Genomic DNA, 71,681 nt, shown 5'->3' on the forward strand with positions numbered 1-71,681 from the left:
GGCACCCAGTAACAGAACAAGAGGACACAGCCTTAAGCTGTGCCAGGGCAGGTCTAGGCTGAATGTTAGGAAGAAGTTCTTCACAGAAAGTTCTTTGCAGAAAGAATGATTGGCATTGGAATGGGCTGCCTGGGGAGGTGGTGGAGTCACCATCCCTGGAGGTGTTTGAAAGGAGGCTGGATGAGGCATTTAGTGCCATCGTTTAGTCACTTAGGAGGTGTTAGGTGATAGGTTGGACTGGATGATCTCAAAGGTCCTTTCCAACCTGGTTAATTCTGTGATAACAAAACCTAGGCACAACAGGGAGCAATAACTGTGGTACCTGACAATACCAAGGACCCTAAGCTGCTGCGGAACTGTAGATAGTTTCAGGAAGACTGAGTTTGCTGGGTAAGCAGAAGCTGAAAGCTGTTTTTCTATTAGTTTATTTAGGGAAACACTGAGGAGGTGGCAGCTAACCAGTTGCTTGTCTTCATTCCTGATCTGAGATGGCCATTTTCCCCCTTCACTGCATAGGGACCTTAGGCTTTCACCCCTGTGTACTCTATGCTCAACAGAGTGGAACCAAAAGGACTAGGTATTGTGCCCCCCCCCCCCCAACATTTGTAGCCTCCTGAGTCCTTAAAGAGAGGTAAACCTCAGTGTAGGAATTCTGGAAAGTGCAGGATTGTCTCTTGAGTTGGTGTTGCTGTAATAGATGGGCAACTCTTGTAGTTACTACTGCCTAAGCAGAGGTTTAAAGGCCAAGTGTTGTAGGTTGTTTAGGCTTTTCTCTTTTGTCACTTTAAGCAGAGAAGTTAAAAAAAGATACCTACTTACAGTTAGATTTTATACCATTTAGACTTGGTTATCCATTTACACTTATCTAAGGTCTCTAGGCTACACAGAGTATCTACTTAGACTTACTATGTAACACACTAAGTGCAGATGGACTTTCTTCTATTTAAAATAACAAAGGAGCTGTATGTGAAGGAGCTTCAAAGTCCACTGTTTTATTTCTGTATCATAGAATCATAGAACAATTGAGGTTGGAAGGGACCTCCTGAGATTACCTAAAGCCTGTAAGTGTGCACCACAGAGCTATGCTTCAGGCCAGCTGAAGCATTTTTGCATGACCCAGGCGTTATTATAAACACTGAAACAGGCTTCCCAGGAAGGGGACTGAATCCCCATCCCTGGAGATGTTTAAAAGACATGGAATCATAGAATCAGCCAGGTTGGCAGAGACCTCCAAGATCATCCAGTCCAACCTAGCACCCAGCCCTATCCAGTCAACTAGACCATGGCACTAAGTGCCTCATCCAGGCTTTGCTTGAACACCTCCAGGGACAGTGCCTCCACCACCTCCCTGGGCAGCCCATTCCAATGCCAATCACTCTCTCTGGCAAGAACTTCCTCCTAACATCCAGCCTATACTTCCCCCAGCACAACTTGAGACTGTGTCCCCTTGTTCTGTTGCTGGTTGCCTGGGAGAAGAGGCCACCCTCTACCTGGCTACAGCCTCCCTTCAGGTAGTTGTAGACAGCAATGAGGTCAGCCCTGAGCCTCCATGGAGACATGATGTTGAGGGCTGTAGTTTAGCATCAGACTTGGTAGTTGTGTAATGGTTGGACTCAATGATCTTAGAGGTCTTTCCTGACCAAAACAATTCTGTTAAGCCATGAAGAGCATGAGCCTATGCTTGGGGTTGTTAGCCTCACTCAGCTGAAGAATTTGGTGTGAAGAATCTGTAGCACAACTGGATTTTTCCACGGGGTGGAGAGGGAAGGGAAGGCAACGTGTTCCCCACCTGAAGTCTGCTATTCAAACCTATTTCTGGTATTAGAAAAAGGATTTGACTAATATTTAGGTGGTGTCAGTAATCCATTTCCATCAGTTATTGAAAAGGACCGGCTACAAATAATGCTTAGTTTTGCAAGCTGCCCTGCTGCTTGAAATAAAAATGGGTCTAGGGAAATGCTGAAATGTTTGAAAGGCATCTAAAAACAATGGGAGTCCTCCTGACAGGGGAAAAAAAATCCCTGGAATTTGTTCAGTTCCTTTAGAAGCGCAGCCTCCGCCTTCAGAGCTTTCTCAACAGCCTGTGTTTCCCCCCATCACCAGCAAAACAAGGGGAAAGGCTTTCCCAAGGGAAATCTGCTTAAGCCTGCTGCAATGCCTGCGAGGAGCATGGGTGCTGGTGGAGAGTGATACAGGGAGGAACTGCGCTGTCAACAACAGGAAGCGGGTGAAAAACGAGCGGTGCCCCTGGGGAGGTGAATGCAGAGCAGATGGCTCTAATTGTGAGTCACACTGTGACAACTGACAAGAGAAATTCTGCACTCTTGACACTTTAAAGATACCAAAAATACCAGAGAGCGCATTCCATGGCTTCTTGAAGACTTCCATATCGAGGTAGCTTGTGGAGGGGGGGGGGAGGGAAAGCTTCAGCTCCTCCTGTTTCCATCACTGAACAGCCCATAAAATTTGCTGTTGATAAGCTTGCAGGCAGCCAAGCATTCTAATACTTATCTAAGTCACTAATGTTAATAAAACTGCTGAAGAAATAAGAAGGAAGAGGTGCAAAAGGGATTCATGTGCAGGGCAGCACCAGTTGCTTTAGATAGTGATCCTTTCAATTAAGGGTGGTTCTGGATAAGAAAGGGGAAAGTAACATCCTTGTTACTTTCTTGGAAATCTCTCTTGGGGGCTTTTTTTCTTGTCTGTTTGGGTTTGGTTTGTTTTAATTTCATTTTCCTCCCCCCCCCCCCCCCCCCCAATCCAGAATGACTGCAAGCAGCTTCTTGGTGTAGCTCAATTACTGCCCGGATACAGAGTCGTGGATTTATATTGTGTGTCTTTAGTGGAGTTACAAAAAGTCATGGCCAGAAACCCTTCACAGTGGGTTGCCAGTGTTTTATTTTGGGATGAATGTCTGACTTGGATAGCTCTGCAGGTGTCAGTGGAGCAACCTCAGAAATAAGTTTGGCTTGCTGCATTTGCTTGCTTGCTGCAGCTGCTTTAGTACCAGCAGTTTAGTACCATACTCGGATAGTCTATCCCTTGAGCCTATGCTCATAGAATCAACCAGGTTGGAAGAGACCTCCAAGATCATCCAGTCCAACCTAGCACCCAGCCCTAGCCAGTCAACTAGACCATGGCACTAAGTGCCTCATCCAGTCTTTTCTTGAACACCTCCAGGGATGGTGACTCCACCACCTCCCTGGGCAGCCCATTCCAATTACTCTGGCAAGAACTTCCTGCTAACATCCAGCTATGCCTCCCTCAGCACAATTTGAGTCTGTGTCCCCTTGTTCCGTTGCTGGTTGCCTGGCAGAAGAAACCAACCCCACCTGACTACAACCTCCATTCAGGTAGTTGTAGACAGCAATGAGGTCACCCCTGAGCCTCCTCTTCTCTAGACTGAACAACCCCAGCTCCCTCAGCCTCTCCTCATAGGGTTTGTGTTCCAGGCCCCTCGCCAGCTTTGTTGCCCTTCTCTGGACATGTTCCAGCACCTCAACCTCTCTCTTGAATTGAGGGGCCCAGAACTGGACACAGGACTCACATGCACCCCAGCAACATGAACGCGCTCCTTTCCCTGGACCTCTGTGACCATTAATATCCAGCTGAGGCATTACTGTTTTTCTTCTGATACCATGCAAAACATTTTCCTAGATATTTGGGGAGGTGTGTGTGTGGGGGGAGAATTTCGTAGCATCAGAAATATTTTTGGGACTGTCCCATGCTGCCTGGATTGAGATATCTGATACTTTGGCATTCCTTACTGCTTCTCAGCTTGTTGTTATTTGTGAAGTGCATCGAGCCACTTGGGAAGGCAGCTACGCTGCACAGCAGTTCCTCCCACAGCTGCTCAGCTGCTGCTCAAAGGTGCAATCTGGAAGCTGTTACTCAAGTACTCGCACTCTGGGGTGGTGGATTTGCTGGGGGAGGTCATGCAGTTCAGCACTGGGAGTCAGAGCGCTTTGGGTTGGAAGAGACCTTTAAAGGTCTTGTAGTCCAATCCCCCTGAACTTCTAAGCTCAGTTCAGTATTTCTGAGCAGGAATTCTGCTTATAATTGTATCACCATTTTGCTTTATGTTATAACAAGCAGATAGCTGCATTCTGCAACCTTTTACTGTGGGGTAAGCCTGCTACAGAGAGAGATCCTAGATGGACAGAGCAAGCTCCATAGGGTGTCAGTGTCAATAGAGCCTTAATGTGGTGCCCTGATTAAGTTGGTTAATATATTAACTTTAATCACAGAATGTTAGGGGCTGGAAGGGTTTAACAGAGTGGTTTAGGTTGGAAGGGACCTCAAAGATCATCTAGTTCCAACCCCCCACCATAGGCAGGGACAACTCCTACTAGAACAGGTCACTCAAGGACTCATCCAACCTGGCCTTGAACATCTCCAGGGAGTGAGCATCCAGGAGGGAGCATCCACAACATCCTGGGCAATCTGAGTCAGTGTCTCACCACCTTCGCTGGAAAGAACTTCTTCCTAACATCTAGTTTCAATCTGCCCTCTGCCAGTTTAAACCTATTACTTCTCATCCTGTCATTACAAGACCTTGTAAATGTCTTGTAGGCCCTTCTGTAGGCCCCCTGTAAGATTCACCTTGAACCATATCCCTATGCACCACATTTTGCTGTTAATGAATTTATAGAAACATTATTTAATTATCTTTAGCAGCTGTAGCTAGGTTAAGCTCTAGCTGTGCTTTGTCTCTCCTAATTTCACCCCTACATAGTTTCACTACACCTTTATAGTCCTCATGAGAGCCCTGGCCCCTCTTCTAAGGGCCATAGAATCAACCAGGTTGGAAGAGACCTCCAAGATCATCCAGTCCAACCTAGCACCCAGCCCTAGCCAGTCAACTAGACCACGGCACTAAGTGCTTCATCCAGGCTTTGCTTGAACACCTCCAGGGACAGTGACTCCACCACCTCCCTGGGCAGCCCATTCCAATGCCAATCACTCTCCCTGGCAAGAACTTCCTCCTAACATCCAGCCCATACCTCCCCTGGCACAACCTGAGACTGTGTCCCCTTGTTCTGTTGATGGTTGCCTGGGAGAAGAGACCAACCCCCACCTGGCTACAGCCTCCCTTCAGGTAGTTGTAGGCAGCAATGAGGTCCCCCCTGAGCCTCCTCTTCTCCAGGCTAAACACCCCCAGCTCCCTCAGCCTCTCCACATAGGGTTTGTGTTCCAGGCCCCTCATCAGTCTTGTTGCCCTTCTCTGGACACATTCCAGCACCTCAACATCTCTCTTGAATTGAGGGGCCCAGAACTGGACGCAGCACTCAAGGTGTGGCCTGACCAGTGCTGAGTACAGGGGAAGAATAACCTCCCTTGTCCTACTGGCCACACTGTTCCTGATACAGGCCAGGATGCCATTGGCTCTCTTGGCCACCTGGGCACACTGCTGGCTCATCTTCAGCTACTATCTACCAGTATCCCCAGGTCCTTTTCCTCCTGGCTGCTTTCCAGCCACTCAGTCCCCAGCCTGTACCGCTGCTTGGGGTTGTTGTGGCCAAAGTGCAGAACCCTGCAATTGGTCTTGTTAAATCTCATCCCATTGGCCTCTGCCCACCTATCCAGCCTGTCCAGGTCCCTCTGCAGGGCTCTCCTTTTGCTCTTGAGGTCCAGCCAAAGGTTCCTATGTAGCCAGGCTGGACGCCTTCCCTGCCGACTTGTCTTTTGGCACACAGGCACAGCCTGCTCCTGTGCCTTTAAGACTTTCTGCTTGAAGTGAGTCCAACCCTCCTGGACTCCTAAATTCTTAAAGTGTCTCTTTAGATGGTTGTACCTAATGGTGGTCACAGCATTTCACGTGGCATCCTCTGGAAATTCCACCAAGCAGCCTCCCGCACGGCGCTGCTGTGTTAACACTCCTGGGGTTACACCAATGGCTACTTCTTTGGTCCTGTTCTTTTGTGCCATCAAGTCTGCCTGAGATGAGAATAATTGAAATCCTTGAGCATTTTAGAACCAGTTTTCCTCCCTGTTAGCTACTTTCTTGGACTGACACTTGACTTATTTGCTAGCAGCTGTTTTATGTAAGGTCAGCTGTTATTGGCAGTGTTAAGATTTGGTTACCTCTGTGAGAAGCCCAGGACTTACCCCTGATTGGAATAGATCTGCCAAAATAGTTGTGTTGCCACACTTCAGAATCTGTGACTTACCTAACACCTGTGGACACCAGGCCATGTTTTCTGAAACCACAGACTCTTCTTGTACCTAACTCCCAAAGAGCTGCACAACCCTCTCAAAGGCTGCCAAGGGGTGCAAAGCCCTGACTTGGTTCTGTGGCATCCCTACTGCCAGAGAAGCTGCTGTGATGCAAAGCCAAACGGGCAGCACTCGGGAACCAGGGTCACATTCGGTGTCAATTTCAAAGTTTGTCTCTTGTGGTGTTATTTTTTTCCTGCTGATAGCACTGGCGGAGAAGAGGAGCAAGGACCATGTGTTCTTGAATCCTTGGCAGGGATTTTGAGACCACAAGCCTGGTCTCCTTTTAACTGCTTTCGCTTGGAGAGGTCCTGCGATGCGGCGGAATTTCTTTCTTCTTCCTATCTGCGTTGGCCGAAGCACGGCAGAGGAGCTTGCAGAGGCACCCCTCCTCAAGGAACACTATCTGATTTGTAAGCATTCCTAGAGGTTAAGGCTGGTGGCTATCAAGAAAGCAAATACTTCACGCAAGGGTAAGTCCTCTAATTGTGTTTGTGTTGAATAGTTGCCAGATCCCCATGTCAGGATGTCTGCAGTCACGGCTCTGATCTCACCATTCCTTCCTCGGCCGTTGCACAATTGTGTTGCATGTTTGTGGTAGAGGAGAAAGCTGGAGAGCTGGGCTCTGAAACCATCTCAGGGAAGGAAGCCATGTTTTATTTTAGTTGCTTGGCTTGGATGAAAGCCTGTAGGAGATTGAATAACATAACCCCCCCCAATAATGTGGCCCATTTGTGGAAACCAAACCTGGTCTTCTATACAGATATGTGAAGTATGAGGTTTAATAGCCAGGGTGGAAAAGGAAATGTCAATGAAAATGTATTCCCTGGTGTAGTAGAAGTCCTAAGGTCCACGGGTGATAAGTTATTGCTTGGTTCATCTTGGCATCTCACCCGTGGTTGCAGAGTCTGTTGGGCTCAGGCTCGTGGATGTAATGAGGGATCTTTGGAAAAGTGGTTGTGAATCTGCTTCCCTGATGGAACACTTCAAAGTTCCTTTGTGGCAGACAAGCGAGACAAAACAGTGACAAATAACAGGCTGTGAAAGAAGGAAGAAAACCATAGATGCTAAAGTCTCCTAGTATTGGAGAGAGAAGGAAAGACTTAACTCCTTCCAGTCAGAGCAGAAGAGTTCTGGGGACTCTCAGCACATATAAGGGTTACACAAACATCAAATTCCTGAAAGAAGACAGCAGTTGCCTCAGCCACAGAAATGTTTGTTAAAAGTAATATCCTGATTAGTCTCAGAGCCATAAATCTTTTTCTGATGATAGAGTTATGCATTTCTCCTGCTTGACTAGAGCAAGGCAAATTTCACAGGAGTCTAATTTTCCTCCTGAAGAAAACAGTAAGAGGTTGGGTTAATCTATGACCATCATGTCATCTCACACCATAAAATACAGTGCTCTGGTAGCAGTGCTCCAGGAGGATGTCACTTCCACTTCCTAGACTAGAAAGTGGAGAATTATCCAGAGCAATAAGGAGCTTGTATAAATAATACTGGGGAAATCAGAAGTTAATCTGAATACCAACTCAATCTAATCAGCCTAAGTAGCTCCCTGCCAACTGCTCTATTACCTGAAACAGGGGTCAACTGATACACATCAGCCAGTCCTCTCATTAAAAGAAAACCCCAAACAACCACCACAACCAACCAAAAACCCCAACAAACCCCCTTCATCTCAGAATCTCAAATTCCATTGTTCCTGATAAGCACCAACCAGTTCCTTGTCTCTTATTTGCAGTTCATATCCTGAGCTACAGAGATTTGCTGTTAGAGATAAGGCTATGGAGAAATGAAGGCATATTAAATATGCATGTTGCAACTTGCTAACCTCTCCCATGCTGCTGTGCCTGATGTGGTACATAGAGGTGGTCAGTGAGTCTGCACAGGAGTCTGGGATCTGGCCCTTTGTTTAACAGCATTAGCTCAGACAATGTTAATGAACTGTCACCATTTGAGAACAATATGCCTTTTTCACAGTCAAGTTAGAATCATAGAATCAACCAGGTTGGAAGAGACCTCCAAGATCATCCAGTCCAACCTAGCACCCAGCTCTAGCCAGTCAACTAGACCATGGCTATCCTTCCCTATCACCTTACCCGTTACAGTGAAAGAAAAAATCCTGTTTGAATGAGCCACAGGTAAATTAAATTTAAATCAATTGTGTGAATGAGGGTAGAGATCTCCAGAAGAGCTGACTTGTAGCAGCTTGTGTATGCTTGTAGTCATGGAAAGGCTAAGAGTAAGTCACTCAAACTTGTTTCAGTGAAATATTTTCCTGCTAAGAAATTACATTACAGGATCACAGGATGTTAGGGGTTGGAAGGGACCTCCATGGATCATTGAGCCCAAAGCCCCTGCCAGAGCAGGACCATACAATCTAGCTCAGGTCACACAGGAACACATCCAGACAGGTAATGAAAGTTTCCAGAGGAGCTCCACAACCTCTCTGAGGAGCCTGTTCCAGTGCTCTGTCATCCTTACAGTCAAGAAGTTCTTCCTCATGTTGATGTGGAACTTCTTGTGCTGTAGTTCATACCCATTGCCCCTTGTCCTATCACACAACTGAGAAGAGTTTGTCCCCTCCCTCTGGACCCCCCAGCCCTCAGATATATATAAACATTGATTAGATCCCCTCTGAGTCTTCTTTATACCAGACTAAAGAGCCCCAAGTCCCTCAGCCTCACAGTATCACAGTATCATCAGGGTTGGAAGAGACCTCACAGATCATCAAGTCCAAGCCTCTCCTCACAGGGCAGTGCTCCTGTCCCTTCATCATCTTGGTAGCCCTCCCCTGGACTCTCTCCAATAGATCCCTATCCCAGCTGAACTGGGGAACCCACAACTGAATGCAATATTGCAGATGTGGTCTCACTAGGGCAGAGTAGAGGGGGAGGAGAATCTCCCTTGATCTGCTGGACACACTCCTCTTAATGCAGCACCCAGGACTCCATTGGCCTTCATGGCCACAAAAGTACATTTTGTCACATTGCCATTTTTGTTAAAGTGAGAAATGAAGAGAAACCTGTCAAACTGATTAATTTAGATTCTTAGTTGTGGCAAACAGATTTACCATTTCATGTTCTGTTTCTCAGTGAGTTATAACTCATTTTTCTTTCCAAGCACACACTCTCCTTCTGCTCTTTGCTTTTAATTTCAATGAGGAAAATAAGAAGATGAGGGAGTTTTGATTTTTTTTTCCCATGTAAAATGCCAAGACATCAGTGAAAGAGAACATTTTATGCATCTTTGAGAAGTCAGATGTCTGCTACTGAAGAGGAAATAATGCTCCACTCCCTGCCAAAGAAAGAAGAGAAAGAATAAGAGAACAGGTGTAGCGAATGGGCCAGACTGAAGTATCACGGGAGAATTTCAAAGCCACAGATGAATTTAGCTGCACCATTTTTGAGGGGTATAAATGAGTGCTGTTTACTTTGATTTTCTGAAGTTGGAAATTATCTGCTTCAATGTAGGCTTTGGGGAGAAGGGCACTTGGAATAATTGTAGACATTCAACATTAGTGTGTTACAACCACCTCAAATGACAAGGATAAAGGCCACTCATGCTCCAATTTTCCACAGACAGTGTAGCAGAGAATATTACCAAGCCTTGTCAGTGAGAAGGAGGAATAGCCTTGCTTACAGCTCAGCTTTTTTCATCTCAAAATTGTCTTTGAGTGAGAAGCAAGGTCTGGGCATTTGTCCCAGCCAGATGACATTACAGCATCACCCAGGCTGGAAAAGGTATCCGGCAACATCCAGTCCAGGCCTATAACCTAACACCATGACATCAGGTAAACCATGCCACCAAGAGCCACATCCAATCTTTTCTTAAAGACCTCCAGGCATGGTGACTCCACCTCACTGGGCAGTCTGCTCCAGTTCCTATTCACCTGTTCCATGAAGTGCTTCCTAACATCCACCCTAAACTTCCCCTGGAGCAGCTTCAGACCATGCCCTCTTGTCCTGTCACAAGTTGCCTGAGAGCAGAGCCTGACACCCACCTGACTGCAACTTCCCTTCAGGTAGCTGCAGAGAGTGATATGGTCCCCTCTAAGTCTCCTCTTCTCCACTACCTCTTTTTTCCCTCTGGTCTAACTGAACTTTTGCTCCTACCTACACTCCCTGCTGCATTTGTTTATTTAAGCTGGCAAACAATGAGTTTACAGTCATGTAAGACTGTATCTTCATGCACAAAAGCATGATGGTATTAACTAAAAAGTCTTCTAATCACACCTATCCCTATGTCAAGTGTATGCACTCATTAAAACATGTGCATTGATTCTCTATTAAAAAAAAAACAACTTTCAAGAAGATTTATAAGCAGCTTTCAGGAAGCTTTGGAGTTGCACAGAAATTAGTCAATGCTCTACAATTAAAACCCTGTCTGGTTTCTTAATGGATGACTCTCACTCATTTCTGGGCTTGGTTCACATGAGCTGATGAAAATGCACACCATGTCAATTTAGTCCAATGACATGGAATGCTTTGGGTTGGAAGGGACTCTTTAAGGTCATCTAGCTCAAATCCTCCCAGAGTGAACAGGGACATCTTCACCTAGCTCAGGTTGCTCAGAGGCCCATCCAACCTGGCTTGGAATCATATGATTCAACCAGGTTGGAAGAGACCTCCAAGATCATCCAGTCTAACCTAGATCCCAGCCCTAGCCAGTCAACTAGACCATGGCACTAAGTGCCTCATCCAGGCTTTTCTTGAACACCTCCAGGGACAGTGACTCCACCACCTCCCTGGGCAGCCCATTCCAATGCCAATCACTCTCTCTGGCAAGAACTTCCTCCTAACATCCAGCCTATACCTCCCCCCAGCACAGCTTGAGACTGTGTCCCCTTGTTCTGTTGCTGGTTGCCTGGCAGAAGAGGCCAACTCCCACCTGGCTACTTCCTCTGTTCAGGTAGTTGTAGACAGCAATGAGGTCACCCCTGAGTGTCCTCTTCTCCAGGCTAAACATCCCCAGCTCCCTCAGCCTCTCCTCACAAGGCTGTGCTCCAGTTCCCTCACCAGCTTCGTCTTGGAATGTTTCCAGGCATAAGGCACCTACCACCTCTCTGGACAACCTGGTCAAGTGTTTCACCACCCTCATTGTAAAAAGTGTTTTCCTTTTACCTAATCTAAATTTCTCTCTGTTGGTCTAAAACCATTACTCTTGTGCTGTCACAACAGGCCTCACTAAAAAGATTGTCCCTACAAGATTGTCCCAGCAAGACTATAACCTTATTCTAAAACCTCAGTTCTTTGGAATGTCTCCCTTTTTGCAAGGACTCTGTGGAAAGGCAAAGTGTTTATTGAGGTGATTGTGCCTCATGCTAATATCCACAATAAGGAAGCTTTCCCCCTCATGTATTCTACCCTTCCCAGGCCATCATCTTCCTTTGTAGCCAGTACTTAAAATTGTTCTGGGAAAGACTGTGTGTGGCCAGAGGTGCAAGCTGCTTGTCTTGGACTTCTTTTGCTCTTAGTTTGACTTTCCATGATGTACTTCTTGTGTGTCCTTCCTGCACGATGACCCACTGCATGTAAATTCAAAACAATAAGCCTGTTATTCCTTTTGTTCCAATGACTCAACTTCAGTTAGGAACAAACCCTGTTCTGCAAGTTGTTTCTGCTAAGATAATATCATACACCACATTCCAACTCAATAATGGATTTCAATGTGAAATTGCAGGAGACCAGAAGGGGTGAAAATCACAGAATGCCAGAGGTTGGAAGGGATCTGGAAAGCTCATCCAGTCCAGCTGCCCTGCAGAGCAGGATCACCTATACCAGATCACGCAGCAATGTGTCCAGGTGGGTTTCAAATATCTGTAGAGAGGGAGACTCAACAACCCCCCCGTGGCAGCTTGCTCCCTCACAGGGGAAAAACATTTCCTCATAGTTACATGGGACTTCCTATGCCTCAGCTTCCACGTATTGCCCCTTCTCCTGGCATTGGGCATTACCGAGCAGAGCCTGGCTCCAGCCTTCTGGCACTCACCCCTTACATATTGACAAACATTGATGAGGTCACCTCTCAGGCTCCTCTTCTCCAAGCAGCACAGCCCCAGCTCCCTCAGGCTCTCCTTGAAAGAGAGATGTTCCATTCCCTTCATCATCTTTGTGGCTCTGCATTGAACTCTCTCAAGTAGTTCTATGTTCCTCTTGGATTGGGAGGCCCAGAACTGGACACAATACTTCAGAGGCAGCCTCACCAGGGCAGAGAAGCAGAGTAGATAATCATAGAATCAACCTGGTTGGAAGAGACCTCCAAGATCATCCAGTCCAACCTAGCACCCAGCCCTAGCCAGTCAACTAGACCATGGCACTAAGTGCCTCATCCAGGCTTTTCTTGAACACCTCCAGGGACGGTGACTCCACCACCTCCCTGGGCAGCCCATTCCAATGCCAATCACTCTCTCTGGCAACAACTTCCTCCTAACATCCAGCCTATACCTCCCCTGGCACAACTTGAGACTGTGTCCCCTTGTTCTGTTGCTGGTTGCCTGAGAGAAGAGGCCAACCCCCACCTGGCTACAGCCTCCCTTCAGGTAGTTGTAGACAGCAATGAGGTCCCCCCTGAGCCTCCTCTTCTCCAGGCTAAACACCCCCAGCTCCCTCAGCCTCCCCTCATAGGGTTTGTGTTCCAGGCCCCTCACCAGCTTTGTTGCCCTTCTCTGGACACCTTCCAGCACCTCAACATCTCTCTTGAATTGAGGAGCCCAGAACTGGACACAGCACTCAAGGTGTGGTCTGACCAGTGCTGAGTACAGGGGCAGAATAACCTCCCTTGTCCTACTGGCCATAACCTCTTGGTGATTGAATGAGCTACAGACAGAATCTTCTTCATGTCTGGATTTGTCTGTCTGTCTTTTCTGCAGACTGGGAAGGCAGGGAGTGGTGGTGGTGTTCTTTGTTTTTTTTAAATTTGATTTTCTTTAAAGGCAGTTCTTAATGCTTGAACAAATCTCTTTTTCTTCCCCTCAGTAATGTGGTTAACTGTCTGGAATGTGAGCCACTGGAAATTCTTCCCCACAGAAGAATCTCCATTAAGCTTTCAAGCAGAGTTACTTCATCCCCACAGCTGCATGGATAGGAGATTTTCTAGTGCCTAAATACTTACTGTATATGTCATCCTTAAATTGAATTTTTTTCCCCCTTCTCTTTTCCCAGCCAGAGCTTCAGGAGCAGGTGCTAGCCTTTTGCTTCCTTTCTGCTTCCTCTGTGGGGAATGGGCTGGAAAGAGCCAACTAATTAGAAAATTCTACAGGGAAATTAATTCTGCAAACAGCTGAGGAATGGCATTTCAGTATAATGCTCACTTTGTCTGTCAGCAAAGTACTGCTTGGCTTGAGGGAGGGGTGGCAGCCCTCCCAGATGTTGCACATTTTGTGATGAGACCAGAACTGCCTCACACCTTGCCCATTTACTAAAAGATGTGATGCTTTGGAAAAATAAATACACTAAACCTCTGCCCTAGGACACTCTCTGGTGCTGTCACAAGGCAGCTGTGTGAGCTTTCCACCTATGCACAAAGTGTAGCAATGAACTAAATCAGTGCTTAGCAAGTTTCATTCCAAATGGTGTCTTCTGCCCCTCTACTCAGGGCTGGTGAGGCCACACCTTGAGTACTGTGTCCAGTTCTGGGCCCCTCAGTTTAAGAAAGATGTTGAGGTCCTTGCACATGTCCAGAGAAGGGTGAGAGGTTGGAGCACAGCCCTGTGAGGAGAGGCTGAGGGAGCTGTGGGTGTTCAGCCTGGAGAAAAGGAGGCTGAAGGCAGACCTCATTGCTGTCTGCAACTACCAGAAGGGAGGTTGCAGCCAGGTGGGGTTGATCTCTTCTCCCAGGCACCCACTGACAGAACAACAGGACACAGTCTCAAGCTGTGCCATGGCAGATATAGGCTGAAGGATAGGAGGAAGTTCATGGAAAGAGTGATTTGCATTGGAATGGGCTGCCTGGGGAGGCAGTGGAGTCAGCATCCTTGGAGGTGTTTAAAAGAAGGCTGGAGGAGGCACTTAGTGCCATGATTAAGTTAATTAGAAGAGTCAGGTGACAGGTTGGGCTGGATGATTTCAGAGGTCTTTCCCAACCTCGTTAATTCTGTGATTCTGTTGGGCTGAGACCCTTCCAACCTGAGCTGTTCTGTGATGATTCTATGATACATTGCACAGTGCTGGGGCTGAGGACTATATCCTACTACTGGTTCAGCATAGCCATGCAAATGATATTTGAGAATTGCTTATGAACTTCTTTCAGACAAAAAAAAAAACAAAACAACCAAAAAAGTCTCTACTATGCTCATGCTGAAGTGAGAGCATCTTCCAGCACTAAACAATAAACTAACTAAATGGCTCTGGCTTCAAAAGAGTAATTTTGGATAATAATTGCACATCAGAATAATAGCATTCCATTCTTTGCTCTAAAAACCATGAAGCCAATATCTATACTTTCTGAAATTACTTTGCTTGATAGCAGTTCTTGTTTTCTGAATCATAGAATCACAGGATGCCAGGGGCTGGAGAGGACCTTGAAAGCTATACCAGATCACATAGGAACACATCCAGGTGGGTTTGGAATATCTCCAGAGAGGGAGACTCCACAACCCTCCTGGGCAGCCTGTTCCAGTGTTCTGTTGCCCTCACAGGGGAAAAAATTCCTCCTTGTGTTAAAATGAAACTTCCTACACCTCAGCTTCCACCATTGCCCTTGTCCTGTCATTGGACATCACCGAGCAGAGCCTGAGTCCATCCTCCTGCCACTCACCCTTTACATATTGATAAACATTGATGAGATCACCTCTCAGTCTCCTCCAAGCAGCAGAGCCCCAGCTGCCTTAGTCTCTCATTATAAGAGAGAGTCTATTCCCTTCATCACCTTTGTGGCTCTGTGCTGGACTCTCTCAAGCAGTTCTATGTCCCTCTCGAGCAGGTGGGCCCAGAACTGGACACAGTACTTCAGATGCAGCCTCATCAGAGTGGATGTAATCATAGAATCAACCAGATTGGAAGAGACCTCCAAGCTCATCCAATCCAACCTATCACCCATCCCTGTGCAATGAAATAGATCATGGCACTGAGAGCCCCATCCAGTCTTTTGCTGAACACCTCCAGGGACAGCGACTCCACCACCTGCCTGGGCAGCCCATTCCAGTGGCAACTCCTTTTCTTTGTGTAGAGCAAGGAGCTGTAAAGGTTTAAGAAACTTTTGAAATTGAATAATTAATAGTTGGGTGTGGTTTTTTTTTTTTTTTAATCTCTTTTCAGATTCAATTAATTTCTCTAGTTGCAGCCATTACCAATTGGAAGGACTGAGGACCTCCAGGGAGAGAGGTGCTTGTACTCTTGAATGTAAGCAAACCCTGTACTCAGCACTGGTCAGGCCACACCTTGAGTGCTGTGTCCAGTTCTGGGCCCCTCAATTCAAGAGAGATGTTGAGGTGCTGGAATGTGTCCAGAGAAGGGCAATGAAGCTGGTGAGGGGCCTGGAACACAAACCCTAGGAGGAGAGGCTGAGGGAGCTGGGGGTGTTTAGCCTGGAGAAGAGGAGGCTCAGGGGGGACCTCATTGCTGCCTACAACTACCTGAAAGGACAGTGTAGCCAGGTGGGGGGTGGCCTCTTCTCCCAGGCAACCAGCAATAGAACAAGGGGACACAGTCTCAAGTTGTGCCAGGGGAGGTCTAGGCTGGATGTTAGGAGGAAGTTCTTGCCAGAGAGAGTGATTGGCATTGGAATGGGCTGCCCAGGGAGGTGGTGGAGTCACTGTCCCTGGAGGTGTTCAAGAAAAGCCTGGCTGAGGCACTTAGTGCCATGGTCTGGTTGACTGGCTAGGTCTGGGTGCTAGGTTGGACTGGATGCTCTTGGAGGTCTCTTCCAACCTGGTTGATTCTATGATTCTAACGTTCACGTACAGATTTATTCTGCAGCCATACCTTCTGACTTAATGGACTTTTTAATTTCTCCAGTCCAAAATGCATCATTACTTGGGCATTTTCCAAAGTGCCTGGTGATAGATCTGATGCATCTATTATGGAGATATGTCAAGTGCTCTGTGTTCAACATAAAGGCCTGTTTGCATTTAAAGCACGGACACAAGTAAATTATTCAATGTTAATAGCACATTTTCTTCCCAGAATTACATCTTTTACTGGGGAGTGCTTGCTAATTACAGGAATATTTTCAACTGAAGTTTTAGAAGTGATTGTCAGATGGGAAATAAAGTGGGGGAAAGTGTGCTATTTATTGCAGGTAAGTGCCTAGCTAGAGTGCCCTTATATGCTACCCAGATAGATGCTCTCAGTGATTTAATTTCCTATTTATTGTCATCCAGGTGTTCAAAAAACTGACCCAGCTGCCATGGAAATGTCATTTTTTTTAATAGAATCATAGAAATGTCAGGGCTAGAAGGGACCACAAGGATCATCTAGCTCCAACCCCCCTGCCATGGGCACAGGCACCTCACACTAGATCAGCTTGCTTAGAGCCACATCTAGCCTGGCATTAAAAACTTCCAGGGATGAGGCTTCCACAACCTCCCTGGGCAGCCTGTTGCAGTGTCTCACCACCCTCATGCTGAAAACTTCTTCCTAACATCTAATCTAAATCTACTCACTTCTAGTTTTGCTCCATTCCCCCCAGTCCTGTCACTACCTGACATCCTAAAAAGCCTCTCCCCAGCCTTCCTGTAGCTGCCTTCAGATACTGGAAGGCCACAATAAGATCTCCTTGGAGCCTCCTCTTCTCCAGACAGAACAGCTTGCTCTCAGTCTGTCTCTGTAGCAGAGCAGCTCCAGCCCTCTGATCATCCTCATGGCCCTTTTCTAGACACGTTCCAGCACCTCCAGATCTTTCCTGTGGTGGGGACTCCAGAACTGCAGGACTACAGGTATTAGATAATGGACTCAATCATAAAAACGAGCCATCTTACATCCTTGGGGATTCAGTAGGGTGAGATTTTTACATGGGGTACATTCTTTTTCCAAAGTTCAACAAGAGGCAAGATTATATCTGTGTGTGTTTAGGAGCCAAAAAGTGTAAGTAAAGGAGAAAGACACAAATCTCTATAGAAGTTGTTGAATAATTGTGGTTTTTCAGTACTTAGAGAGAGCCTATGAGAAAAAAGGGGACAATCTCTTTAACAAGGCATGTTGTGACAGGGCAAGGAGTGATGGTTTTAAACTAAAGTTGAGGAGATTTAGACTAGGTAGAAATACAATTTTTTCACAATGAGGGTGGTGAAATGCTGACACAGGTTGCTCAGAGAGGTGGTGGAAGCCCCATCTCTGGAAATATTTAAGGTCAGGCTTGGTGGGGTCTGAGCAACCTGATCTAGATGTTGTCCCTGATGACTGCAGGGCATTGGTCTAGATGACCTTTAAAGGTCCCTTCCAACCCAACCCATTCTGTGGTTCTAATTGCATGTTTACACTATTTCCTTAATGATCTAGCTGGTGAACCTTCATGAATCCTCTGTGGAGCACAATAGAGCTGCACAGACAAGGGTATTGTCAGTGAAGTGATGATTATCAGAAGGACCAGGAGGAGTCAAGCTGGTAGGAAGAGACATGCTTGGTTTGGGGGCATGGGAGCATGTGAGGATGCAGGGATGGCGGGGGGGGGGGGGGGGGGGGGAGGTGGGGGGGGGGGGGTTAGATGAATTGGGTAGTACAGAAAAAACCCTCTTACAATTTAAAAAAAAAAATCATTATCATAGAATCACAGAATCAACCAGGTTGGAAGAGATCTCCAAGATCATCCAGGCCAACCTAGCACCCAGCCCTAGCCAGTCAACTAGACCATGGCACTAAGTGCCTTATTCAGTCTTTTCTTGAACACCTCCAGGGACAGTGACTCCACCACCTCCCTGGGCAGCCCATTCCAATGCCAATCACTCTCTCTGGCAAGAACTTCCTCCTAACAGCCAGCCTAGACTTCCCCCGACACAACTGGAGACTGTGTCCCCTTGTTCTGTTGCTGGTTGCCTGGCAGAAGAGGCCACCCCCCACCTGGCTACAGCCTCTCTTCAGGTAGTTGTAGACAGCAATGGGGGACTGAGTTTCTTATTTTAGTTTCAAGAGAGCTAACCTTTCAAAAACTCAAATTCTATTTCAGAAGAGTAATGCTGTTTTAAAAAGACCAAAACTTTTATTTCTGAACTCATTGCTCCTTCGAAGCAAAGTAGTTCACTGAATCCAATCTCAGAAACCAAAGTTACTCACTGCAGTTGATCTGAGTTTGCAAAGAACTTTAGCATGTCCCAGACTCCATATTTTTTTTTTTAAACAATTAATTTTGTACTCAGCAGGAAATTTCTTTCATCTCTAGCTATAAACTTTTGTTTTCCCAGATTATTATTAGGGTTGTTTTTTGGGGGGAAGGGTTATCACAGGATCACACAGGATGTCAGGGTATACATTTGCCACACATCTCGCAAGAGTTAATAAATAACCCCAATTTGATTTAGGACTTGTTTTGCTTGGGCAAGTTTATGAATTGCAATGCTGTATGTGTTTTTAATTAAATTCTTTCTTCCCTCCAAGGATGTCACTCTCCAAAACGAATGGAGGATTCTGTTTAGAAAGTTTACTCACACCTTGTGTTAGTGTGTATACTCTTGAGACAAGCTTGCATCTGGGGTAGATACTTACAGCAGCAGCTTTCCAAAGTTCAGGATGGAAACTTGTAAACTTTCCTGCTGTCTCTTCAGTTTTAATATGTGCCTGGCTTATTACTGCATTGCAGGATGAGCATAAGCTCTTTCTTTTTGCATAACAGACACGTCTCTGCAGAAGGTAGGCCCCTTCTTGATGCATTTTTGCACCAGCTGCAGATAACATTCTTGTTGAATTTCTAGATTGTGCAGTAAAGGTCAACATTCATCAAGCATTTTATCTACCACGTTTTGGAAAAAAAAACCCTTTCCTCTAGCTGCTCTGAAAATGTGAGTGTTATTCTTTGCTCTGAAATCCCAGCCATTTGTTATTCGTAGGCATGGTCTGGAAAGGAAGGAAGGATAAGGAGACAGTGGGAGTGAATCAATATTTTACTCTAGTGACACTCCCGTGGTGTTCCAGCTAGCCAGTTTTGCTCCTAACCTTCTGACTGCAGTGCTATCCGTTGCAGTTGCTCAGAAATGAGAGGCTGCTGCTGCTCTGCTGGTAGTCCATGGGATGTGGCACAGCGGAGAGAACAGGCAGATCTCTATGCCAGCTTCACCAGCTTTGGCAATTTAAAGCTCCAGTACCTTTACCAAGGACCAGGATTGTTGGAACCAGACCTGCACACAAGGCAAGAGGAGTTAGCCTTTTCTTTTTCTTACAATATCCCTTCTCTTGCTTTTGCAGAGAGAATGCCTGCCTCAGCCATCCTGGGAGCCCTCCCTTGCACTGCTGACCATGCTGCTCTTGCTGCAGCCCAGCACACAGCTGCTGTCTGGGCTGCATGTGCACACTGCCAGCTCATGTTGAGCTTTTCATCAACCAAGACCCCTCAGGGTCTTCTCCACAGGGCTGCTGTCAGCCATTCCCCACCCAGCCTGGATTTGTGCTTGGGGTTGTACCAACCCAGGTATAGGACCTTACACTTGGCCATGTTGAATGTCATGAGGTAGGCCTGGGCCCACCTCTCCAGCCTGTCCAGATCCCTCTGGATGGATCCCTGCCCTCCAACAAGTCGACTGTGCCACAGAGTTTGGTGTCACCTGCAAACTTGCTGAGGGAGCACTCGATTTCTCTGTCCATATCACTTCCTTCTAACATCCAGCCTATACCTCCCCTGGCACAACTTGACACTTGTGTCTCCTTGTTCTGTTGCTGGTTATCTGGGAGAAGAGACCACCCCCCACCTGGCTACAACCTCCCTTCAGATAGTTGTAGACAGCAATGAGGTCCCCCCTGAGCCTCCTCTCTTCCAGGCTAAACAGCTCCAGCTCCCTCAGCCTCTCTTCATAGAGTTTCTTAAATGTCAGCCTGCTTGACTTCACTGCAGGTGTTGGAGAAACCCTGGAGAGCTCTGCCTCTCAGCCCTACTGAAACCAGAAGAGAAGAGGTTAGGTGATGGGGACTTTTTGTTGGGTTTTAGGTTGTTGTTAGGCTTTGTTGTTGGTTTGTTGTTTTTTTTTTGGTAGGCCATCTAAGGAGAAGAAAACACAAAAGAATAGACATCAGGTGAATATAAAATGCTTTTTAACACATTAGGCAAATGGCTGTGTTCTCAGAAGTTTGCTGACAAAGACTGGAATAAGCTAACCAGAGAGGTTGTGGAGTCTCCTCTGGAGACTCTCAAGGCCTGTCTGAATGCATTCCTCTGTGACCTGAGCTGGATTGTATGGTCCTGCTCTGGCAGCGGGGTTGGACTCGATGATCTCTTTGGGTCCCTTCCAACTCCTAACATCCTGTGATCCTGGGAACTGTGGTGTAAGCATTCACTCACTCGGTTTGAGTAAGAGGTTTATAGCCAGGGAGGGGTGTGAGGAAAAAAAAAATTCACCATTTGGCACTCTTCATCCTTTCCAGTCACATTTTCTTTGCCTATGGCTCCCAAAGTGTTTGGTGGAAATAGCAATGCTGCTTGTAGCATTACAACTGAAGCACAGGAGGTCCAAGTGAAGATGTGAAAACAAGAATGCTTGAAAAGTTACATTCCTGGAAGAGAGAGACACAGATGAGCTGACAGAGAAACCTGCTGCTCAGAGTCTTCAGATGTTCACAAACCCTATGAGGAGAGGCTGAGGGAGCTGGGGTTGTTCAGCCTGAAGAAGAGGAGGCTCAGGGATGAGCTCATTGCTGTCTACAACTACCTGAAGGGAGGTTGTAGCCAGGTAGGGGGTGGTCTCTTCTGCCAGGCAACCAGCAACAGACCAAGGGGACACAGTCTCAAGTTGTGCCAGGGCAGGTACAGGCTGGATGTTAGGAGGAAGTTGTTGGCAGAGAGAGTGATTGGCATTGGAATGGGCTGCCCAGGGAGGTGGTGGAGATACCGTCCCTGGAGGTGTTGAAGCAAAGCCTGGCTGAGGCTTTTAGTGCCATGGTCTAGTTGACTGGATAGGGCTGGGTGCTAGGTTGGACTGGATGATCTCAGAGGTCTCTTCCAAGCTGGTTGATTCTATGATTCTATGATTCAGCATTTATGAAAATCAAAGCACTCCTTTAGGAGCCCAAGTTATGCTCTAAATGTCTCCCTCAAGCTTTCTTAACATGCTAGGCAGAGAGTGGCAATATGAGGACCACAAAATATTTGTGGCTATCTCTCCTAGCTACTAGATCATATTTAATATCTTTTGCCCTTAAATTTGAGGAGGGGGTGGGGTAGGTGGGGGGGGGGGGGGGGGGGGGGGGGGGGGGGAGAAATGAGGAGCAGCTTGATTTTAAAAGACATTTTATTTTTAAGTACAAATCTAACCTGAGAAGCAACCTGTTTTTCTGCTGCCATGTTTCTAAACTGTGTTGCTGCTGAGGAATTAGGCAATTAGCTGCAAGTCTCTCTCATGTTTTGTTTCATGTGGTCGTAGAACTATAGAATCATAGAATGGTTTAGGTTGGAAGGGACCTCAAAGATCATCCAGTTCCAACCCTCCCGCCATAGGCAGGGACACCTCCCACTAGAACAGGTCACTCAAGGACTCATCTTACCTGGCCTTGAACACCTCCAGGGAGGGAGCAGCCACAACCTCCCTTGGACAACCTCTTTCCAGTGTCTCACCACCCTCACTGCAAAGAACTTCTTCCTAGCATCCAGTTTAAATCTCCCCTCTGCTAATTTAAACCCACTACTTATCCTGTCATTACAAGACCCTCCCCAGCCTTCCTGTAGGCCCCTTTCAGATACTGGAAGGCCATGTCAAGGTATCCTTGAAACCTTCTCTTCTCCAGGCTGCAGAACCCCAACTCAGTCTGTCATCACAGTATCAGTATCACAGTATTATCAGGGTTGGAAGAGACCTCACAGATCATCAAGTCCAACCCTTTACCACAGAGCTCAAGGCTAGACCATGGCACCAAGTGCCACGTCCAACCTTGCCTTGAACAGCTCCAGGGACAGCGACTCCACCACCTCCCCAGGCAGCCCATTCCAGTGTCCAATGACTCTCTCAGTGAAGAACTTTCTCCTCACCTCAAGCTTAAATTTCCCCTGGCGCAGCCTGAGGCTGTGTCCGCTTGTTCTGGTGCTGGCCACCTGAGAGAAGAGAGCAACCTCCTCCTGGCCACAACCACCCCTCAGGTAGTTGTCATCATAGCAGAGCTACTGCAACCCTCTGAACACCTTCGTGATCTCCTCTGGACTCACTCCAACAGTTCCATGTCCTTCTTTTGTTGGGGGCTGCAGAACTGCACACAGTACTCCAGGTGGGGTCTGACGAGAGCAGAGTAAAGGGGTCAGTGCTTCAGTGACTTAGTGCTCTGTTCCATTCATAAGATTATGCCATAAAATAAACAGTCATGCACCATTTGTCCAGAAGTTAACATGTCCTTCCCTTACTAAAAATCTTAGTTTGGAATGGAATGAGGTCAAATATAGGAAGGAAGTCATTATGGGAACAGTGAGAATTTGAGACTGCAGCCATCATCAGACATAACAAAACATTTCCTCCTTTTATTGGAAGGCAAGTAGTGACTGATCAGACAAAAAAAGTGCCAAGAAACAGTTCAGGAAGGTATTTGGCTTCTAAAAGACAATTCTACCATGAGACTACTTACCAGACACAAACAGAGGATCACTTCATGATATTTTTTTCTTATGTGTAGAGAAGTTATAGAGCTAACAGGCAAAATTGAGTAGCTCAGGCCATTGCTGTCTGTTTGAAGGGATCCTACTGAATAGCTTTACACCCTCAAAAGCTGCTCTTCGAAAGTAAAGCTAAGCTCCTGTAACAAAAGAAAGAGAAGCTCCAAAGAACATTGATAAACTGGTTGGGGTTGGGATTTTTTTTCCTCATGTAAATAGATATGATTGTGATGAATACACCTGATTACATTATCATAGTTGGGGAATTTTAAGATAAACTTAGGTTCCAGAGAAATTCAAGCTATTCCCAAGATGAACTACTTTTCCAATAAATTACATGAAAGACAGATGGAGTTACACAAGTGAGGCAGCTTCGTTTTTCTCCTCCCTCCCCTTTCCTCTCTTTCCCCCTCCTCTATTTTCTCCTCTCCTATCTCCTTTCCTCTTTCTCCTCTCCTTTCTCCACTTCTATTTTCTCTTCCTTTCCCCTGTCCTATCCCTTTTCAACTCTTTCCTCTCCTGTCTCCGGTTTCCTCCCTTTTCCCTGCTTCTTTCTCCTTTCCCTCCTCCCCTCCTTTCCTCCTCTCCTTTTTCCTTTCACCTCTCCCTTTCCTCTCTCCTTTCCCCCTTTTCTCCTTTTCTTTTATCTCTCCCCTCTCTTCTGCATAAAATCATAGAATGGTTTAGGTTGGAAGGGATCTCAAGGATCATCCAGTTCCAACCCCACATCATAGGCAGAGACATCTCCCACTCAAACAGGTCACTCAAGGCCTCATCCAACCTGGCCTTGAACACCTCCAGGGAGGGAGCATCCACAACCTCCCTGGGCAACCTGTGCCAGTGTCTCACCACCCTTGCTGTAAAGAACCCTTTCCTAACATCTAGTTTGCTTTCTCTTACTTCTCTTTTACAGGTTTCTATTCCAGAAGTGGTTTGTAAAGAGTTCAGGGGAAAGCCTGCAGATATGATCTTCTGGACACAAGGAGGACTCCCAGAGAGGTCTACAGTTCTTCATTTGATGTGGAGTACTTACATGAAAAGTCAATCTTTATTTTGATACTGACTTGCAAAAATAACTTGAGTGCCACTTCCTGAGGAAGTGTAGATACACATAGCACTGTTGGTAAGGCTTCACATACTCATGGGCTTTCTGTTAGTGCTGCGCAGAGGTGGTGTGCAGATTCCACACGTGAGCCTCGTTTTCAGTTGCTGGCACTGTACAGAGAGAAAAATAGCTAATAGCTATTATTTTTTAAAGCAATAGAGCTACTCAAACTACCTTCAAACTGCAGTTAATGCACATGTAAGTTTGTCATACATCAAAAGCCAGATTTTAAGTCTGTGAAAGGCCAGTAGGTCAGCATTTAGCTGGATCCCTGAACTTTGACAGTCATCCTAAATATTCCCTCTCCTATCTCCTTTCCTGTCTCCTTTTCCCTCTCCTATCACTTTTCCCCTTTCTCCTCTCCTTTTCCCTCTCCCCTCCTTTCTGTTTTCCCCATTTCTCTTCCCTTTCTTCTTTCTCCTCTCCTTTCCCCTCTCCCGCACTCTCCTCTCTCCTTTCTCCTTTCCTTTTTCCTCTCCTCTGTTTTCTCTGCTTTCCTGTCCTATCTCCATTCTCCTCTTCCCCCCTCTCTCCTTTCCACTGTCATCTCTCCTGTCTTTTCTCCTCTTTTTCCCCTTTATCTCCTATATCCTTTCCCCCCTCCTCTCTCCCCCTCCCTTTATCTCCTTTCCTTCCCTTCTCCTTCTCTTTCTCTCCCCTCTTCCCCCCTCCTTTCTCCTCTCCCCTCCTTTCTCCTCTCCTATCTCCTTTCCCCTGTCTTCTCTCCCCTTTCCCGTCTCTCCTCTCCCTCTCCTCGTTTAACATTTTTAAGACAGTTATCTCAAAACAATGACTTTTCAGCCTCACTGAGAAGGACTGGAAGCCCCTGGGAATGTTACGCAGACCTGTGTTCCCTTGAGGGCACACAGACTGCTCGTTAGGTCTGCTTGGTCATCTCACTTCTGCAGTAAGCCTAAAAGGTGAACACAGGCAAATTAAGCAAGGAAGCCAGCCTGTAAAAGCAAGGAGCACTCCTGCTCAGAGGGTGTTTTACAGGCAGTTATTCCAACTCACTTTTTCCTCCCACATGCCCTCTCTAGGAAGAAACAAACTGAGAAAGATCACAAATATCTTGCCACATAGATTTCCTGGTGTTATGCTATGGAGAAAGAGGCAAAAGCTCTTTGCTGAAATGCCTTTGCCCTTCTAAACTATGGGAAGAATGTTGTCTTTTGTCAACATTTTGTTTTGCTCATTTGCTGCTCTATGTCCTGTGAGGATGCAATTTATTAACTGTGGCTGTCTTGTGTTCTTGTAACAAAAAATGATCCTTTGGGACCATATTTGTAGGATGTGCTGAAATGTATTGTTTGCTAAGTGACCTTATCTATAATTCAGAGAGCTTTTGTATGCTCTAAAGACCATTTGGCCAACCCTGTGTAAGGAAGTAATTTAGTTATCTGGCTGCATTAAGGATGAAATCAATTTAAGATGAATTAGAACTCCTAGAAAATGATATCAAACAAACAAACAAACAAACCCAATCAAAGGTCTTGGCTTTGGCAGAAGTCATTAGCCAGTACCACAAGAGCCTTGGCAAGCATGGACTTGGCTATCCTTTAGTGGATCCAGAGGAGCAACTTGAGCAAGCTGTGCCCAGCTTTCCATTACTGTCTCTCAGCTATCTCATTGCTTTCTCAACAGTTTAGATGTGTGTGTGTGTGTACAGTAGCGAGTACTAGAAGCCCGATTCAATGACAACAGAGTCAGATTAAATTAAATCACTGTCTTAGACTATTCAGGGGGCAGAGAGAAAATCACTTTCAAACGATGTTGCGACATCATTTGTCCCTGTCTCCTCCTCTTGTTGCTCTACAAACATGAAAAAGAAGTTGTAGACAGGCTGTAGCAACCCAAGCATCGAAGAGCAGGCAAAACTTCTGCTGAGACTGACTTCATAGAATCATAGATTGAACCAGGTTGGAAGAGACCTCCAAGATCATCCAGTCCAACCTAGCACCCAGCCCTAGCCAGTCAACTAGACCATGGCACCGAGTGCCTCAATCCAGGCTTTTCTTGATCACCTCCAGGGATGGTGACTCCACCACCTCCCTGGGCAGCCCATTCCAATACCAATCACTCTCTCTGTGAAGAACTTCCTCCTAACATCCAGCCTATACTTCCCCTGGCACAACTTGAGACTGTGTCCCCTTGTTCTATTGCTGGCTGCCTGAGAGAAGAGGCCACCCCCCACCTAGCTACAGTGTCCCAGAAGGTTCAGGTTGATAGGCTGACTTTAGAGACTGCTTATAGGGCGCACAGTGCTAAGCTTTTGCTCGGTGCTGGTACATCTCACAAGCCTTTCTTTCAAGTCATTTGCAATACAGCAAGAAATCTGTGCAACCTTACTTCCAGCTCAACAGCACATAGGATGGCACAAAACTGTTCAGTGTATGTAGTATGACACTATGAAAAAAACAATGATCCACTACTGTGACAACCCCCCCCCCCCCAAAAAAAATTGCCTGGATTGAAAAAAAAAAAATCCTTAAGGCTAGGCCAGGATTGTTTCCATTTATTTTAATGCTATCCAAATGGTGTTCTAACTAAAGATGTTAATAATTAACTCTAGCAAGAGTTAAACTTACTTTATTTTGTTGCAATGTTCTGTTTGCCGTAATTCCATAACCTGTTCCCTTCAATAAATGTCAGCTGCTGCTTTTCTTCCCCCCCTCTCTTTTAATTCCTTCAGTGTCCTAGCTGTGAAGAGAGGCAGAGCATGCAAATTGCCAGGGATACATCACGTTTTGCATTCACATGCTCATGGTTTTTCTTAGGGTGACTGAAAGGCCAGAGAAGATGCCACAGGAAGGCTTTCAAGCAACAATAAATATGGAATTCATTATCCAACTTGAAAGCTTTAACTGTGCTAGAGGAGTAAAGAGTAGTATTTCCACAATAAATACTTCAGTTTTGATGGTACTTTCTCTGAAAACCATCAGTGGGGAAGGGGGGGGAGGGATTTGGTGACAACACAGATTTGAAAAATGCTCTACCCTTATCTACTGGCAGATGATGATGACAGTTTTTGAAGGTCACTGACCAGGCAAGAGCTGCTGCTGCAGCCAGGTGAAAAAGCCTGCATTGAGTCACGGAATCATCGAGGCCAGAAAAGACCTCCATGATCATCAAGCCCAGCCCATAACCCAACATCACCTCAGCTAAACCAAGTGCTACATCCAATCTTTTCTTAAAGACCTCCAGGGATGGTGACTCCACTACTTCACTGGGCAGCCTGGTCCAGCCCCATATCACCCTTTCCATGAGGAAGTGCTTCCTAATATCCAATCTAAACATCCCCTGGCTTTTTCTCTGAAGCTCAGTTACTTACTGAGAAGGTCTGAGACAGAGCAATGTCTGACACAAGAGAACAGCCTGTTCCTCTCAAATGGCCTTTAGAAGACAGAATAACACACTAAACCAATATCCTTGTGGTAGAGCCACATCATCTGCAGGGATCTCGCTAGCCACAACCATCTGGCTTTCAGTGCTCTTCTCTGTGGCTGGTTTGAAAGTGTGGGACCACTTTTCTTTTTATGTGGTACCAGAGACAGTTCTGAAGGCCACATGATTTGTAAACATCATAAAGTGACGGAATCACAATGACCTAATCCATCTCCTACCAAGATAACTGAAGGGCTCCCAAATCTCTGGAGCTGAAATTGAATGAGGGTGTGGAAAAGCCAGAGAAGGCACCAGGCATGGTCAAGACTTGCACCTTGCCTTGCAGTGGTTGATAAAGAACAAACAGGAAAAGGCAAATGGGCTTTAATTTCTGTGGGTACTTCCACAGTTGTTGCCACAGAACCTCTAGAAGCAGATTGGGCTGTGGGAAACTGCTTACTTTGGCTTGTAAAAGTGACGGAAGCGGCCCTGAATCATCCCTTACCCTATGTGTTTTGGGAGACACCAAGAAAATAATAACTGTGCTATTTTTGCACAAGTTTGGACTGGGTTGCATACAAAGAATGACTGGCAAATTGTAATGAGCAAAATTGGGTTGGCGAGCAAAGCTGTCCCTGAATGTCTTCCTCCTAAGGTCACAAGTTAAAGGCTCACGTGCAGCTGATTGATAAACCTTGAGCCAGCATCAGTAGCGATTCCAAAGGCAGGTTCAGAAAACATAAACACCTTACAGATTAAAGAACAGCCAGAAACCAACTCTGCTCAGCCATCACACATTTGTCTAGTGAAGGCTTAGCCACCTAAATCACCCTTGAAATGACTCTATTTCAAGTCACATGCTTTTCTGTATTTTTAGAAGCCTTCATAGGAGTAGTACCATAAAAACCCATTACTTCTTCCAGACAAGGGCTTAGCTTGGGTTTATTTTAACATATAATTTGTAAAAGCTTGTAATAAACATGCCTCACTGAGCCTGGCAGAAATTATAGGAAGGAAAACACCACTGCTAACTTTGGGCTCCTTGCTTTGATTCACCCCTCATTGTGTTATGTGAGCTTCAGAACTGCAGAGAAGTGATGAATCGTTGGGTAACTAAGAGCAGAATGTCCAAAGCAGCCTCATCTTTTCAGAAACTCTCTTTTGCTTAAGGATTTGGAGGTTCCAACATAAACATTCACCAGAGGGCTGATGCTTAGATCAGGAAGTAAACAAACAATCAGGCTTTCATTCAGATAGGCAGAAATATGCACTGCATAATTTAAGTCCTTCAGTCTGAGCTGGCGTCCTGTTATACGCCCACTGAAGTCAATGAAATTTTAGGATGTACAGGAAGTACTGAGAGAAGTCTTCCAAATAAACAGTTAGTGAATATTTATATAGACATCATAAACAGCCCTCCACACCCCCAGTATGCATGCTGGTGGTCAGGCTGAAATTATTACTGTCCTCAGGCCAGTTGGTACATCCTTTAGGATAATAGAACTGTCATTATTTTCAGCTTGTGGCAAAGAGATAGATTCCCCTGTTAGCCACACCAACTCAGAGCAAGTCTGTAATCTCAGCTTAGCTGTATTTGGAAACTGGGCTTGTTTGTAAATGAAGAAAGGAAACCAGGCAGGAACTAAGTTTCTCTCTTGAAGCATTCAGTTTTTCCAAGGTCACTTTTTTTCCCCTCCCCTCTTTACACTGACCAAGCTTCTCTGCACTGAATAAAGTTTTTTTAACCCTTCAATTCCCACTTTATCTTCAAGATCTTTTCCAGTTGAAATGATTCTAGTTGACAGGATCGGGCTGGGGGATAGGTTGTACTGGATGATCTTGGAGGTCTCTTCCAACCTGGTTGATTCTATGATACTCTATGATTCTTTATGATTCTCTCATCATTAGTACAATTCAGGAGCTTAAAAGTTCTAGCATGCAGCAGCATCTTTGACTGTGTTTTAGAAACTGCTGTGATGTTGCACTTTGTGCAGGTGCCTGTTCTGCTTTATTGCTTAACACACAATTCGGTCAGCATTGCTCATGATGTCTTTTGAGACACTGAGCAAGCTCAGAGCAGAAGAATCTACTGCTCTGAAGTTTCTCCCAGGCAACCAGCAACAGAACAAGGGGACACAGACTCAAATTGTGCCAGGAGGAAGTTCTTCACAGAGAGAGTGATCTCCCATTGGAATGGGCTGCCCAGGGAGGTGGTGGAGTCACCATCCCTGGAGGTCTTCAAGAAAAGCCTGGATGAGGCACTTAGTGCCATGGTCTAGTTGACTGGCTAGGGCTGGGTGCTAGGTTGGACTGGATGATCTTGGAGGTCTCTTCCAACCTGGTTGATTCTATGATTTAAAGCCTTCTTGTTCTTCATAGAATGGTTTAGTTTGGAAGGGACCTCAAAGAGCATCTAGTTCCACCCTCACCATAGGCAGGGACACCTCTCACTGGAACAGGTCACCTCAATTCTTCCATAATGAAACTTTATCATTTAACTGTCCAGGAAACTGCTGTCCAAAGACGATGGACAAAAAAAAAAAGAAGTTGTTGGCCTAAATGCAATAAATATACACAATGAATCTATACAATGCATGGTGGTGGCTTCATAATTCGTGGGAAGCCTTGTGTTTATAGATTTTTTTCAGTGCATAGTATGTAAGCAGCAAAAACAAAACCTTGATTATTCATCACACAAAAGCCAATCTTAGAGGCATAGCAGATGAAGAGTGCCAGAGCCAGAAGAAAGTGAGCATTTTTTTAAAAGCCACGTGATCACATAATTAAATTGAGTGGATTACATGCAAGAACTCACAAACTTCCAGGTGAGTTAGGTTCTGTGCTCGTTGACAGCAGAGGCATAAAGACATTTCTGTTTCCCTGCACGTACACACTGGTTGGAAAAAACATTTATTAATGCTGAAATTAATAGCATCACTGCCACACACTCAGTGAGCCCCAAACTATAACATGGCTGGAATGACCAGTTACACATAATGCAGTGATTATGGGGGCAAACAGAACAGGGCTTCTGCCACATAAGTGAAAAACTACAACTATTGCCTTGGGTTTTGTTTTCGAGGCATGACCAAACCAGCAACAGAGGGAATGGCTGACCTTTGCATGTTTACAGGGCTTGACAAAGCTGGAAACAGTGTTCTGCATCCAGTTCTGGTGTCCCCACCATAAGAAGGACACAGCTGTTGGAATGAGTCTAGAGCAGGGACACAAAGGTGATCCAAGGACTGGAGCACCTCTGCTACAAGGGCAGGCTGAAGGAGCTGGGGGCATTCAGCCTAGGGAAGAAACAGCTGTGGGGAGGACCTTAGAGCTGCCTTCCAACACCTGAAGGGATTCTACAAGAAGACTGCAAAGGGACTTTACATAAGGGTGTCTAGCAATAGGACAAGGGGGAATAGTTTTTAAGCTGATAGAGAGTAGGTTTAGATTGGATCATAGGAAGAAGTTCTTCAGTATGAGAGTGCTGAGACTCTGGAATAGGTTGCCCAGGGAGGTTATGGATGCTCCCTCCCTGGATGTATTCAAGACCAGTCTAGTTGAGAGGTCTCCCTGCTTATGGCAAGGAGGTTGGGGTAGATGATCTCTAAGGTCCCTTCCAACCTAAGCCATTCTATGATTCTCTAAGCCATAGTCCCAAAATAGTCTTACTTTGTAAAAACCTGCTGTGGTGGGTTCAGTTTAAGTTTTACCTGCAAAACATCAGCATCTCAAGAAAAGACTCCTCCAAAAGACCTGCTGGCCAGAAGTTCAGGGGTAATCAGGGCTTTACACACAAGATGGATGACCTTGTCTCTTCCCCAGAAGGATTCCCTGTATGCCAGCAATGAAGTGAAAAGGGACATGTTTGTGTTAGCAGCACCCAGTCTATCAATAAAGAAGTCCTCAGGAATATCAAATCAAGATCACATGAATTTGCCACTCTCCCAAAGGCACTTTCCTACCAGGCAGAAGAGATCACAAAATTCTCACATCTCTTTAGTTTGCAAGCACTGTGCCTGTCTTAATGATCCCAGGAGGTTTCCTGAACCATAATGTCTCATCTCTGCAAGCAGCTGCTTCCTTTTCACATCAGAGTTCTTGGAGGCTTGCTTCACTTAGAAAAATTAAACCACTGACAAGCTGGTAAATAATTAACTTCTATTGGGAAGATGCAATCCCACTGCAGCTGGACAGGTTTGCTTAACCCATAGAATAATTCTGGGCTGCCTATTGTTTTGGCAAAGCTTTAAAGGCTAACACACTTGTCTGTTCTTAGGTTCTCCTGATTTGCCTACTTGGGGCTATAGCTGACCCTCACTATGCATGTTAGTTCTGTTACTGTTAACAAGAGTTAAATACACAGACCTCTAAGAGAGGCTTGGCCACTTACTCCCAGTGTTCCAAGGTCAACCAAAGTCTGGACCCTTTACTTTCTCTGTGCTCTGCTAATTGAGAACAAAGCTTATGCAAGACATCCTTGGGGAACGTGGGATCTGAGGTCGTTACAGTCCACAAGGCTAAAACTCAAATACAAAGCACAGCTGTTTGGACAGGAGTCTTGGACCTCCTTGTTTTGAACTATAATGACCTGCTCAGCCTTACCAACTGGGGAAACTCTGAAATTCTTGCCCAGCTGATGGCTGGGATGTGAAAATTGCCTGGCAGGCAGATCTGGTTAAAACAATCAGTTTAGAGTGCTCCAGGGTGGAAAGGTTGGCCTTTCTTTTCCTCCCTGCCTCATTTCTGTACCTTTCCTGCACGTACATCCATGCATAAGTGCAGATTTGAATCCATGTGGTGCACCATCCAAGCAGCTGACTCCAAGTTCTCCTTGCAGAGGGTGGTGTTCTTCCCTTCTGCCAGGTACAGGTATTTTTATGGGCCCCTGGGAAGAGGTAAAATAAGAAAGGAAGCTGAGTGTGGGCTAAAGTTGTCATTCAGTTCAACTAGTGATAGACCTCCAGTGCCCTAACACTTCTGAATGTGCACTGTACCCCCCTTGGTAGTGCATTTTGAAGTATACTACACATATGAAAGCATCATTTAAGCCTCCTCTTTGATTTAACTGGAACTACACAAATATTTGGGATGACAGCAGTGAGTAATCTGGCAGAGCTGGGCTATGGCCTGCTGGATAAGAGTCAATCATCTACTTAAATGGACTGGCAGCCCACCTTCCAGTGCCTGATGTGGCCTGGATCAGGCAATAATTGCAGTGAAGACTCCTTGCCTGATTGTGTGCTTGAAGTCAGTGATAGATCATCAAGGAAGAACTTCTTTACTGTAAGGGTCATTGGAAGAAGAGGTTGTGGAGTCTCCTTTTCTGGAGACTTTCAAGCCCTGTCTGGATGTAGAATCATAGAATCAGTCAGGGTTGGAAGGCACCACAAGGATCATCTAGTTCCAACCCCCCTGCCATACCCAGGGACACCCTACCCTAGATCAGGCTGGCCACAGACTCGTCCAGCCTGGCCTTAAACACCTCCAGGGACAGGGCCTCAGCCAGCTCCCTGGGCAACCCATTCCAGGCTCTCACCTCTCTCATGATGAAGAACTCCCTCCTCACATCCATCCTGAACCTACCCATCTCCAGCTTTGCTCCATTCCCCCTAGTCCTGTCACTATCTCATATCCTGAAAAGTCCTTCTCCAGCTTTTTTGTATGCCCCCTTCAGACACTGAAAGGCCACAAAACGTGTTCCTGTGTGACCTGCACTAGATCCTGTGGTCCTGCTCCAGCAGGGCAGTTGGACTCAGTCACCTCTGGAGTTCCCTTCCAACCCCTAACATCCTGTGATCTCATATCCCCTTACACTCAAAATCCAATTCTCTTATCTTCTTTGCAAAACTGATATCTATGCTCTATGTTAACGCCTGACTACAGCCAGGCAATGCCTATCTTAAGCTGTTTCAAGTGCCTGACTTCTCAGTCTCCTTGCTGTCGCAGAGCACATCAAATCCTTCAGACCAGCTGTGGAAAACCCCTGCAATTCTTTACGTAGTGATATAACAAATTTCTTTGTGCATCCAAGAGAATAGGAATTCCAGCATTCATGCTCACCGTGAAATACTGCAAGCAAAGGCTAAGTAAATTTTGTTTGCTTTAATATGGAAATAATTTTGACTGCATCTTTGGCTTTGTATGACATGGAAACTGGTGCTTGTTTATGCATTGCTACTCCCCCCTCCCCCCCTTGCTCTGCATTAAAACCCCACATGAGAAACAAATTTTTCTCTGGGAACAAAATGTTACTTTTTTTGGGACCGAGTTCTAATTAGTCAGGTTCATAGGCCTGTTTCTTTTCAGTTGGGAAAAGGCAATGCATATAAAATCCAGATGGAGAGCACATGATGCTGGAGCCAGCCCCAGTCCATCAGCCACGTCACTTGATTAAAGGAAACCCTATAAGAATTTAAGTGAAAAAGCAAACCCAACCAAGATAGCAAGAGCAGCAAACTGGCTGCAGGATGGGATTCCATCGCAGCTTTGAGATGGCTTTTCTTCCGCTGGTTGGCCTTCCCACACCTTATTGCAAGTTAACCAACAGTTGTATTTCATTTCCACTTGTCTAGGATTTGTGATGGAGAACCTAAATACCGATGGTGGAGCACACACGGCAAGTGGGACGGGGAGGAAATTTATCAGCAGTCTACACGAGGCCACAAGGGACACAGCTCTAAGGCAACAGCTGGCTGAGAAAAAAACATAGAATTATTTTGATTGGGAGAGATCTTTAAGGTCAGCAAGTCCAACTGGTCACCCAGCACTGCCAGGTCACCACTAAACCATGGCCCTCAGCACCACAGCTGCATAGGTTTTAAATACCTCAAGGGATGGGGACTCCACCACTGCCCTGGGCAGCCTGTTCCAGGGCTTGACAACCCTTTCAGCAAGGGAACTCCATCTTTGCGTGAGCTGTAATATTACAGACCAATTCTTTTGTATGGAGAAGAAGAGGCTCAGGGGAGACCTTATTGCTCTCTACAGCTACCTGAAGAGAGACTGTAGCCAGGTGTGGTTGGTCTCTTCTCCCAGGCACCTGGTGACAGAACAAGAGCTGCTCCAGGGCAGGTTTAAGATGGATGCTAGGAAGAAGTTCTTCACAGAAAGAGTGATTTGCTTTGAAATGGGCTACCCAAGGAGGTGGTGGGGGTCAGCATTCCTGGTGGTGTTTAAAAGGAGGCTGGATGAGGCACTTAGTGCCATGGTTTAGTTAATTAGAAGTGACAGTTGATAGGTTGGACTGGATGATCTTGCAGGTCTTTTCCAACCTGGCTAGTTCTGTGACTTTGTCTGTGCCTGAGCACAAGTGCACACACATCGTGGCAATTGCCTTACAGCCTTGCTGCCTACTCAAGCTCCTGAGCTTTTGCCAGGTCTGAGAGTCAGATTTCTGGGCAGGTCTGATGCAGACTGTGGAGAAGGCTGAGATGCAAACATGCCTTGTGAAGGGATGGAGCAGCATCTGGAATCCCTAAGGACAACGGCAGGAATGTTCATGACTCTTTGTTTGTTATGTTGAGCGTGTGTGCTCTCTCTTTCTCTGCTTTTGTTATCTGTGTAGTGAAATTCCTCTAAGCATAGAAAGTAAGCCATCTGGAATTGTGCAGCTACTTCTGCCAGGAAGCTGGAAAAGCCCCTCTCCTGTGCAGAAAGGAAAACACAGACTCATCTGATCTGTTAAGAAATCACAGATCTCAGAGTTACGTTCGTACAGCAAAGAGCAGTGGCAAATAGCTGCGCTCCTCACCATTACTAATTCCTGCTGCTAGCCTTAAGGTGTCGAGTTTAACTAAAACTTGAGGGATAATTGGTACATTTTTATAATAAAGCATGCAAAATACATTAAAAAGGCTCGGTGTCAAAGTTGTTTGCTCTGCCAGCGGGTGCAGAGAGAGAGAAGGAAACGAGTAAGCGCGGAGAGCGTCTTTGCAGCCACATGGCTAGTGAAGTGCTCTATTTATTCTTTGGGGAACAAGCAAAGGAGCTGCAGAGCTGCTGGTTGGATAGGTGCTGGTGCTGTTTTTATTGGCAGGCAAGTCTGAGTGCCTGAAAGGTGGTCATTAACACCCTGACACAGAGTGCTGACAGGGCGATTATAAGCTTAACACCCTAGGTTATATTAACAGTGTCAAAACCTCCCCTTACCTGTCAGTGAGAAACAGAGGCATGAAGGAAAACATTATAGACATACTGAGGTTTTAACATCCAAAAGCCACACTGCTGCTCGCTGCCTCAAATTGGTTGAAATGTCTCCATGACCTGTAAAAGTCCAACCAAATGAAAGGAGATTTATTAATTGATTAATGCTTATAAAGACGTAAAGGCTGAGTGCCAGGAGGCTGGAGCCAGGCTCTGCTCGCTGATGCCCAGGGACAGGACAAGGGGCAATGGGTGAGAGGTGGAGGCATGGAAGGCTTTGAGGAAACATGAGGAGGAATTTTTTTCCCCGTGAGGGTGACAGAACACTGGAATAGGCTGCCCAGGGGGGCTGTGGAGTCTCCCTCTCTGGAGATATTCAAAACCCACCTGGATGTGCTCCTGTGTGATCTGATATAGATGACCCTGCTTTGCAGGGGGGAGGGTAGGACTGAACAGAACCAGGCAATCAGTGACAGAACAAGAGGACACTGCCTCAAGCTGTGCCAGGGCAGATTTAGGCTGGATGTTAAGAAAAAGTGACCTCATTGCTGTCTACGACTACCTGAAGGAAGGCTGCAACCAGGTGGGGGTTGGTCTCTTCTACTAGGTAACTAGCAATAGAACAAGAGGACACAGTCTCAAGTTGTGCTGGGGGAAGTACAGGCTGGATGTTAGGAGGAAGTTCTTGCCAGAGTGATTGGCATTGGGATGGGCTGCCCAGGGAGATGGTGGAGTCACCATCCCTGGAGGTGTTTGAAAAGAGGCTGCATGAGGCACTTGGTGTCATGGTTTCGTTAATTAGAAGGTGCTAGGTTGGACTGGATGATCTTGAAGGTCTTTTCCAACCTGGTTAATTCTGTGATTCTGTGGATGAGTTTTCAAGGTCCCTTCCAGCCTCTGACATGCTGTGATTATAGTTTCACAGGATAAAATAATGAACACAAAGTGAAGCCATCAGGGTTGCTTCCCCTCTTGTTGGGTCTTTCACAACTACTACCACTGGGCTTTTGGTTCAGGATCTTGGAAACTTAGGGGGTTTCTTTAGGACTCAATAAATGTAAGAAAAGCTTTCTGGAGTATCTTATTGCTGATATGCAAGGCAAAGTTTCACTAGGATCTTTCTACGACTTCACTGACTATCCCAGACAGCCCTAGAAAGTGGTTTTATCAGAGCCTCCTGCCATGCAGGACTCATCCATTTGATCTCTGGAGGTCCCTTCCAACTCCTAACACTCTGTGACCCATTCCAGAGCCTGGAGCAAGACCCTTAACCAGCTAAAACACCACAAAGAAAAGCTCAGCCCCACTAAGGAGGCCCAAGCAGCACCCACAGGTGACCCCTCCAGCCTTTAGATCCCCTCCACCATATGCACCCTGGGGACTCACCAGTGATGACAGGAGAAGGATCCTTCAGCCCAGGTGGGCAAGCTTGGAGTTTCTGCCTTTCTTGGGGCTGATTGCAAAGAGGAGTGGGCAGGAAGGGCAAAGTGGCCACACCTGGAGTGGGAGGAGATTCCAATAAAGCCCAGGTGCTCTGGGTTTGGGGGGGAAAAGGGGGAAAACAGGGTGAGTGGAATGGAAAATGGGCAGATATGGTGGTCCAGCGTGAGCTGGTCTGAGGGATCCTGCTCTGGCAGGGGGGTTGGACTCCATGAGCTCTCAAGGTCTCTTCCAGCTCCCAACATTCTGTGATTCTGCTCGTTTCTGATGCCAGTTGCAAAAGCTTAGCCCACTCCCATTTCCTGCCTGCAAGGCTGTAAAAGCAGATGAACTTGCTGTTGCCCTCTCTGCTTTGCTGGATGAGCAACACCCTCTCTGCTCCAGCTTTGCCACATGGCCAACCAGCCACATGGTGGACCAGCTACCTCCTGAACCTACCTCCATCCATTGTCACCCCTCCAGTTTTGTACCTGTTTCCCTTCCCTTATATGGCTGTGAACTCCCTTACCTTAAATACCCTTTATTTATTCTTAAAGTTATTTTTAGCTTCCAAAATCGGTGCCAGGTTGTTTTTCTGTGGGTCTTTTACCCCTGTCTACCTAATTCTTTCCTTTTCAAAGTGGGGGAGGAGAGGGGAAGCTATCCTGTAATTAATTTTGTTCTGTTGAGCTTTGGGTCTCCAGGAAGCTTTTAAACTAGGATGATATAAAATTGGCTGGGGTGGGGGGGAAGAGGAGAAGATATCCTATAATTAAGGGGGGGGGGGAAGGAGGGGAAGGTATCCTATAATCAATTTTGTTCTCTTGAGCTTTGGGTCTCCAGGAAGCTCTTAAACTAGAATGATATAAAATTGGCTGGGGTGGGGGGGAAGAGGGGAAGATATCCTATAATTAAGGGGGGGGGGGGAGGGGGAAGAGGGGAAGGAATCCTATAACTGATTTTGTTCTGATGAGCTTTGGGTCTCCAGGAAGCTCTTAAACTAGGATGATATAAAATTGGCTGGGGGAGGGGAGGGGAGGGGAGAGGGGAAAGTATCCTATAATCGATTTTGTTCTGTTGAGCTTTGGGTCTCCAGGAAGCTCTTAAACTAGAATCATATAAAATTGGCTGAGGTGGGGGGGGGGAAGAGGGGAAGGTATGCTATAATTGATTTTGTTCTGTTGAGCTTTGGGCCTCCAGGAAGCTCTTAAACTAGGATGATATAAAATTGGCTGGCTAGTTCAGTCAGCAGAGCACGAGACTTAACCTCAGGGTCATAGGTTCGAGCCCCACATTGTGCCATCTGAAAAGATGAAATGTCTCAGAAACAGAGCTAAGAGAAATATTTAATAAGCAAACAAGGATAAGAGATGGATTTATGGCTGCTGTTTGGTTTGGAGGCTGCTGGAAGACAATGCAAACTCCTCTCAGAGGTTCTGTTAGAGGATCCCTGTGCCTGCAGAAAAGGGTTTAATTGAAGCAGCTGATGAGAACTGCCCAAGGTAGGGAGTTTCCAATAAATCAGGTCCTGGGTTGAGGAACAACCTGTCAAAGTATTTGTGTGTGTAATTTTATGACAGCATCTGCTTTGGCTGAAGCCAAGGTCTCCAGGGCAATTCTGAACTTTCAAGTCATCCGTAGGATCGAGCATTTTCATCTCCCTCTTTTTACTTCAAAAAGAAGAAAAATGTGACATAATTCTGAGAAAATGATGTTTAATCATGTTCTATGAATGTTATTCATGCAGCTTTCCATGCTGACAAAAGCGTCAGAGTGTTTGCTGGAATGTTAGAAATGCCTGTAGAGACTTTTGGCATTTCACAAACAGGAAGAGTCATAAAACCACTATGGAGATAGTTGTGTGTTTGGCAGTCTAATTTATAAGATCAAATGGCCACTGAAAAGCTGCTGAGGTAATGAGGTCTCCTGTCCATTGCAGTTTTCTGGCAATTTAAGTCATATATAAAGCTTGGGGGAATTTTAACCAGAGGAATGGCACTGTACTGGCATCTGTTGACTTTAAGGTGCTTAACCCTGTGCTTTTTGCATTCTGCAGGGGCATATTTCACTCTGCTTTCTTTTCCTCTTTGTGGGAACCCTGTGTCCCATTTATCTCACTCTGGAAGTGAGAAAAAACCCTCTTGTTTCATAGGAAAGGAAAGGGTTCAAAGCAGGGAGACAGAGATAGGCTCTTCAAGTGTTGCTTCTGCTGGGAAGTATGGAGGGGGAGATTATGGGCTTGATAGAGCTAAAGTCAGCAGCAATCAGTGCACACCACAGATCCACTAGCTCTGAGCTTTGAATAGAAACAGGGCAGCAAGCTGTAGCTGCTAATCCTTATCCCTTTCTTTCTGCACATCTTCTATGTGACAAGGAGAGATCACAGGTCACCTTCTGCCCCACTCCCTCTTTCACAGCTGCAAATCAAGACAGACTTTGGGGTGGCAGTCAACAACAACAACAACAAAACCCCTACAACACATTGAAAGCCTCCAGAGAGTTAATACACTATGAAATCATGTGTAGACATGACAGCGGGAGGAGAACTACCTAAGGCCTCCTTTACAAAGGAGTAAGACATAAAAGATGAGCTTCTGTGGCCACTAAAGGGATCACTTCATCAGGACAGATTTGTGTCAGAACAGGGAGAGAGTCTTGTCATGTCAATCACACTGAAGGGCCAGAAACTTTGCTGTAGTCGTTTGCAAGGAGTTTTGAATGATCAAGGTGAGATTCAGTCCTTTTTCTTCCTATTTATTCTGTTTTGGGGGTTTTGAACGACCAAGGTGAAATTCATTCCTTTTTCTTCCTATTTATTCATTCTGGGGGGTTTTGAATGACCAAGGTGAGGTTCAGTCCTTTTTACTCCTAGTCATTCTTTTTTGGGGGGAGTTTGAATGACCAAGGTGAGTTTCAATCCTTTTTCTTCCTATTTATTCTTTTTTTGGGGGGATTGAATGACCAAGGTGAGGTTCACTCCTTTTTCTTCCTAATCATTCTTTTTTTTTGGGAGATTTGAGTGACCAAGGTGAGGTTCAGTCCCTTTTTCTTCCTATTTATTCTTTTATTTTGGTGGTTGAATGACCAAGGTGAGGTTCACTCCTTTCTCTTTCTATTTGTTCTTGTTTTGGGGGGTTGAATGACCAAGGTGAGGTTCAGTCCTTTTTCTTCCTATTTATTCTTTTTTTGGGGGGGTTGAATGACCAAGGTGAGGTTCAATCCTTTCTCTTTCTATTTATTCTTTGTTGTAGGTTTGTTTATTTACTTTGAATATGGTTTTTCTCTCTGATAATCTTGCCCTGAGAACAGTTAGGCACTGGAACAATCTCCCAAGAGAAGCTGTGGATTGCCCTACATCAGACAGTTTTAAGACTCAGCATAGCAAGGGGCTGGGCCAGCCCATTTGAACTACACTGTCACCTAGAAAGATTGGAACCTTGGCTTCCCTTCCAACTTGGCGTTATGTGATTCTGTGTGAACTAAACAGCTCCTTCCCCAGCTTATATTTGTGCTTGAGATTGCCTTGACCCAGGTACAGGACCTTTCACAAGGTTCATCTGGGCCCACTTTGTCCCAGTCAAAAAGGCTTTAGAGAAGGGGAAAGGCACAAAGCTGAGTGTCTCTGGTAGCTCTGTTGGCTTTGTTGCTGTCATTGTCATTTATTTGTTATCATTTGTCAAGATCTATGGCTGTTTAGAACAAAACAAGTAGGGGTTTTGAAGGACTGCCTAATGAAAGGCACAAGTTTCAACTTTATTCCCTGCTTGCATGAAACCAGAGGTTGTGTTTATTTAGAAAGCTAACATTTATACAGATTATGCACTCTCAGTGGTTCCATGCCAAAGCCCACATGACTAAAATGGGCCTTTCCATCACTCTTTCAGCTTTGACCTATGATTGTTTTTACAGGAACTGGATCTTTTAAGCAAGAGGCTGTGGTAGAGTGCAGGGGAAGCACGGCACCTTGTGCAATGCTTGGTAAACAGTGGCTTCAGCACCAGCACATGTAAAATGCTTTTGAGTCACTTGGCTGTCCAGACTGCCCCAGGTACTATCACAGAAACATTCCTGTTGGAAAAGACCCTCAGGATCACCAAGTCCAACCGATGTCCCTACAAAGTTCACCTTAAACCATATCCTCAAGCAGCACATCCAAATGGCTTTTAAATGCATCCAGGGCTGGTGATTCCACTACGTCCCTGGGCAGCTCATTCCAATGCCTGACCACTCTTGCTGGGGAAAAAATGTTTCCTAATGTCCAGACTAAACCTACCCAGTGGCAGCTTGAGGCCATTCCCTCTTGTTCTATCACTATTTACCTGTGAGAAGAGACCAGCAGTAGCCTCTCCAATATGTCCTTTCAGGCAGCTGTAGACAGCCATAAGGTCTCTGCTCAGCCTCCTCCTTTTCAAACTAACCATCCCCAGCTTCCTCAGTTGCTCTTCATCAGATTTATTTTCCAAGCCTTTCCTCAGCTTTGTTGCCCTCCTCTGCACTGGCTCCAGCACCTCCACATCCCTCTTGTAATGAGGTGCCCAAATGTGAACACAATACTCACAGTATCACAGTATCATCAGGGTTGGAAGAGACCTCACAGATCATCAAGTCCAACCCTTTACCACAGAGCTCAAGGCTAGACCATGGCACCAAGTGCCACCTCCAATCCTGCCTTGAACAGCCCCAGGGACGGCGACTCCACCACCTCCCCGGGCAGCCCATTCCAGTGTCCAATGACTCTCTCAGTGAAGAACTTTCTCCTCACCTCCAGCCTAAATCTCCCCTGGTGCAGCCTGAGGCTGTGTCCTCTTGTTCTGGTGCTGGCCACCTAGGAGAAGAGAGCAACCTCCTCCTGGCCACAACCACCCCTCAGGTAGTTGTAGACAGCAATAAGGTCACCCCTGAGCCTCCTCTTCTCCAGGCTAAACAATCCCAGCTCCCTCAGCCTCTCCTCGTAGGGCTGTGCTCAAGGCCTCTCACCAGCCTTGTTGCCCTTCTCTGGACACACTCAAGCATCTCAATGTCCCTCCTAAACTGGGGGGCCCAGAACTGAACACAGTACTCAAGGTGTGGTCTAACCAGTGCAGAGGACAGGGGCAGAATGACCTCCCTGCTCCTGCTGACCACACCATTCCTGATGCAAGGTGTGGCCTCACCAGAGCAGAGTCCAAGGGGACAATCACCTCCCTGTCCCTGCTGGGCACAGCATTTCTAATCCCAGCCAGGTTACCCTTGGCTGCCTGTCTCACCTGGGCACACTGCTGGTTCATATGAAGTTGTTTGTCTATTACAACAACTATTGGATTAGGGTACTTATCAGGGATAGTGGGAAGGGTCATCAAGAAAAGCTGGATGGTAGGAAGGGATGCCACCAGTTTAAGGAGATCAATCTTCTATGCAACATCAAACTTTTGACAGATGAACCCATCCAACAAACACTTCAAAGCATCCAAATCTTAAAACTCAAACAACAAACCAAGCAAAAAGTAAGAATTGGCAAATGGAGCTCTAAGTGTCCCACAACAACTACTCAAGTTGCAAATTTGCTTTTCTTGTATGTGCTCCTCACTATCACAGAATGTCAGGGGCTGGAAGGGACCTTGAAAGATCATCCAGTCCAACCTCCCTGCCAGAGGAGGATCACCCACACCAGATCAGGCATCCTGCTCTTGAAGCCTTGCTGTTTCATAAGTGAGCAGGGTCCTAAGAAATTAATGTCTGCCTCATATATGTATCCAATATTTAAAGCTCTTGCAAAAAAACTACACTTGCAGCAAAACAGGGAAACTATCATAGAACCAATCAGGGTTAGAAGAGACCACAAGGATCATCTAGTACCAACCCCCTGCCATGCCCAGGGACACCCTACCCTAGATCAGGCTGGCCACAGCCTCATCTAGCCTGGCCTTAAACACCTCCAAGGATGAGGTCTCCACCACCTCCCTGAGCAACTCATTCCAGGCTCTCACCACTCTCATGCTGAAGAACTTCCTCCTCACATCCAGTATGGACCTACCCATGTCCAGCTTTGCTCCATTCTCCTTAGTGCTGTCACTCCCTGAGAGCCTAAAAAGTCCCTCCCCAGCTTTTTTGTATGCCCCCTTCAGATACTGGAAGGCCACAACAAGGTCACCTTGGAGCCTTCTCCAGACTGAACAGCCCCAGCTCTTTCAGTCTGTCCTCATAGGAGAACCTATGATGGCCAGAAGGATCTACTTGATCACTGTCTTCCTATCAGCAGATGATCCTCAAGAATAAATACACAGCCTGATAAATGCCTTGAGTGCTTGAGAACTCTGATTGTTCTTAGTTGAATAACTTTCCTGGGAGACAATGCTTTTCCTACAGAACCATTCCCCAGATGAAGAATGTGTGAAGGAAGAAAGAAAGAAAGAAAAAAAGAAGAGAGGTCTTTCTGCCTTCCAATATTTTTCCAGACAAAAACCAGTGACAAAGCTTAAGGATGTGATTTGCCCCCCACCCCACATCCTCACACTTTCTAAATGTTTTCCAACTGGCAAAACAGTCAGAGTTACTTGGTGTTCTCTCCTGCCTGCAGAAAGAGAGAGTTTAAAGTAGAAGAAAGCCTTGTTTGAAAGCAGTGCTGCTACTTCTCTGTTTTGAACTATTTTTGGAGAAAAGAGTAGAACCAAATGATTTTTCTTTTCATAGCTAGGAAATGAAAGGTTCATCATCTCAGGAAACATTCTCCTCCAAAGCATTGTTCCCAGCTTACCAGGAAGGTATTTTTAGCTTGCAGTTAATTTTCACTTCCCCCCCCCCCCCCCCCCCACTATTTTATAGCTAGGTCTATCCTATGGAGTCACAGCCTCTCAATGGAGTTTTCCATATTTTCCTTTAAAGGAGCTGATTTGCATCAGTAAAGTGTTCATTAGAAAAGGTTAAGTGTGGTTAAGTGCCACGGCCCCGTGAAAGAAAGCATCCTGCATCTTGTCTCCACTGACATTGACACCCAAGCATTCTAATTTGGGGCTTTTTGCCTCCCACACCTTAGGAAACCTAAAGCTTTGATGGTGATAGCACAAAATACCACTTCAGCAGGTGAGTATATGATCATAACTGACTTCCCTGCACAACATTTACCTCAGGGTTGTGCATTAAGGGCATAAACTGAAATTAGAGGACAGGAGGGCACAGGGTGGCCAGTTGGCTTTTCCTCCTGGTCAGCCATCCTCATAGAATCATAGAAGCAAGCAGGTTGCAAGAGACCTCCAAGATCATCCAGGCCAACCTAGCATCCAGCCCTGTCCAATCAACTGGACCATGGCACCAAGTGCCTCATCCAGGCTTTTCTTCAACACCTCCAGGGATGGTGACTCCACCACCTCTCTGGGCAGGCCATTCCAATGCCAATCACTCTCTGTGGCAAGAACTTCCTCCTAACATCCAGCCTATGCTTCCCCCAGCACAACTTGAGACTGTCCCCCCTCATTCTGTTGATGGTTGCCTGGGAGAAGAGACCAGCCCCCACCTGACTATAACTTCCCTTCAGGTAGTTGTAGACAGCAACTTTCCTGGTTGCTTCTCAAAGAAAGATGTGAGCACCTAACTCACTTTGTTTCATCGCTTTATGAACAGGTGTTGTGGACCTACAGATTCTTTTTGTGGCTGCAGGCATATAACACCTTTAGCAGGGGGTTTGGGACCACTGGTAGAGGTAGATGTGCCTCAACCCTGCTCAGGAAAGTCTTGCAGTGCAGAGAAGCCCCTCCAGACCCCAACAAGTGAGATAAAAACTTGACCTGGAAAGGGACATGCTTTCCTTACATCTCCCATCATACTTGGATTTCCATCGAGAACGAGGTGGTTGGCCTCATTTCTATGAACAGGTTCTCCCAATTTCAGAGGCAGAATCATAGAATCAACCAGGTTGGCAGAGACCTCCAAGATCATCCAGTCCAACCTAGCACCCAGCCCTAGCCAGTCAACCAGATCATGGCACTAAGTGCCTCATCTAGCCTTTGCTTGAACACCTCCAGGGACGGTGACTCCACCACCTCCCCAGGCAGCCCATTCCAATGGCAAATCACTAAGATGCTGAAAGCAAGATCCAGAGTTGGGTGAACCTGCTCTTCACCTTGGTAGTCATGCATAACTGCCTTAAAGAGAGGAAAATGTTGTGACTGAGGTGTATTTGCTGAGGTGCCCAGTTTCATCGGGCAGGGTGAGCCTTTCTCCACTCTTTCATGCCTCTGCTGCAATTAGCTGGCACGTTGCTGTAAATGAGGATTTCTTTCCAAAGGAGAGCAGGGTTCTGACTTTGAATCTATTCCTGATCAGCAGCAATCCTACAGAGTTTAGTAAAGTGGTTGTGGGGTTTAGCAGGCTTTCATCCTGTGTAATTACATGTTGTGTCTCAAGAATGACATTACAGCCAGGGATGGAAGCTTCTCAGAAGACTTAGTAAATAACTGAAATGTGTAAGACTCTCTTTATTCAGAAAAGCTGCCTGGAAAGCTCATAAGAAGAGGCTTTCCTGCAAGATTTTCTACACTTCCTACTTGAAGACAGGCTGGAAATCCGAGAAGAGCCTTTCTGTTCCAGCTAAAGTGGGTAGGTGCCAGGGTTTGTGGAGGCTGAGGGGGAGGCAAGGGGAGGAAAAGGGAGCAGTGCTTTTTTCTTCAGAAATCCAAGTTCATCTTGAGCTTTTGGAAGCTGTTAAGATTCACTTTTGTTTTGTCTGAACGAATTTCTTCCCTTTTATTTTGTCTAAACCATCTGGCTGAGGTAGAGCCTGGGCTTGGCTTGCATGAGCAATCACACTGCTGTCACAGAGCAGGAGTTGAAGCCTGTTTGTAAATCTTTGAAAGAGCAGAAGAGAACTTTTTCTGCACCATACAAACAACCAGCTCAGGCCCCACTATCTGAGATGCAAGTTTGAACTAAGTCTGAAGGTGACTTGTACTTCCAGGACGATCTTTTGCCCAAGGACAAGAGAAGATTATTTACATGTGAAGCACTACATTTTCTGAAAGAGGAGACTTCATTTCTCCATGCTTGTGTTAAGCCCACTGAAATTCAGTTCAAGGTATTGAGGTTGCCTTCACGACTGATTACCACCTACCAGCTTGGGAGCTATGATCTGAAATTGGCTGGATCTTGAATGGGAGATCACCTGAAAATCTTAAGCAGAAATTAGGGCATGAAAGGCAAAGCACCTGGCAAATCCTTGATCATGTTTTCACCTCTGAAGAGAAATAAACAGATGCTTAGAGAGGTGGACACAGGGTGCTTGAGTATACATGATAAAAAGACCCAACCAGAAGAGCAGCTGTGCAGTTACATGTGCAATTTGAGTGGGTAAATAGGTATTTTCAGTCTCTTATTGAGTGAATTTATGAATCACTTGCCTGTGATACAATTTGCATCTCTGAATTCTCAGAAGGCAGAAACAATGAGATCCAAATGTTTCCACTAATGGCAACATGAATTTTGTTGTTAATTAAATGGGACCAAGAACAAGGCATATTGTCAGTTAAATGGTCTTTCTTTGGTAAAGAAAAGATCACAACAGTCAGTCATAACTTGTTTCTTCTGCAAAGACAAATCATTGACAAGAGATCTTTTGTTTCCAGAAGCTCAAGATACCATTGCTGACTTTAAATGAATATTCAGACTTCTCCATGATATGAGATCTTTTGTTTCCAGAAGCTCAAGACACCATTGCTGACTTTAAATGAATATTCAGACTGCTCTATGATATGAGATCTTTTGTTTCCAGAAGCTCAAGACACCATTGCTGACTTTAAATGAATATTCAGACTGCTCTATGATATGAGATCTTTTGTTTCCAGAAGCTCAAGACACCATTGCTGACTTTAAATGAATATTCAGACTGCTCCATGATATGAGATCTTTTGTTTCCAGAAGCTCAAGACACCATTGCTGACTTTAAATGAATATTCAGACTGCTCTATGATATGAGATCTTTTGTTTCCAGAAGCTCAAGACACCATTGCTGATTTTAAATGAATATTCAGACTGCTCCATGCAATGACCATGCAATATTTCAGTCAAATCATGGATAATGGCCATGGATGTTTCAAGGGCAACATTTAAGAAGCTAAGAAGAAATTGGGAGCTAAATTGCAGACAGTTTCCAAACCAGCCATGTTTTCCCATGGGAATGGGCTGCCCAGGGAGGTGGTGGAGGCACCGTCCCTGGGGGTCTTCAAGAAAAGACTGGATGAGGCACTTAGTGCCATGGTCTAGTTGATTGGTTAGGGCTGGGTGATAGGTTGGACTGGATGATCTTGGAGGTCTCTTCCAACCTGGTTGATTCTATGATTCCCAACCAATTCTTGGAGCTAAATTTCACTAGCAAGAAGTACAGGCCAAGGATTTGGAATGCAGGCAAGGCCAGAACCACAGTGGGTTTTCACAGAGAAGGGTGTCACTATAACAGAGGGTGTGAACACTCAGGACATCCCCCAGAAGCTCTGACCTGTATTGCTTTTGGACCCTGAGACCAGGAAATGGGAGTGCCCAACCCAGCCAGTTGTTCAAATGTGGTCTTACAAATGTGAGATGCACCCTTTTCCATCCCCAAAAGTGACACCAGTAGGACAGCAATAAAACCATTAAAAAGGGAGGAAAAGGGGTACACACCATCAGGTTTTAATTTGGCTTCAACGTGACTGCAGTGCAAATGGCATAAAAAGTTACTTCTACCAGCAATTCACTGCCAGTGATAGGTGCTGCATTTTTCAGGTGTCTGGCTCAAAATAAGGCAGAATCTTTCTTTCTTTGTTTGTTTCAATATCCTAAATGCTTTCTTTCTCAAAAGCAAGGTGTCTCATGTCTGATGGCTGAGGCCAAAACTCTTTCAGCAGAGCAGCTCTGTCCTGTACTATGCTACCAAGAATAAACACTGGATGAGCATAAGTGCCAAAAGAGGGGAGGAAAAAAAAATCTCTCTCATTTTTTTTCCCTTTCCTTGCAAGGCCAAACATGCTGTCTTTGGACAGATTTCAATCCTGCTTTAATTCATTAAAAAAAGTGAAACAAAATCACCATTTACATCCTTGACAGCTGGCAGGTTTTATGTGTTCTTACTGCTCCTGCCAAGTCAGGAGGAAAAAAAAAAACCCTCACCACTTTTCATTCAGCTCTGTCATGGATCTTTGGAGGGCTGGAAGTGTGAGAGATGTCAAAATGTACTCATAACAATGACATACAGTACCTGAAGGCAGGAACGTATTATGCTAATGTATTGGTATAGAGGAAGTTACAATCCTCTTTTTTCACTCAAAAAGGGGGAAAAAAAAGAAAAGAGAAAAAACAACCCAAAGCTGCCACGGCAACATCAGAAAACATTCCAGTCCTGAAAGAGGGAGCATTTTGCTTCCTACAAAAGCCATCTGACATGTTCCAAGATCTCTCTGCTCATCAGACTACATTCCAGCATATACTAGGGGAAAAAAACCAAAACAAACAAAAAAAACCCCAAAACCCCAAGAAAAAAAATCTATGGTGTTTTATTAACTCTTCTTGATTCTTATTCCTGCTGTAAGATGAGAAGAGTCATGCAGTTCAGGTGCCAGGACGGGATTCCAATGTGCTGTGGGCAGGTCCTGCTTCAGACCCACTGACATGAAGGGAGACTATTTCTCACTGGGAGTCAGACAGGGCCCTGGATAGGAATAGTTCCCACTCTTACATGATGATATTTGCAGCATGTCACACAACAAGACACTAAAAGGAAATATTATGGTGTTTGCAGGGCAGCTCCCTCAGTAGAAATAAGGAATGGGAATGGTCACCCACTTAAATTTTCTGCAGCACTGCCATGACCCCTTTAAGACAATAACAGAAAGAAAACACCTTCCAAATAAAGAGCAAACGTGTAACAGAGCCAAGACAGAACAAGGGGACACAGTCTCAAGTTGTGCCAGGGGAGATATAGGCTGGATGTTAGGAGGAAGTTCTTGCCACAGAGAGTGATTGGCATTGGAATGGGCTGCCCAGGGAGGTGGTGGAGTCACCATCCCTGGAGGTGTTCAAGAAAAGCCTGGATGAGGCACTTAGTGCCGTGGACTAGTTGGCTGGCTAGGGCTGGGTGCTGGGTTGGACTGGATTACCTTGGAGGTCTCTTCCAATCTGGTTGATTCTATGATTCTATGCCACAAGGCATGCAGACCCCAGCCTAGATCACACTGCCAGAATAGATAACTCATAGGCTCACAATCCAGCCCTGGGCATCTAAGCTGCATACAGACAGTGCAGTTCTTTGTCAGAAAGGGGATGTAGAGAAAAGCTTGGGAAGTAGCATAAAGAAAAGCTTGAACTCTGTGGCATTAGGTAAAGTTATCTAGAGGACAGTTCAACAGAGTTTCATTTGACTCTCAAGTTTTGATAGATGAAGTAGAAATTGGATCTGCTGATACTGCATCCCCTTGTCTCGCTGGCCACCCAAAAGGAACGTACATGGACATTAAGTCCACCTAGGCACAAGGGTACAAGGCCAAGCTTTCCACTATGCACAGCTACTAACATTAGAGAGACTGAAGAAAAATAAGAGAAGAACCCTCACAATCCAGTCACAAGCCATGAGCATGCCACTGCTATCAGTTTCAGAGGCATTTGGGAGGGAACTTGTTGCAGCTTTCAGAACTGAATCCTCACTCAGGAAGGACAGATGCCAGATTGTTGTTCTTGGCTTTAAGACAGAGAACAGCTTATGGGCAGAAGGTGCCTACAGTACATTTCAAAGCACAGCAAGCTTGTCAGTCCCACACTCTCCATATCACTTGACTAGGTCATTCTCATTTTGCTGTGGTTAGTTATTTTAAAATCAGTGTTATTCTATGCTCAGCTACCTCTTATCTACGGTGGTGAGAATAGCTTGGGATTGAGACTCAAAGACCACAAATATGACTAGTCTTGGCTCCAAAACTTGGAGACCCATAGGCACAGTCTTCTCTTACAAAATGCAATCATTATGGCATGCACATAGCCCTGAGCTATTTCACTTATTAAGCCAACAACTGCTTAAAGTGGCAAGCTGCTCTTGGAAAAATCAACTTGCTGCTTTTTGCTTCTACAAGATCCCTTTTGATACACACACATTTTTGGAAAATCTCAGCCTGGGGCAATTGTCTACCCTGAGATGCAGTTACAAGAGGATAATGAGTAGAATCTCAGCTAAATTTCTGTGCTCATCTTTACTCGCAGTATCGTAGGCACAACAGGCAGAAATCACTGTTCTCTGCAAGGGTTCCTTAAAAGAAACCCACACCAAAACTGCCCCCAAACAAGTAAAGGTGCTGGAATGTGTCCAGAGAAGGACAACAGAGCTGGTGAAAGGCCTGGAACACAAACCCTATGAGGAGAGGCTGAGGGAGCTGGGGGTGTTTAGCCTGGAGAAGAGGAGGCTCAGGGGGGACCTCATTGCTGCCTACAACTACCTGAAGGGAGGCTGTAGCCAGGTGGGAGTTGGTCTCTTCTCCCAGGCAACCAGCAACAGAAGAAGGGGACACAGTCTCAAGTTGTGCAGGGGGAAGTCTAGGCTGGATGTTAGGAGGAAGTTCTTGCCAGAGAGAGTGATTTGCATTGGAATGGGCTGCTCAGGGAGGTGGAGGACTCACCATCCCTGGAGGTGTTCAAGCAAAGCCTGGCTGAGGCACTTAGTGCCATGGTCTAGTTGAATGGCTAGGGCTGGGTGCTAGGTTGGAGTGGATGATCTTGGAGGTCTCTTCCAACCTGTTTGATTCTATGATATGGTTCTATGAAAAAAAGCCAACAAACCAACCAAAAGCCAACTCCCCACCCAAAAAATCCCAAACTAAAAAAAAAAAAAAAACAACCACCCAAACAAAACCTCCCAAACCAAAACAACAATGATAAAAACAAAACCCAAACAAAAACAACAACAAAAAAAATCAATAAAAAACCCCATCCAAATAAAAATCCAACCAACCAACTTAAAACAACCCTAAACAAAACAACAGCACCCCCCAAAAAATACTCCAACATGCCAGTGGAAACATGGCCTTGTGTGATCAAGAGAAATGCTAGCTTGGAGGAGCAGTAGTGTGTCTTTTACCAGAACTGGTTCTGAAGTGGTTGGAGATGAGGATGCCTAAGATGCACATGAAACCTCACCATCTTCTGTTCACTCTCTGTGCTTGGGTCACAGCACTCCTTGCACAGTCCTCACCATGCTGGTCACAGGTGCCTGTGACCATATTGTGAAGCTGAGAGGATGAAAAGAAGCAAAAGGAACAGGCTAAGTTGGAAAGGCAAGGTTTGCTGCTGTTCCTTGCATTGCACTTCACAGTATCACAGTATCACCAAGGTTGGAAGAGACCTCACAGATCATCAAGTCCAACCCTTTACCACAGAGCTCAAGGCTAGACCATGGCACCAAGTGCCACGTCCAATCCTGCCTTGAACAGCCCCAGGGACGGTGACTCCACCACCTCCCCGGGCAGCCCATTCCAGTATCCAGTATCACTTGTCACTTCCAGTATTCAAGTGGAAGTGACTTGTCAAAGCTCTACACAGTAACAGGAGAATAAGCAGACTGAGAATACGAAGCTCCACAGTGAAAGGAAATTTGAAGTATCACTAAGAATCACTAACATTGATTCATAGCAGAATTACCTCTATGCCAAGCCAAGACTCACCAAAGACCTTATGACCACACCACTGTGACTGAGCAGGCATTGTCTATACTTGGGGTAAGGAATCTAGGGTGCTGCTCCTATCCTTCAACACAGCTGGGGATGTGTCCTCTCAAAGGGAGTAAAATAAAGGTGCAAAAATATGGTGGCACTGGGCTGTGCTGTTGTACCAGGATGTTGGCTTCAGGACTCTGACCCAGTAGGTGGATTGGCAACCTTCCCATTTCTGTTTGTACATAAAAAAAAGAAAGAAAGAAAAAAAAGAGGAAAATGAAAACTATCTTTTAAATCATAATCTATATTTCAATCTCTTATAAGGAAGTAAAATATGTCTTTGGACTTCTTCTGGTTACTTGTAGATTAAGAGACAAGTTGACAGGTTATGATCATCAAACTCAGTATGCTGTATGCAAATGAACACCCACACAGCCTCTGTGATGAGACAAACCAACCAGCACAAAGTCCACACAGCAACTCTCCAGTGACTCTGAAGGGGCTACTAGAAGGATGGAGAGAGAATGTTTGCAAAGGCCTGCAGTGACAAGATGAGGGCAATGGCTTCAAACTAGAGCAGAGCAGACTGAGATTGGATGTGAGGAAGAAGTCCTTTACCATGAAAGTGGTGGAATGGTGAAATGGGTTGCCCAGGGAGGTGATTGTGGCTCCATTCCTGGAGATCCTCAAGGTTAGGCTGGAGAGGTTTCTGGGCAATTCAATCTATTTGATAGTCCCTGCTGACTGCAGAGTGAGTTGGACTGGATGACCTTTGAAGGCCTCCTCCAACCCAGCCCATTCTATGATTCTATGAGAGCTCTGATGTATGCAAGCAGACTCTGATGTATGGTTGGATGTGTGTGAAGTGCTCTGGAAGCCTTCAAGATAAAAGGTACTTTCTGAAAATAGGAGTGCTTCCATTGCTGAGACAAAGGGAAACTTTATTTTGTTAGGTATCATTTCAGATCATTTAATTATCATTAGTTGTTTTTTATAGCTTATATTCTAGGGGCACAATTGTGTGACTAAATGAAAGATTGCCTCCTGCCAATTTCATTGTACAAACAGCCCCAAGCTCTCTCTGCCTTAAATATATGTAACCAGAAGTGGGCTGAATGTGTGTGGGAAGTAGAGAGAGACTTTGGAAACAAAAGGAGCTCTTACCTGTGTTCTCTTTTCAAGGCTTTCTTTCACACATTGCAATTTTCCACAATTGCTGATGATCCTTTGAAGGCTGAAGAGAAAAAAAAAAAAAAAAGTTGTTCTGTGTTCTGCTCAGTGCTGATCAAATCATTCCAGAGTTGTTTGCAGTCATTAGAATTTTGCTTTTTGGATCTATCAACGTGAATCTAAAATAAACAGCAACCAAGAAACAAAGGTACAAAATTCTGTGATTGCACACTCTGCTTTTCCACAAGAAATCTAATGCAGCCTTGGAATATTGGATTTGGACAGGCTGGAGCAATGGGCTGAGGCCAACAAAGGTTTAACAAAGCCAAGTGCTGGGTCATACACTTTGGCCACAACAACCCCCAGCAGCCTTACAGGATGGGGAAGGAGTGGCTGGACAGCTGCCTGGTGGAAAAGGACCTAAGAGTGTGGTGGACAGCCAGCTGAACATGAGCCAGCAGTGTGCCCAGGTGGCCAAGAAGGCCAACAGCATCCTGGCCTGTGTCAGAAATGGTGTGCCCAGCAGCAGGAGGGAGGTGATCCTGCCCCTGTACTCAGCACTCGAGAGACCACACCTCAAGTGCTGTGTCCAGTTTTGGTCACCACAGTACAGGAGGGACATTGAGGTGCTGGAGCAGGTTCAGAGAAGAGCAACAAGGCTGGTAGAGGTCTGGCAAACATGACCTATGAGGAGTGGCTGAGGGAGCTGGGGTTGTTTAGTCTGGAGGAGGCTGAGAGGGGACCTTATTGCCCTCTACAACTACCTAAAAGGAGGTTGTAGTGAGGCTGGACCTGTTCTCTTCTCCTGAATTACTAATGATAGGACAAGAGGAAATGACCTCAAGTACATCAGGGGAGGTTTAGGTTGGATACTGGGAGGAAGTTCTTTCCTGAGCAGGTGGTCAGGCACTGGAACAAGCTGCCCAGGGAGGTGATGGAGTCGACAGCCCTGGAGGTGTGTGGTGGTTTGGCTGTTACACACACCCTCTCTCCCCCCACTTTGGAAATCACCCAGAGTAGACTCAGTTGGCTCTGGAAATTGAATGAAGCTTATATTTACAGCTTAGAAGAATATAGAAGCAGATGTTTACAATATATGCAGTTATAGACAGAAATACACAAGGTAGAAGGTAATACAGAAACACTACAGTCCTCCCAGAAACCTGAGTCCCCAGGAGGGGCTCCCAATTGCCCTTCCACCTTCTCCCACCCCTCTATCTTACCCTAGACATTGCCTTGTGCCCCAAGGAAGAATGGAGATTCGGCCAGGGGGGTTAGGGAGCAGGTGGATTAACCAGAGAGATGGAGGGTGAGGTTAGAGAGAAATGCAGCCCAGAGCTCAGGCAGTGCCTGAAATGCAAATACCTTATCTGTGTTTATACTCTTGTTCTTATACACATCAGCAAACCTATGAGTGAAGTAGACATCATCATTGTTTCTCTTTCACAGCCTGTGATCTAATCCTTCTCACCAAAACATTCTAACTAGCTTCAAACTAGCACAAGCTGTTTAAAAAAAGAGTGGATGAGGCACTTGAGGCTATGGTGTAGTGATGAAGGATGCTGGGATGAAGGTTGGACTGGATGATCCTGGTGGTCCTTTCCAACCATAGAGACTAGATGTGCTGAGGGATTTGGTTTAGTCAAGGACTTGTCAGTGTGAAACTAATGATTGAACTTGATGGTCTTGAAGGTCTTTTCCAATCTAAGAAATTCTGTGATTCTGTGAACATTGGGAATGCCAAAAATGCATATCTCTGTGCTGTATAAACAGATCAGCTTCAAAACTACTCACCTGTAGAACTTAAAGTCATCAGGACTGTAAAAAAAATTATAGGGATATAAAGAAACAGGGGAAAAACAAGAATTGATATAAGCAATTTCTTTTTCACTATCCAGAGGTATTATCCCTTTGGATCAGTGTGTTAAAAAAATAAAATGGCACAAGAACTAAACCCAAAAAAAAAAACTAGAGAGAAAAAAAAGCAGCTTTAGATGATGCAATTCCATACAGAACATCTCTTTATCTCAAAATTATATTATCTTTTGTCTCAAAAAAGGGAACCATATTGCTTCAGAGTAGGCATTTTGGTCACAACACAATTTGCATTTTGCAAACCTGCAGTTCCTAGGGGAACAAGAGAAGAGCAGTCATCTCCCTTTCTCCCCATCTGCTGGTGTATTGCTCTGACAGAAAAAGCATCTCCAGTTTGTTGGAAAATCCTGTGGCTACCATGTCTCTGCTCTCATGAGACCCCACCTGGAGTACTGTGTGCAGTTCTGGAGCCCCCAGCACAAGAAGGGAAAGATATGGAACTGTTGGAGCGAGTCCAGAGGAGGCCACAAAGATGATCAGAGAGCTGCAGCAGCTCCACCATGAGGACAGGCTGAGAGAGTTTGGGCTCTTCAGCCTGGAGAAGAGAAGGTTTTGAGGACACCTTGCAGTGGCCTTCCAATATCTGAAGGGGCTACAGGAGGGTTGGGGAGGGACTACTTACAAGGTCTTGCAATGACAGGATGAGGAGTAATGGGTTTGAACTGGCAGAGGGGAGATTTAAACTGGATGTTAGGAAGAAGCTCTTTGCAGTGAGTGTGATGAGACACTGGCACAGGTTGCCCAGGGAGGTTGTGGCTGCTCCCTCCCTGGAGACATTCAAGGCCAGGTTGGATGAGGCCTTGAGCAACCTGTTCCCTGGGACAGGTCATGGGAGGTGTCCCTGCCTATGGTGGGGGGTTGGAAGTAAATGATCTTTGAGGTTCCTTCCAACCTAAACCATTCTATGATTCTATGTACTCTATTCAGAAATCCCTGAAGGGCGTCAGAGTGGTGAGCTCCAGTTCCATATTCCCAGCCAGCCACTCCACACAGGGAGGCAGGGTGTCACCTCTACAGCTGCTTATCATAAGCCACCTGCACGGAAGCTGCTGTGCCTCTGCCTGCAACCCCAGCTGCAAGAACATTGCTGTCTGGTGAGGCACTGAGCTGTTCCTGACCCAGCTGTGCTCCACTGGACACTGCGCAATATGAGGGAGGGCTGCTGCTAGCACATTGACCAGCTGGCAACTGAAAAGTGTCTCTACACACATCTTTGACCGGACTTGGTGTCCTTCCTCTGACCCTCAGCTTCCTCCTCTGACTCTGAGTAGTGAGTGTAAGCAGTGTGAGCTATTTCAATGTTGACCATATCAATGTTTATCAATACGTAAAGGGTGAATGCCAGGAGTAAGCAGCCAGGTTCTGCTCGGTGACCCCCAATGCCAGGACAAGGGGCAATGGTGGAAATTGAGGCATAGGAAGTTCCATGGAAACATGAGGAGGAATTTTTTTCTCTGTGAGGGTGATAGAACCCTGGAACAGGCTGCCCAGGGGAGCTGTGGGGTCTCCCTCTCTGGAGATATTCATAACCCACCTGCATGTGTTCCTTTGTGATTTGGTCTAGGTGATCCTGCTCTGGTGAGGGAGTGGGAGTGGATGAGCTCTCGAGGTCCCTTCTAGCCCCTGACATTCTGTGCAAACCTTTCTCACACAACACAAGAACCACTAACAGGCTAAAGACTGCTATGAAACATGCGACTACAGAGTGGAATTAGTAGCTAACGTCTCTGGCTCATGCACATGAACAATCTAAGGTAAGAAATAGTAAGGAGCAGAAATCATTCAAGATAGCCATCCTCATTTACCTCCTTGGGAGTCCTTGTTTCATTAGTCCCTGAGTGTCTTGGTTATTTTTCCACCTTGTTTAGTCTGATGGTCACAGTGATGTCCTACCAACACTGCTGTGCATATGTGCCCAAAGATCTCACGCACCACCATATGCAGAGAATTCATTACAAATACAATCATTTACTACTAAATTAGTATTTGTTTGCCCAGGGGGCTTGTGGAGTCTCGCTCTCTGGAGATATCCAAAACCTGCCTGGATGCGTTCCTGTGTGTTCTGGTATAGATGATCCTGCTCTGGCAGGGGCATTGGACTGGATGAGCTTTCAAGGTCCCTTCCAGCCCCTGAGATTCTGTGATATCTTCCCCCCTATTTTCTTCCAGCAGAGAGGACACCCCTCCTTTGCTGCACGTACTTGTATTTGTCTCTCTTCTGTAGTGAATACCTTGTGGGTCGCTGGGGAGTCTGAGCTCATTCAGCATGAAGGGTTTGTGAAATACTCAGTACTGCTCAGGTGAAGCCTATGAGAGAAACCTCCTCACAGTTTAGTGGAGAATATTCTTTCCAATATCTGAATAAAACCCAGCTGTTGAAAAGCCTGATCCTGCTCTAGGACTGCCTGCCAGCTCTTCTAATATGGGCCAAAAGACACATTCTTGGGGCTCATCCCCCATGTATAGTACAAAAGAGAAGAGAGAAGCACTGAGCACTGAATTTCCCAGGACGATATAGTTGAGCTTATCTGCAACAAAGTCACAGTAGGTTGCATGTCTCTGCCTCAGCTTGGCTCTTGCCAGTCCATCTGTGAGGACTACACTTGACACAGATCTCTAGATGGCCATTTAGGATATAACAGAATTTGGGAACATCAGACATGTGTTATTCCAGGATGATTTCTTAAATGCATAACTAATATTTATACATTCATAACTACAAATGCTTGTATATGTTTGACTAGACTTACCAGAATGGTTGGTGTGCACCTGAAGTTGATGCTGAGACAGCTCTTATCTTACCCAAAGCCAGCCAAGGACAGAAGTGCACAATGAGAGCAATCCTGCTAAGGACCATTACAGGCCTCCAGCTACCTAGGCCAAAAGGGTTCCAGAGTACTGCTGTGAAAAAAATATTCCTGTGGTTACAAAAATAAATCATACACTCTTTGTAATTTCATTTGTTGCTTTAGTGCTTCCCTGAGGTCTCCACTGCCAGCACTAGAGAAGGCAAGAATGGATGCAAAAGACAACTGTGGTGGATATGACACGGTGTCACCAACTATTCTCTCCATGTACAGCAGCAAAGTGCTTCTCCATGTGCCTGTATGGGAAAATCCTGAATGCAAAGCCACAAGCTTCTCTGATACATCCAGAAAACCTCCATAAATAACTGAGGAGGAGAGAGAAAAACACTTTTTCTCTTCCCCATGAATGAAACATTACAAAGCATATTTCTGCCTGAAGAACAAAAAAAATGAATGAGAGGGAAAACTGAGGAGATGGTTGCTCTCTTCTCTCAGGTGGCCAGCACCAGAACGAGAGGACACAGCCTTAGGCTGTGCCAGGGGAGATTTAGGCTTGAGGTGAGGAGGAAGTTCTTCACTGAGAGAGTCATTGGACACTGGAATGGGCTGCCCGGGGAGGTGGTGGAGTCGCCATCCCTGGGGCACTTCAAGGCAAGGTTGGATGTGGCACTTGGTGCATGGTCTAGCCTTGAGCTCTGTGGTAAAGGGTTGGTCTTGATGATCTGTGAGGTCTCTTCCAACCCTGATGATACTATGATATGATACTATGATGATACCTGACTGCTGATGGTTCTAAACTGAGCATTAAAGATGTTTGTCAGCAAGAGGCCAGAGTCACACAATACCATGTGCAATCAGACAAAGTGTCAGATAAAATCACACTGTGAGACAGGGAGTCTTGATTTTGGTTTTAAAATGGGAACCATCATTACAAAACAAATTTTTAATGCTGTTAACCTGAGCACTTCCCCATCTTAAAGAGCTGAAGCCCACAACATGAACGTCAGCGGTGACTAAAAGGGGAGATACTTTCCTCAGCTTCCCACCATGGAAAACATCTACTAATGGACACAAAGAGCAAGGCAGCAGCTCGCAAAAAAAAAAAAAAGAGAAGTCAAGTTTACCTGTGGCATACCTCTACAGCAATCTTGTTAACCCATCAGCACCCCGGGAACAATCTCTTCTTCCTTCACGTTGCTCAGCAGCAGCCTTTATTGTGCTGTGTGCCGCATCCCGACGCTAATTAGCGCTCCGCTAGCAGGACCAGCATCGTTTTTCAAAAGGACTGCAATTAACAAAATAAATCCAATCCCTTTTCAGTTCCAACAAAATAAACCCAATCCCTTTTCAGTTCCAGCAGCGCTGCTGCTTTCCCTCTCTTCGAAGCGGTGGTGTCAGATTGTAGCTTTCCTCTCACAGCTTGCTGTAAACCAACCGCAAGGGTGATGTTTTCCAACCCGTGATGGTTTTCCCTTGCCTACCACTTTCCACCTGAATGTTTTTAAGCACTTTCCCACCTGAACCTTTTAAAACACCTGGCAAGAGTAAAGGGTGGGGAAGGATATTGGTTTTCCTTGGTCTTTCTTTAGTTTATATGGGGTAGGTGCAAGCAAGCAGGTGATAAGCATCTTGCCTCGGGTTACAGAATGACTCCTTGGCAAAGTCAATAACAAAGCCCAGTTTTCTGGGCTCTTTGAATATTCTCTTCAAAAGATAATCCAACAAATATGATGGTTTCACTTCAGCTAGATATCTGGTAACGTGTTCTTTCTTGGGGAAAAAAAGAAGGAGTTATATTTTTGTTGGGGAAACCTGGTTTACTCATTGTGTTGATGTAGCAGATCACCAGCTCGTCCAACCATGGAGACCAAAGCTGGTGACAGGCTGGCTGCAGAGCTTGTGAATGACTCTTACACATCCAGCAGCTTGAAAGCTTCCTAGCAAAATCACAAATGTGACACCATAACACTACAGCAGTATTAGTCCACAACAGCTGGGAAACTGTAGAGGTCTTAATAGCAACGAGCAGAATATAATCAGTTCAAACACTCTGTTTCTTTGGGAGTCTGCAATATGAGCTTCAATCTGTGGAAAAAGTCCTTAATGGATGAGGCTTAAGGATTTATTTTCCTATTTTCTGAAACAAATGCAGTGTGGAAAAAAAAACCCAACAAGTTGACTTGGAGTTCTGTATGTAAAACCAGCTTAGATTTGTCATTAAAATGCCATGGCTGAAAAGTGCCAACAAAACATGAAAGTATTGACCAGTGATAGTAATCCAGGCCTCTCAGGGGGTCCTCATGGTACTGTGGCCTCCAGGAAGGATTTTCTGGCTGGATTGGCTCTTCTATGGATGACAATGACTTTGTATCATCAGGCCTACTGCCAGGCTCAGGAAGGAGCACGGTGGTCTGAGACAGCCCCTGCAGCACTCCCGCAAAGCCCCACCACAGCCCTGGTGGTGCCTTTTGATTTTGCTGGGTGCTCCTTTGGGTTGATGTTATGCTCAGAGGTGGGAGGGAAGGCAAGCTTAGGAAAATAGAGTATTGCTCTTTGGGACAGGAGTATTTCTCTCTCAAAAAAAAAAAATTAAAAAAGGAAAAGAAGCCTTCTCCCCCCCAAATGTGTCTTCAGAGCTGGCCTCTTCCTCCTGGGGGAAAAACCACAGCTGCATCACACTCATAAGCAAGTTAAAGGCTTAAAAGAAACTTGTAGAATCACAGCATCACCACAGGACTGGTTTGAGTTGGAAAGGACCACAGAGATCATCTAGTTCCAATGCCCCTGCCATGGGCACGCATGGCTTCCACTAGACTGGTTTGCTCAAAGCCCTTTTTGACTCAGCCTTTGGACACTTGCAGGAAAGGGAAATCTGTTGTAGCTTTCTGTCAGCTGCTGCGGGAGACATGGTGAAGGCCTTCACAGATCAGTGTGATCAAAAGCAATGCCACATGGACCACAGATGATTCAATGTGAATTATGCCAGAGACTCTTCATTGATTGTTCTGACTCTCATTATACAGTTTTTGAGCACAGAGCACACACCTACACATTATGATAATTAGGCAAGGACAACCCAGTCTATCTGCATAAACCATGTCTTGTTTTTCTCATTAACAAGATGTCCACTGTCTATCCTTTCCGAGATAAGGTGGCCAGCAGCTGGTGGGAACCAAGGTCAGCATCTGCCTGTTATTATCCTTCTTTACTTTGCATTCCCACAGAAATCCACAGCCTTTCTGGGCACCCTGTGCTAGTGTCTCCCCATTCTCATTGTACAAGATTTCTTCCTGACACCTAATCTAAACCTAGATTAGATTTAATCGAATTTAATTCTATCCTTTTTTCACTTAGAAACTGTTGCCCCTCATCCTGTCACTACAATATATACAGTTACATACAGAAATATACAAGCTAAAAGGTAATACAGAATCACAACACCCCTCTCAGAAACCTGAGTCCCCAGGAGGGGCTCCCAACTGCCCCTTCACCTTCCCCCTTCCCCTCTCAACCTTACCCTAGTCCCAAGGAAGAATGGAGGTTCAGCCAGGGGGTTAGGAAGCAAAGTGGATTAGGAAAGAAAAAAACAGAGGGTGAGGTTAGAGAGATGCAGCTCAGAGTGCCCCAGCAGGAGAAGTGAGGCTCCCTTATCTGTGTTTGGATTTTTGCTTTTATACATCTCAGCAAGCCAACGAGTGAGGTAGATATCAGCCTTGTTTTCCTTCCATGGCCTATAATCTAGTTCTTCTCACCAAAGCATTCTAGCTAGGCTCAAACTAGCACACCTGGGCATCTGCACAGGTCACCCCTCATGCTGGAAGGGCCTTTTGCTCCCCCACTTCACACCTGCAGGGCAAGGGGAGGGGGGAACAGATTTTTCATGCCTTTCCTCTCCCATTCAAACAACAGCGTGAGAGGAATTTTGGGGTATCCAGGACTCTGGGACACCCCTTCCTTGATCTCCTGAGACACTCCCTGTTTACCATTTCCTTTATACCACCCCTTAGCCAACCAGTTGCCCCTGGCTGTGGGGGGGTTTCATATGAGTGTGAGAAAGCAGGCATGGAGAAACCTAGGAAACGATGAATGCAAAAACCACACACACAAAAAAAAGGGCAGGCATCACCAAGGCCAGGTGCAGGCTCTGAAACTGTAACTTAACTCCAAGTCATCTTAACATCAGCCTGTGGATAATATTGTCACTGTTGGCAGGCTCATTGTGGTCTGAACCCCAGGCATTTCTTAATTATTTTTTTTGTTTAAGGGACATTCTAAGAGTCTCAAGTTCCATCTATATCAAAGGTATTCGGAAGGAAATATCTAGCTGTGAAGTTTCTTCAGGAATCAAAAGTGCTGTTTATTAACACATAGCACACACAAGATATATATTAAAATCAGATCTTAAGTGGTTTCAGCAGAGCCAAAGGAAGTACATTATTCACTGGAGCTACTGGTGGGCAGTAACCCTCCTTGTGTCCCTGTTAAGCTGCAGAAAAACCAGATGATTCTCAGGTTTTACCATGTCCTTTCCCCTTTCTGTGATGCATTTTCTCATCAGAGCTTGCTGCCCACCCCTGTCCTCTGGCTGACCTTTGTCACAGGGTCTACACTATTTCCTACCAGGCCTTTTTTTCCCCGTCCTCACTCTGTGATACCCCAAGATACCTTGCCCAAAGCCACCAGGACAAGGACAGTACCAGCCACAGCTCCCTCCCCTGCCAGCTGAGCCGTGGGCCAGGCTTTGGTGGCCTTTTTGACCTTGCAGGGGGTGGACTTGTATCCAGCCATCCAGAGCAGCTGCCAGCAGTGACTTGCAGCTCTTTCATGCCCCCTTTCCTCCATTTTTGCTCCAGCTGCTGTAGTTGTTATCCCTCCTTTCTTCTCACTCCCCGGGCATTCAGGGCCACAGCTGTTGGATCAGGTTATGGTCCTATTCTGTCTCAGAGCCAGTGGTAACCAGCACGATAAAACGTTGGTAGGGAGATCAGATTTGCCTTTTCATTCCTTTTTCACCAACAGGAAAGCTCTCCCTTGTTCGTCTGAAGGTACAGAGGATGCCAAAGCTGTAATTGCTGCTGGACTGCTGGCAAGGCACACACCAGCTAAACCCACTATGTCTGATACTCCTCTTCCGTTAATTTCCCCCTCCCTTTTACCCTTACAGGCATGCAGAAGGACAAGTGGGCGAGCAGTGCTGTGGTCACACTGCTGCTGCTCCGTTCACATAGTGAATTATAAAAGCAGATCACTTTGATTTAGTGAAAACTTTTGGATGGTCACTACTATATGATCTCATGCAGGCAAACCACCTGTTAGTGGGCTGTAGAAGCTGTAAATTGCTCCTGTGGATGCTTGGAGGAAGAAATGTCTTCACTGTTACTCTAGGAGAGCCAGCTTATCTGTGTAAAATATCTATTGGCTCTGATGAAACTGCTATTAAAATGCTAAGCAGTATTTTTTCCATTGGTCACTCCTGAGCTTCCCATGCTCCTATGCATGTGCAGATGTGTGCCCCTGCACGTGGCCATGCTGCAGTCTGTTGGGAGAAATGCAAACATGCATCACACCAAAACACAAAGGAGACTCTATTAAAGGTTCAGTGGAGATAATAAAAGTTAAGAAGTGGTAGAATGAATTCTCATGTTTTTAAAACCCCCCAGCAACCAGCATTAGGAGTAGATAACAGAGGAATTTTGAAGCTGGGTATATACTTTTGTTTTGTTTTCTTTTTTTTATGGATAACTGTGATGGTTTGGGTGTTCCTCACTCCCCCACACTTTAGAAATCACCCAGACTAGACTCAGCTGGATCTGGAAATTGAATGAAGCTTATTATTTACAGCTTAGCTCAATATACAAACAGATATTTACAGTATATTCAATTATATACAGAAATATCTAAGGTAAAAGGTAATATAGAATCACAACTCCCCTCTCAGAAACCTGAGTCCCTAGGAGGGGCTCCCAACCACCCCTTCACCTTCTCCCTACCCCTCTCAACCTTACCCCAGTCCCAAGGAAGAAGGGAGGTTTAGCCAGGGGGTTAGGAAGCAAAGTGGATTAGTCAGAGAAACAGCAGAGAGAGGTGAGGTTAGAGATGCAGCTCAGCCAGTCCCCCAGCAGAAGAAGTGCTGAGTGTGTTATCTATGTTTTGATTCTTACTTTTATACATCTCAGCAAGCCTATGAGTGAGGTAGACATCAGCCTTGTTTTCCTTTTACAGCCTGTAGGCTAGTTCTTCTCACCAAAACATTCTAGCTAGGCTCAAACTAGCACAGTAACACAAATTTTGAAATCTAACTTCCAGAATTTTGAGTTTAATACACCCTTTAACAAAATTATTAGTAGATGTTATAGAGGATCTATCATTTTACCTTTTTAAGTGTAAAAATGGATTTTACCATAGTCTTTTTCTGCTTTAGTTATCATTCTTTCCAAAAGAAATATTGGTGGGTTAACTGTCGAGGTTTTTTTCCCCTCCTTTTTCTCTTCTTTTTCTGCCATTGTCTGTAACAGAAAATCTATTGCACTTTTACCATCCCTGTCCCCTTCCTATCTGTGTTTTCTTTTCATAGAATCATGTATTGAAAAGACACAGAGTGGTAAGAAATGGGATGTTGTAAAAGCTGGTGAACTGCAGAACAGCCCAAGGAAGAAGCAGAACCTTACTCAGCCCAGCACTGATCAACTCATTGTGATAGGGAGCAAAAGCTGAAGACAAGTAATAACGACAATGATGCTGCTAAAGTAATTTCTTGCATACTGCTAGAGGAAAATAACTGCAGTGGTTCAGACTGGTTCCCAGGAACACATTCCTCTTCTTTTGTCAAACCCTGGTGGTTTTTACAACGTGGCAGAACTGGGAAAGAGTGTACATATGCGTGACAGAGAGCGAGCGAGAGCAAGAGGAACGAGCTTTCTGGACTGCTGAAACGTCTCCATTTTAGTGTTCAAAATCAAGAGCCTTTTATTGCACTTCACCTCAAATCTAGCAGAAAACCTCTTCCACAGACGTGAGTCTCATGCCAGTTGCAAGATAGATATTCCATTTTGTGTTGGTTTTGGACGTGAGGCCAATATTGGCCTAATGCTGGAAGCTGAGTTGCAGCTTTACATTTGGAGAGGCAAACGGTTCTCCTGAATGCTTTTAAACACTTTCAGCCATTTGGATGAAAGATGCTCATGCCTGTTTTACCATTACTCACTTGGAGTAAGACTGCTGGCTCTGAAGGACCTGCTGAGCCCTCCTAGATACACAGCTGCTTCTTTAGCATCCTATGCATTACACGAAGTGTCTAAAGAAAAGGGATTTGTACAAATGAGTCTCTTGCCAAGTGGCAATTTTCTTTCGTTCTAAACAAAGATGTGAGGTTGACACACGTAAAATGCAGTGTTTGCCACACTTTCCCCAGTGCATTTTCAGGCAAAACAACATGTTGGATGCCAAGACTGCAAAGCTGTTCAACAGCAAATCCAGCCGTCATTAATGCAGGTAGCCATCCTCTGCTGGAAACGGTCTCCATCAACAGCAGACAGTCATGGCTTTTAGTATAATTCAGAGGCAGATAATACAAAGCAGCATTTTCACAACTGGAGCATGGATGAAAAATGGCACAGTCCAGGAACATGACAAGTGAGAGGCCTGTGGGGTGACGTTCTGACTGGCTGTATCCCCAAAAGCTTGTTTTTCTCTCGAGCCCACGTATTTGCCAACTTCAAATGGCACTTACTATTTTTGGTAAGGTTGTTGCAAGCCCCCACACATACTTCATCTAGCACTAGTTCAATAGTATATGATAATAATTTGGTATTAAATGCTGGCAGCAGAGCCAGAAGGTTTCCTTCATGCATCCTCCTACCACTGCCAAGGCAATCAAATTAATTCTGTTAACAGCCTGCCAAGTCAACTAGCCCACTAAACTGTCCCGTCTTAAAAATGAAACCGAGACATTCATATCAAACCCTGCCGTTTCCCCAGTGAGGGTGAGGGCTGGAGCCCTGCCAGCAGGAGTGACTGCTATCATCATACGATGCCATGCGATGGTTCTAATGAGCTGACATTTCCTGTTGCTAAATTGCCACGTCTGAAAGCCAAACCAAATAGTGAGCAACCTCTTTAGAAACCAGACGCTGGTTTCTGACTTTTCCCTCTGCCTTCTGTTTCCCTGCTTTCAGTGTTTCTCCATCCAAACCCACCTAGATAAAGAAGTCTGAAGAAAAAAAAAAAAAAAAACAAAAAACCAACCAACCAACCAACACCCAAACCTGCTCCTGCACCATGTGGAATATATCAGACTGCTCTGCAGAAATGAAGTTGTCTCATGTTGCTTCCCCAGCCTTCAGAGCCTGCTCTGCAAACAGAACCATTCCCACTTTAATGCAAACTGGGGGCTGCCACGAGCCAGCACTGTGGGCAAGGTCTGATCACCCTGGCCTAGCTATTCTCTTTTGCCCTGGGTCCACACCTGAGCTCAGTTTCCTCCCATATATCTCACTATCCACTGATTGACTATTTCAGCAACAGCCAACAACAGCAGCAGAAGGATTTCCAGTAACCTTTCTAGGATCTCCAAGGAATCAGTGCAGGGCATTCAAGCTTTGCTCTCACCATTACATCTTTTGAGTCCCTCGTAATTATTCTTTGGCACAGTGAAATGTTAATGCTTCTCTTCAGAACAGTCATGCTAAGTTTTTCAAGCTAAAAGAATACTCTTTGAGGGGTCAAATCACCAGTGCATGTTGAAAAGCACACAGATTGCCCAGAGGTGGTAGAAAGATTCAAAGTTGGTTTGGGTGGGACTCTGAGCAACCTGTTCTAGTTGAAGATGTCTCTGCTGAGTGCAATGGGGTTGGACTAGATGACCTTTATAAGTCTGTTCTAACACAAAATATTCTATGATTCAATGAAACTACAGTGCTCTTAAGTACAGCAATGCTCACTGACTTAGACACTTCTTCTGAAGCAGGGGAACCAGCAGGTACACCCAAGGAATGTTAATGGAAAGAAAAAGAACATGCTCAGGTTTCCCATGGCAATAGAAGCATAGAATTTACCGAGTTGAAAGAGATCTCCAAGATCATCCAGGCCAACCTAGCACCCAGCCCTGTCCAATCAGCTAGACCATGGCACTAAGTGCCCCATCCAGGCTTTTCTTCAATATCCCCAGGGATGACGACTCCACCACCTCCCTGGACAGCCCCTTCCAATGCCAATCACTCTCTCTGGCAAGAACTTCCTCCTAACATCCAGCCTATACCTTCTTCTGTTGCTCGTTGCCTGGGAGAAGAGACCAACCCCCACCTGGCTATAACCTCCCTTCAGGTAGCTGTAGACAGCAATGAGGTCACCTCTAAGCCTCCTCTTCTCCAGGCTAAACAACGCAGCTCCCTCAGCCTCTCCTCATAGGGTTTGTGTTCCAGGCCCCTCACCAGCTTTGTTGCCCTTCTCTGGACATGTTCCAGCACCTCAACATCTCTCTTGAATTGAGGAACCCAGAACTGGACACAGCACTCAAGGTGTGGCCTGACCAGTGCTGAGTACAGGGGCAGAATAACCTCCCTTGTCCTACTGGCCACACTGTTCCTGATGCAGGCCAGGATGCCATTGGCTCTCTTGGCCACCTGGGCACACTGCTGGCTCATCTTCAGCTATTATCTACCAGCACCCCCAGGTCCCTTTCTTCCCGGCTGCTCTCCAGCCACTCAGTCCTCAGCCTGTAGTGATGCTTGGGGTTGTTGTGGACAAAGTGCAGAACCCTGCACTTGGCCTTGTTAAATCTCATCCCATTGGCCTCTGCCCACCCATCCAGCCTGTCCAGGTCCCTCTGCAGGGCTCTCCTACCTTCCAACAGATCAACACCTGCTCCTAGCTTGGTGTCATCTGCAAACTTACTGACGATGGAATCAATCCCCTCATCCAGATCATCAACAAACATTGAACAGGGCTGGGCCCATGACTGTTCCTTGGGGAACACCACCAGTGACTGGCTGCCAGAGCTAAGAAACCAAGCAGTAGTCATCCATCACAAGAAATGTGTTCTCAAACAAATCAAGCTGAACAAGTAAGAAGGAGATGGTTCACTAGAAAGAGGATGAAAAATGCAAAGAACAACAGGAGGACTTTTCCACCCATATACAGAAGGTCACTAGGTACAAGGCAGTGCAATATTCTTGTGTTGTGATTTGCTAGGCTGGAACAGTCTGAAGGGGGATTTTATCTACCTGCACCAAACTGCTCTGTTAAGACCCTCAGCTAAATATGGGTCTGTTTGCTGTCAGTATAGCTTTCTTCATGCTCTTTACTTTTGCTGTCCAAATGGCACATGAATTTTGTACACCTCAAGCTGTACTTGCAGGCTTTTCCCTGCTCTGATAGTCTTGGCTGTCCTCCATCAGCTTCACTATTAAGTCTCTAAAGGCTGTTAGATATTTTATAGACTTCAGAGAAACTCATTTTGCTAGTGTGCAAAGGGCTGACACTCATCTGCTCAGTTTGCTTTGCTCACCTCTGTAGTGACATGTTTTACGTTAATAGCATTAATAACCAAGAATTATTCCCCCTATTTCTTTGGATTAGGTTGAATTCAAATAATGAAAACTGTAAATGTTTCCTCTGGCAGCAATGTGCCTTATATAGCAGTGACACTACAAAAATCAACACCACTACTTAGAACTGAGTATTGAGAACAATTCCCAAATTCTGTGCCGTGAACTGAAGTAAGTCTCCTAATTAGGGGGGCGTTAGATGAGAATAAAAGACTGTCACAGAATCATCCAGGTTGGAAAGGTCTCTCAGGATCATCAAGTCCCACCTATAACTCTACAAGATTCACCTTAAACCATATCCCTGAGCACCACATCCAAACGACCCTTAAACACATCCAGGGCGGGTGATTCCACCACCTCCCTGGGCAGCTCATTCCAGTGCCTGACCACTTTCAGTGAAAAATCTTTTCTTAATGACCAATCTAAACCTCAGCTTGAGGCCATTCTCCCTTGTCTTGTCTCCAATTACCTGTGAGAAAAGACCAGCAGCAGCCTTTCCACAACATCCCTTCAGGTAGCTGTAGACAGCCATGAGGTCTCCCCTCAGCCTCCTCTTTTTCAAACTAACCATCCCCAGCTCCCTCAGTCACTCCTCATAAGATTTATTTTCCAGGCTCTTCCCCAGCTTCATTGTCCTCCTCTGGACCCACATCTCTCTTGTGACCAAAATTGAACAACATAGAATCATAGAATCAACCAGGTTGAAAGAGACCTCCAAGATCATCCAGGCCAACCTAGCACCCAGCCCTAGCCAGTCAACTAGACCATGGCACTAAGTGCCTCAGCCAGTCATTTCTTGAACACCTCCAGGGACAGTGCCTCCACCACCTCCCTGAGCAGCCCATTCCAATGCCAATCACTCTCTCTGCCAACAACTTCCTCCTAACATCCAGCCTATAGTTCCCCTGGCACAAGTCTCAACTGAAAACTGAAAAGCAGTTCAAGGCAAGTGCATTCAGCTTAGCCAGTCCTGGTAAAGGACTTGGATCCTGTCAGAATGATTGTGTGCATGAAATCCCCGACACTCTGGTTCTGAATAGAAATATACTAAGAATACAGTGCTACATATGGTGTTAGTTTGGTGGTTAACATTTCTGCCTCAAAATCCAGGGGCTTCAACCTTCTGGGAAAAATTAGTCAGTATTAACTGAACCTGTCACAGTATTTTGTTCATGTTTAGTTCACACCTCAGATGAAAGTTGGCTCCAGAGCCACTGTGAGCACTTAAACCAAGCCACCTGAAGGTGGTACAGGCCACAGATGGGCCTCAGCATTTTGGAAAATGCAGTCCTTCCCTTAGAGGCCAAAATATGAGCTCAAACTCTAGAAGCAAGAACTCTGTTGAAAAATATCTAAGAATATTAGATTTGGAAGTGTGAGATGCACAGACAAGCGAATAAAACCTGCTGACACCTCTCCTCCAAGAAGAAAATCTCATCCCCTTTGGCACCAAGGTGGACTTCTCCATGCACTGAAGCTTTTCTGGAGGTATTCAAATGTGTGCATAGGAGTGATTTCCAGCCTCGAGACCCTAAAGACCTTCTTAGGAGTGTGTATATGTCTCGTTTTCTATCTGCTTAGCAGACCATAAAATCTTGTCACTCCAGTTTAGAAAGAAGCCATGACATTGACACCACAACAAAAGCTTGAAGCTTTGTTCCATGTGAGATGCTAGCACAGAATCACAGAATCAACCAGGTTGGAAGAGACCTCCAAGATCATCCAGTCCAACCTGTCATGGTGCCTCTGGACTCAGCAATGCTTGCTAATGGTGCTGGGTGTGGACATCTAAAAGAGAAGCAGATGTTGAGGTGGATTTGACTTGGCTCATCTTCTGGTTTTTAGGCTCCAGCAAAGAATTACTGCCAGAAATGGCAATGAAAGGCAGAAGAAGCATCTGCAGCTCCATCTGAACACCAGCAGGAACTTCCTCACTGTGTGGGTGCTGCAGCCCTGCAGCAGCCTGCCCAGAAAGGTGGTGGAGTCTGCACCTCTGATGCCATTGCAGGCTCACCCGGATGTGTTCCTGTGTGCCCTGTCCTGGGTGACCCTGGCAGATGTCCAGAGGCTCCTTCCAACTCCTTCTGTGCTGTGAATTCCAAGAAAGTTTCCATCTTTGAAGAGAGGGTGCTGTTTAATTTCTGACACTTGGGCACATACACAGAGCTAGACACTGTAACAACTGGGTCTTGAGGTGATAAATGGGAAAGGATGGTTAGCAATTAGCTTCTGTGTAGAAATAAGTTTGATGTTAAGGGCACTACAACCCAAAATAGAATCACAGAATTGTCAGGGCTGGAAGACACCACAAGGATTATCTATCTCCAACTGCTCTGTCATGAGCAGGTACAGCTCACATTAGATCAGGTTGCTCAGAGCCACATCCAGCCTGGCCTTAAACACCTCCAGGAATGAGGCTTCAACCAGCTCCCTGGGTAAGCTGTTCCAGTGTTGAATCACATCATGGCACTTCTCCACACTCTTCTTCCTACCATTCAGTCTGAATCTTCCCACTTCTAGTTTTTCTCCGTTCCCCCCATCCTATCACTAGCTGACAATCTAAACAATCACTCCCCAGCTTTCTTGTAGGCCCCCCCAGGATACTGGAAGGCCACAATAAGGTCTCCTCAGAGCCTTCTGTTCTCCAGACTGAACAGCCCCAACTCTCTCAGTCTGTCTCCAGCCCTCTGATCATCCTCATGACCCTTCTCTGGACAGTAGTGAAGGTGTAGGAGGACTTCCTCCCATATGTATTTTTATTATTGTTTGTCTACAGTTATTGCATCAATATGGACAATGTGCTTTTCATTTAGTGGGCTACTTTCTGCTGGAACTTTGTTTGCTGATGTAGCAGCCGGGCTCCTATGAATTGTGTTTAATTACAGGAGGTGAGCTTTCAAAATTAGTCTCAGAGACATTCCAGAGAAGAAAACAGGACCTTGTGTTAAATAAATGCCCACAGGATTGGCTCTGCTTTCTTTCACTCAAGAGGAAAATGCAGAAAGAGAGCTTCAAGTGACATTCCATTCCTATTTGCATGATACTTGCTCTTGTTCCCAGGCACGTGTAGGCACACTGACCTGTGGCTAGAAGGGTAAGTGGTGTGGAGGGCCCATAGGCCTGAGAATAGGCTTATTTATGCCTTGCCCTGCCTGGACGTGTTTTTCTGCCCATAACCAGAGGTAAACACATAACAAGCACAAAGGGGCACAACAGACCTGGTGCCATGATTGTGTAAAGTGGTTGTGTAAGCCCCCACATGCCCAGCTTGTGTCTGCCTACTGTAAGGCCCGTGTGATTGCCACATCTGGGAGGTCCAGGCCTGTGGCTTTTGCCTACTATGGTAAGGTTTGGCTGACTGCCAACCTGATTGGTCATTCTAGTGGCCAAAGGGCCATTAATCTCAGCCCACATTTAATAAATAGGGGCACACAGGTAAACATGTGCTTGCTCCCCCGCATTGCTTGCCTGCATACTCACTTGCAGAGCTCACTTAAGCTTGCCTGTATATATGTGGAGCTCAGACTCCAGTGCAGCCATGCACCCTATTGCACACCTGCTGCCTTATTATCATTGCCTGGTGTGTGCCACTGCCACGAGTTGCCAGGAGCAGACCTACTTGTCTGCATGTGATTGGCCTGAGTAGCCACCCTTAGACCATGCTCAG

At 45.7% G+C, this 71,681-nt stretch overlaps 2 long non-coding RNA genes across 12 annotated transcripts; one reads left to right on the forward strand and one right to left on the reverse strand.

The window, feature by feature from the left end:
- Nucleotides 1–6,672: 6,672 nt before the first annotated feature.
- Nucleotides 6,673–57,563, reverse strand: LOC135178754 (uncharacterized). 11 transcript variants are annotated; one of them, XR_010303727.1, is made up of 13 exons: nt 57,414–57,563; nt 52,783–52,852; nt 51,628–51,850; nt 35,570–35,683; nt 32,171–32,306; nt 31,132–31,252; nt 23,966–24,147; nt 22,905–23,072; nt 22,321–22,560; nt 20,698–20,852; nt 19,305–19,486; nt 9,293–9,516; nt 7,444–7,551 (listed from the first exon to the last, which is right to left on the reverse strand). It is a non-coding gene; the product is annotated as an uncharacterized LOC135178754 (long non-coding RNA). The 11 variants fall into 11 exon arrangements; XR_010303726.1 differs by lacking the exons at nt 7,444–7,551; nt 9,293–9,516 and adding an exon at nt 18,333–19,205; XR_010303725.1 differs by lacking the exons at nt 7,444–7,551; nt 9,293–9,516 and adding an exon at nt 30,237–30,314 and having other exon boundaries at nt 18,333–19,486.
- LOC135178755 (uncharacterized) lies at nt 11,871–24,071 on the forward strand. Its single transcript, XR_010303735.1, has 3 exons — nt 11,871–12,023; nt 17,658–17,762; nt 23,846–24,071. It is a non-coding gene; the product is annotated as an uncharacterized LOC135178755 (long non-coding RNA).
- Nucleotides 57,564–71,681: the final 14,118 nt, after the last annotated feature.

This window comes from Pogoniulus pusillus, chromosome 10, assembly GCF_015220805.1.
Source record: "Pogoniulus pusillus isolate bPogPus1 chromosome 10, bPogPus1.pri, whole genome shotgun sequence".
NCBI classification, from domain to species: Eukaryota; Metazoa; Chordata; class Aves; order Piciformes; family Lybiidae; genus Pogoniulus; species Pogoniulus pusillus.